General features: G+C 45.6%; 4 protein-coding genes, 1 long non-coding RNA gene and 1 pseudogene across 5 annotated transcripts; 2 read left to right on the forward strand and 4 right to left on the reverse strand.

Annotated features, from left to right (window-relative positions):
• The first annotated feature begins 2,057 nt into the window (after positions 1 to 2,057).
• Positions 2,058 to 4,060, forward strand: LOC125515288 (cell wall integrity/stress response component-like protein). The gene has a single exon (XM_048680733.2). It carries the CDS (start codon positions 2,393 to 2,395, stop codon positions 3,809 to 3,811), a length of 1,419 nt encoding a protein of 472 aa, XP_048536690.1. The 5' UTR covers positions 2,058 to 2,392; the 3' UTR covers positions 3,812 to 4,060.
• Positions 4,061 to 21,986: 17,926 nt separating this feature from the next.
• LOC147966558 (protein FAR1-RELATED SEQUENCE 5-like) lies at positions 21,987 to 23,227 on the reverse strand (annotated as a pseudogene).
• Positions 23,228 to 23,274: 47 nt separating this feature from the next.
• LOC147966559 (protein FAR1-RELATED SEQUENCE 5-like) lies at positions 23,275 to 24,174 on the reverse strand (the record flags this gene model as incomplete). The annotated part of the gene is made up of 1 exon (XM_087530872.1): positions 23,275 to 24,174. A coding segment is annotated over exon 1 (900 nt), but the record flags the coding sequence as incomplete, so codon positions are not given.
• A 15,809-nt stretch (positions 24,175 to 39,983) lies between these two features.
• LOC147966560 (uncharacterized) lies at positions 39,984 to 41,776 on the forward strand. Its single transcript, XR_015607796.1, has 2 exons — positions 39,984 to 40,241; positions 41,447 to 41,776. It is a non-coding gene; the product is annotated as an uncharacterized LOC147966560 (long non-coding RNA).
• A 9,320-nt stretch (positions 41,777 to 51,096) lies between these two features.
• On the reverse strand, positions 51,097 to 52,615 carry LOC125515304 (phosphoenolpyruvate carboxylase kinase 2-like). Its single transcript, XM_048680750.2, has 2 exons — positions 51,679 to 52,615; positions 51,097 to 51,581 (listed from the first exon to the last, which is right to left on the reverse strand). The coding sequence occupies exons 1-2, from the start codon at positions 52,484 to 52,486 to the stop codon at positions 51,535 to 51,537; spliced, it is 855 nt and encodes a 284-aa protein (XP_048536707.2). The 5' UTR covers positions 52,487 to 52,615; the 3' UTR covers positions 51,097 to 51,534.
• Positions 52,616 to 57,305: 4,690 nt separating this feature from the next.
• LOC147966561 (uncharacterized) lies at positions 57,306 to 58,073 on the reverse strand. The gene has a single exon (XM_087530873.1). It carries the CDS (start codon positions 58,071 to 58,073, stop codon positions 57,306 to 57,308), a length of 768 nt encoding a protein of 255 aa, XP_087386999.1.
• Between the last annotated feature and the right edge of the window lie 14,016 nt (positions 58,074 to 72,089).

Consider the following 72,089-nt stretch of genomic DNA (forward strand, 5'->3'; position numbering starts at 1 on the left):
TCCTAGTAGGACTAGGAAAAGGGGAGTCCTACTCCTACTAGGAGGAGGACTCCTCCTCTCCTGGCGTGCCCCAAGGGCCGGCCGGCCTCCCCCCTTGCTCCTTTATATACGGGGGCAGGGGGCCACCCCATAGACACACAAGTTGATCATTTACCCCTTAGCCGTGTGCGGTGCCCCCCTCCACCATAATCCACCTCGGTCATATCGTCGTAGTCTTAGGTGAAGCCGTGCGCCGGTAGCTTCATCATCACCGTCATCACGCCATTGTGCTGACGAAGCTCCCCCGACACTCAGCTGGATCAAGAGTTCGTGGGACGTCACCGAGCTGAACGTGTGCAGATCGCGGAGATGTCGTACTTTCGGTACTAGGATCGGTTGGATCGTGAAGACGTACGACTACATTAACCGCATTGTCATAACACTTCCACTTACGGTCTACGTGGGTACGTGGACAACACTCTTCCCTCTCGTAGCTATGCATCACCATGATAGATTTTGCGTGTGCGTAGGAAATATTTTGAAATTACTGTGTTCCCCAGCAGTATACCCAGTAGTAGAAACTTGCAAATTGTGGATCTTGTCGTCGTATGCTGGGTAATCTGGAAATTAAGAAATTGTGCTTGTTTCAAGAAAAAATTGAGTTGATCTCCTATTGAGTTTATATGATATGCATGCTCTTTTATGCAGTACTGGGCAGGTTTATAGAATGAAGAGGAGCGATCTGGTCTGGAGCATGGAGCCGCAACCCTAAATCTGCATGATGAAGGCAATGCTAAAGGCATGATGGATGTGTGTATGCAAGAAGCTAGAAAGGACGGGGAGAACAAAGATGAAGGAAATGACGACGACGATGATGATGATGATGATGCTATGGAAGAAGGAGGTTGAAGACATTTTTTTAAAAAAAGTGATCGTCTAGCTGGATAACCGTACGTTGCACACTGAACATGTAAGTGAGTTGGGCCCCTCCAAATGTCGTTATTGAGGCTCTCCCGAACCAATTACCCCCACCTCTCTTCCTCCTCATTCCATCTGAGACCAGCCTCCTCCCATGGCTCTCTCCCACTCAATACACTAAAAATTCCCTTCATATCAATACCATTGGTTCATGGACTCGATACCTTTTGCATTCCTTGAGGCAACCTCATTCATCTCGCACCATTGGGATGGTTGGAGTTGGGGTTTTGATGCCATTGTACACGTGAGCCATAAGCTCAATTTGTCGTCCGTTTGGGATGTAACTAAACCTGCGTTTATTTTCATCCTTTGGTTGCTAGCGGGGCACGCGGCAGCCGACTGGAGTTGGTTGCGCTTAAAAATCAAATCTTTACTTTTATGTTGTGTTCCGTTATCACTTGACGGTGGATCTCAATCCGTTTCTTTGATCAAATGAAAAAGAAACAAAAACAAAAACAAAAACAAAAACAAAAACAAAAACAAAAACGACGACTTTGAATTTGCACTTCGCATGTAACCTCCAAAAGCATGCTTCATATGCAATATAGCGATTGTGGATATGGCGTCTCTACTAGAGGCTCTCTTGGCACAATTCACCTAACATTTTACGATCCACCGCCCAACATCTTAATTTGAGATGCGTGAACTAATATGTGGCGCCGACTTATGTCAACAACCGTTCTCGTTTTGTTAGGCACATTTGTTCTTTGCTACGGTCTAGCTGAGGGATCGTGGGGTGGTGAGAATCAAAAGAATTGATTGCCACCGGTCGCAAACAACAAACAAACAAAGTTCAAGTCATGTCGCAGTCACGGACATGAACTGCATTTTAGTCGGTGTTTACATGAAAAAATGGAAATGCAAACATAGTGGACAGAAAATCCTCTTTCAACACGGTGAGTATGATCAAAACGATGAGAATGGACATCCAATCCATAAAGAGCCAGTCTAGATGATCAAAGAGAAGAGACCAGCTCTTGAAATAGGAAGATGCCTCTTGTGTGCATGGACCAGGACGGGGACCTAACAACAAACTCATCCGCTCGTCGGTTTGTCGTGCTGTCTGGACCGGGACGGGCATTCGCGCGCAACGAGCTGGTGAAAGTCCACCGACGGTTCGGAGGAGCCGCACCAACGTGGACGTGGTCGTGTCTCGTGTGTGTGCCCCGGTACCGGCCGTGCCACACGCCGTCGTAGTTCGCTCACTCCCCACTCCACTCACACACCCAGCACTCCAGCAGTGGTGGTGTGGTTCGCTCCCCACTCACTCACACTCTTCACCACGGCTCACACTCACAGCTTCCTCCTCTCTTCGTCCCTTTTCGCCTCCAATTTCCCCACGTATAAATCGAGCCAAAAATACCTTCACCCTCCCTCACTCTTCCCGGATCTGCCGTATCTCGCTCCGCAAAAGCCCCGGCCAGATCCGCCAGAGATGGCAGCTCGGTCGCCGCCGAGGCCGGTGCTGCTGCTCCTGCTCCTCGCCCTCCTCTGCTGCCACATTGCGCTCTGCTCCTCCGCTCCGCCGGCCGCCAAGCCCAAGCCCAAGCTCTCCGGCGGCCGCAAGGAGCTCGTCTCCACCGATGACGACGAGCCGGTCAAGCCGCCCAAGACCACCGCTGCTGCCGGCGTCAAGAAGAAGGTCTCCTCTGGCGCCAAGAATCAGACCAAGGTTCTGAAAGGCAAGAAACCGGAGGAGTCCACCTCGACGACGACCAAGGTCACCACCAAGAAGGCGACCGCTAAAGCGGAGTCGACCACGACCAAGAAGCCGACCGCTAAAGCGGGCGGCGATGCGGCCACGACCAAGAAGCCGGCCACTAAAGCGGCCGGCGATGCGGCCAAGCCCAAGGTCCCGAAGCTGGACAAGGCGGCGGCCACCGCCAAGCCCAAGAGCGCCGATTCCGCCAAGTCCTCCAAGGCGGGCGCTGCCAAGCCGGTGAAATCTGAGGGGGGCGCTCCCAAGGCCAAGAAGCCGTCCAATTCGACGGCGGATTCGGCCAAGTCGAGCAAGAAAGCGAAGGCCGTCGTCGCCGACGGGAAGGTGAAGGCGAATTCGACCGTGAGCAGCGAGGAGGCGGCGGGGGTGGAGGAGGACGTGGTCTTCGCGGAGGAGGCGGAGGGGACGGAGGACCTCATGTCCGAGTTCCGGGGCCTCCCGGCGCGGCTGCATCAGACGCTCATGCCGGACCTGGCGCGGCTGTCGTACACGTCCAAGGCGTACCTGTCGGCCGCCAATGCGGGGATCGCCGGCGGCGTGCGGCCGGTCCTGGGGGGGCGGTGGGGGGTGGCGGCGGCCTCCGCGGCGTCGGTGGCCCTGCTGCTGCTGCCCCTCTGCATGCTCACCGCGCTGGTGCGGCGCATGGGCCCGTACCTGCCGCTCCTCCACCGCGCGCTGCTGCTCTCGCAGGCCTACCTCGCCATCTACTTCGGCACGCTCGCGCTCGCCGCCGCCGCCACGGGGCTGGAGCCGCTCCGCTTCTTCCACGCCGCCTCGCCCGCGGCCTACGCCTGGACGCAGGCCGCGCAGTCGCTCGGCTTCATGGGCTACCTCGTGCTCCAGATGGTGGACCTCGTCGCCGTCTTCTCCGGGGCCGCCTCGCCGGAGGAGGAGGAGGGCGGCGCGGACGCCACCAAGGCGCTCGGCCTGGCGCAGATGGTGGTGGGGCTCGCCGTCGGCCTCCACTACTACGCCGCGGTGTTCCACCGCGCGGCCGCCGGCGAGGCCCCGCGCGCGAACTGGCGCGTGTACGCCGTCTACGCCGCCTGCTTCGTCATCATCTGCGCGTGCGCGCGAGCGGAGAAGAGGAAGAAGGCCTACCTCGCCGGCGCCGAGGAGTGGAAGAAGAGCTGAGGATAGAAGCTTTTTTAGGGGCTTATGTGCAAACATTCAAATATAGTGAAAGCCAAAGGGCTTGGGTATAAGATGGGAGGAGGGGGGAAATTGGAAGATCAACGAGAACAAGAGGAGAAAGAAAAACTATTCTTTTTCTATTTTTCCCTTTCTCATTTTGAATTGGTTTGAGTACAGAGTGGGTGTAATATCACTATGGTGCAAAATAAGCACTAAATTAGTCAAACTATTTAGAGTAATGATTTTTGACACTTGGCTCCAGGAAACCAATTTTTTGAAAAAACTAACTTTACAAGTTTGAGAAAAATCTAAAAAAATGCACACATATATGTAAGTATTGATACATATTCGTCAAATTTCATGATGAAATACATTTTGGTGTAATCTACATAAAAAACAAAATCATGTACAACTCACATGGAACATATTTCACTGGAAACTTTACAAATATGCATTATACGTAAAAGTGTCCTTCTAATGAGAGAATTCCTTATTTAACATCGTCTTAAAATTTGTTGCCTTATTTGACATTGAGAAAAAATGTCTTTCTTATTTAATAAGGAGTTTAAATTTTATGCTCTTTATGACACTATCATCCATTTTAAGCTTTAATAGTGTTAAAAGACACATGAAAAGACTTATTTACCCTTCGTGTGATTTGTGATCAAAATTTTACGTGTATGTGTGTATCCGTCTGACTCGTTTTGAGCCTTGGTCCCAACCTTGATGGCGTTGTAGCCAAGTGGTTTCCGGCGTACACACGTACGAGGCTAGCTCAGAGTATTTTCCAAGCTATACGTACTAGACGAAGCTAGCTAAGCAGCCGATCTCCCGCTGGCTGGCTGATGGCCACAACACAAACATACGAGGCGGGTGATGGGCATATGATCTTGTCGGTCCTGTTTATTTTCTTTCGTTCAATCTCAACTCTATTAACTTACTGACTTGTTGTATACTACTATCGATCGTGTACAGGAACTGGTTTTTTCACACAAAAAAGTACAAGCACTGACTACAATATTAATCGTACTAACTTGTGTATACTATCGATCGAGTATGTACTGTGCCATGTACTAGTATTGATGTACACCGGCCACCCTGCTAACCCGTGCGCCCTGCCGTTGCCAAACGCGCTGCCCTCAGCCGCCGTATGCCTCCGCACAGCTGAACCACGCACCTTGCCTGCTACAATTTTGCTGGCCCCATGCCGCTCGCTGCGCGCCACGCCGCGAGCTGCATGAGATCTGTGCCCTCTAACATGTCCGCATCATGTCCTCGCGTGCAATTTATTATGCTGCGTCGACGTCTTTATATGGAAGTACTGAAGCTAAACTACATCCAGACAGAGTCGTATAATGAAGCTAAACTACCACATAACAATTTTAATCACATATCACATAAGGGGTAAATAGGTCTTTTCATGTGTCATTTAACATCGTTAAGGCTCCAAATGGATAATAGTGTTGTAAAAGGCATAAATTTTAGACATAGTGTCGGATAGGGAAGAAAAAGTTTTTCGGTGTCAAATAGGGAAACAACATTTAAAACAGTGTCATTTAAGGAATTTTCTCCCTTCTAATCCCTAACTCAAATGCACCCTTATGAACATTAAAAGAAAAATAAGTACGCAAATTAAAAAAATGTGATTCTTTTTATAACAAACAATGGCCAGTTTTCTGCTTGCGCAAATTTTTATGATGAAATCACATCCGTGTAGGTCTAGACAAAAATAACAAAATCAAGTATCTAAAATGCTTTAAAAAATTGTCATTTTGGAGCATCGTTTTGCCCAAGAGCATTAGGCATGTTCTTTCTTTATGGGAATTTGCAAGTATGTATTGTAGAACACTTAACAATGTTTATTGCTATTTTTAAAATTTATTTACTATTTTGATGGTTTTACTACTCATGAAAGTGCATTTGAGCTTGTGAGCATAAATTTCATGTCCCAATATACATCCTTTTTTGCGACTAATATAAATCCATATTTAGATGTTCTTTTCTTTTAGTTTTTCTAAACTTCAAAGTCTAATTTCTGAAATTCAAATTCCATAGACCTGGGAGCTTGAAGCAATTCCGGAATTTACAAAAAATATGGAGCACGGAGGTCAAAGTAATTCGGCAATGTTAAAAAACTAGAAAATGTTTGGGGAGGGGGGGGGGTGCTTTGCTGTACCACTGATGTTGTTTGGTTCCTTAAAAAAATTTACTCACTCTGTTTCAAATATAAGGTGTATTACTTTTTTGAAAGGTCAAACCTTTTAAGTTTGATCAAATTGATAAAAAAATATGAAAATGCATAATATCAAATCAATGTGATTAGATTCGTCATCAATTTTTTTTACATTTTTTGTTTAATACTGTGGATGTCGATATTTTTTGCTCTGAGCTTGGTCAAAGTTAAAAAAAATTGAGTTTCCAAAAAACTAGTAGCCTTATATTTTTGAAACTGATGGAATATTTAGTTTGATGGGTGGGGGAGAGATGGAGTGTGTTTTTTATTTATAAAACGTGGTGATTTGATTGGCTTTTCATGGTGTGGTTCTGTGTTATCCACTAACCAAAGTATATTTATGTGGGAAAAATTTCTGCGTCGATGGCCGCATTCGATGGCCGCATGTAATATATTGGTGTTATAATATGACATGATGGCGCTTCCCTTTTTCTCGGTGGTGGAAGGGTGCGCGGGATTGATGTGCTTTTATAGGCCGGTTGCTGCTAATTCATTTGAAAAACCGTTGACCCGATCAAAAATCTTAAACCAAATCCAAAATTGAATATCTCAATTGAATAAAAAAGCTTCAAAATTAGGAAACCTAATGAATTACAAGAATTGAACGGGAGAGCTCGTTGAGAAATTATTGATCCGATAAAAATCAGGTGACCCAATTTTAAATTAAAGACCTTAATTAATTATGAGGCCTTCAAAATTAAGAAGCATAGTGTATAGTACAAAAGAATTGAATGAGAGAGTTTTGAGAAATTATTGACCCAGTTAAAATCAAGTGCCCAATTTCAATTGAAGACCTCAATTGAATGTGGACTCTTTAAAATTAGGAAGAACAGTGTTACAGAGGACTGCCCTCCTCTTGACAACGTAATTTTTCATAAAACATTTGATTTCACATGCTAAAAACTATGACGTTTGATTTGTAGTGAAGTCCATGTAATTTGCTTTGGGAGTGAGAGTTCTGCGTCAGGTTTTCAAAATTTCGAGCAAGAACAACGAAGAGGAAAAGAACACGAGTAATCACATCAAAACTGATAGGCACCACGATAATCCAATGTTTGGATTGGCTTTTCATGGTGTGGTTCTGTGTTATCCGCTAACCAAAGTATATTTATGTGTAAAAATTTCTACGTAGGTGGCCGCATGTACTATATTGGTGTTATAATATGACATGATGGTGCTTTTTTTTCTAGGTGGTGGAAGGGTGCGTGAGATTGATCTGTTTTTACAGGCCTGTTGCTGTTAATTGATTTGAAAAACTGTTGACCCGATCAAAATCTTAAACCATATCCAAAATTGAATATCTCAATTGAATGAAAAAACTTCAAAATTAGGAAACCTAATGAACTGCAAGAATTGAAGGGGGGAGCTCCTTGAAAAATTGTTGATCCGGTCAAAATCGGGTGACCCAATTTTAAATTCAAGACCTTAATTAATTACGAGGCTTTAAAAATTAAGAAGCATAGTGTCTAGTACAAAAGAATTGAATGAGAGAGTTTTGAGAAATTATCGACCTAGTTAAAATCAGGTGCCCAATTCCAATTGAAGACCTCAATTGAATATGGACTCTATTAAATTAGGAAGCATAGTGTTACATACTGTCATCCTCATGACAACGTAAATTGTCATAAAACATTTGATTTCACATGCTAAAAGCTATGACATCTGATTTGTAGTGAAGTCCATGTAATTTGCTTTGGGAAGGAGAGTTCTGCATCGGGTTTTCAAAATTTTCAGCAAGAACAAGGAAGAGGAAGAGAACACGAGTAATCACATCAAAACTGATAGGCACCGCGACAATCCACTTTTGAGCCTAGGCTCATCTTCACCCTGCGCTGAAGCAAAAAATCAAAGCAAATACTAAAAAAAATATAAAAAATCCTTTTTTGCACGGTAGATAATTTTAATGCATGAGGTCCGCTCCATTTTTTAAATTATTTGGACATCGGAGCAACTCTCGGCAAAAAAAGCAAATTCGAGGTCTGTAAAAAAGTTTATTTTTCATCCACTATTTTGACTCGTTTGTCTTTTTTTGCTAAGAGCTACGCAGATGTTTAAATGGTATAAAAATTAAAGTAGACCTCACGCAATAAAGTTTCTACCATGAAAAAGATATTTTTAAATTTTTAATGACTTTTTGTGACCGGTACGGATCAGCCGGGGCATCGAAACGCTGCGCTCGAGGCACCCGCAGCATTTCTACTGCTACTACTAGTACCGCAAAATAATTGGTGACTGGTCGACTGGATTGCAGTGAAGTCGCCGCGTGGAGTGTGAACTAAAGGCGAGCATTGCCAGACAAATTTTGGAAGGGCATGGACCCGTGATGGACGCAGATCCTAAGTCGTACTAGTACTGTATGGCCGACATGTGGGCCTAGTTGCTGTCGCGCCCACTTGAGAATCCCAGTCCCAGTCCACCCGTGACAGATGATTGGCCCGGATTACCTCACAAAAAAAAAGATGATTGCCTGGATTGCCTAAAAAAATGATAATTGGCCCGGAGATATGTCACTTCCCATGCCTGGCTGTCCATGGATACATGTTTCACTCACTCTGGCTGTACCTCGCCAGAATTTAGTTAGGTGAGCCGCATTTGATGCATTTGCTCCCCTGACCCTCACCTCTGTCACTGTTTCTACCAGCACAGCACTGGTGCTCATCCGACAGTAAACCATCCTAGCTCTAAATGCTTGACATGTGTGGGGCTGGAGAGCCATGAATGCGATGGCCCAAGGGAACTGGCTCCTCTAACATTAACATTAGAGAAGTAAAGTTAGATAAGGTACAGTATCCTAACTTTTTTTCTTTCAATTCATATAATTAAGACTAAAATGGCTTAAATAATTTGCAAATTACTGATCTATGTGTACATTATTAGTAATTACACACATACAAATTCATGGTGAAATACCAACAGATTATTTATATCTACATTAAATACCAACAGTAAAGAACCTGCTAATAGTTTCTAATTTTTTTTTCATTTTACACTAGTTTAGCACCGTAGCACCGTGACTTTTCAGGGCTGTTTGGTTCTAGGCCTAACCATGCCACACTTTGCCATATAATGTTGCCACATTTGTCTAAGGTTAGTTTTTCAAAATAAAAGCCACAAGTTGGCAAACCTAAGTAAATGTTGCCACATTTTGTAAGTGTATGTGATGTGAGACCCTAGTGTGGCTTGCCTAAGGTGTGTCTTGAACCAAACATCCACACAAGTTGATCAAACCTTACTAATCTTAGGTTGGCAACTTTAGACAAACTTAATCTCAAACCAAACAGTCCCAAATGTGCATGCATGGCCGCATGCGGTCCATCGGTTTTGGAGCTTGCTCGATCGAGTAGTACTACTCTGTTTACCTGTCCATCCTAAACCCACTTTTGCTTCGGTACACCCCCTTAAACACATCAAGGGCTGAGATTCTCCCATACACCTTCGCTGCCAGGGGCACGATCGTCTTATTTAAAATTACCCCCCGCGCGTCCACGCCGATACTCCGCGCACCTGTGTGTACGCGGCTGCAGGACGAGCCGAGCCGCTTGGCAGCCGTGAGCACGCGAGCCGAGCCGAGCAGTTAGCATCCACGGGCCCAGTATGTCAGATGCAGGGCGTGTTTTATTAAAAAAAGTCGGCGTTGACCGGTGGGGCGTACGTGTGGATGTGGCGCGGACGGCCGTATCGCCGTGCAATTAACTGCTTTGCAGTAATGGCGGCGTGCATGCAGGCGCCGACTGCTCGCTGCTGATCTTCTGCCGCCCGCCTGCTACCCTCGTAGTCCGCGCCCTCCACTGCCGCGCGTGCGGCGACTGGGCGCCTGCCGCCAGCCTTCCGCCTCGGGCCGGTAGTTGACGCGACCGGTCGGCTGCCGCCGCTGCGGCGATCGCCCGCCCGCCTTCACACGCCACCGACACATCGCCTGCCGCGCTTGCCGTCCTCGCGCCTTCCCACGCCACCGCTGCCGCGCCCAGACGCCACGGATGCCGCAACGCGCCTTCACACGCCGCCGCTGCCTCGCTTTCACACGCCACCGCCCGTGCCGCCAGCCGCCCGCCTCTCCCTCGGGGTGCGCGCCACCGATGGCTTGCCCGCCCACCCCCCTTCCCCGTCGTCTATAAAAGGCCGCGCCAGCCCCTCACCACGCCGTGCCATCTCCCTCGCCCCGCCCATCTCTCTTCCTCTCCTCGCCCACCCATCTCCCCCTCCTCGCCGGCAATGTCTTCCAGCGACTCCAACGAGGGCGCGTGGCCGAGCGGCGTCTGGCCGCTGAGCCTGACCCTCGGCGACACAGAGGATCTGGCCCGGTACGGCCTGATGGTGCCGCCGGCAGCCAAGTTGCCGAGGCCATGGCGGATCGGGGCGGACGGCATCCCAACCATGGGACCGCCGCCGACAAGGGAGCAGCTCCGCGCGTTCCCTGGTGGCCGGTACAACCGGAGGGCCCGACGCAGGTCTGGCGCGGGAAGAACTTCGACATCGTCCTCGACACGTTCAGGGACGCGGCGGCCAGCCGCACCGTCGGGGACATTACTGAAGGAAATATGCCCTAGAGGCAATAATAAAGTTATTATTTATTTCCTTATAATCATGATAAATGTTTATTATTCATGCTAGAATTGTATTAACCGGAAACATAATACATGTGTGAATACATAGACAAACAAAGTGTCACTAGTATGCCTCTACTTGACTAGCTCGTTAATCAAAGATGGTTATGTTTCCTAACCATGAACAATGAGTTGTTATTTGATTAACGAGGTCACATCATTAGTTGAATGATCTGATTGACATGACCCATTCCATTAGCTTAGCACCCGATCGTTTAGTATGTTGCTATTGCTTTCTTCATGACTTATACATGTTCCTATGACTATGAGATTATGCAACTCCCGTTTGCCGGAGGAACACTTTGGGTACTACCAAACGTCACAACGTAACTGGGTGATTATAAAGGAGTACTACAGGTGTCTCCAAAGGTACATGTTGGGTTGGCGTATTTCGAGATTAGGATTTGTCACTCCGATTGTCGGAGAGGTATCTCTGGGCCCTCTCGGTAATGCACATCACTTAAGCCTTGCAAGCATTGCAGCTAAATGAGTTAGTTGCGGGATGATGTATTACAGAACGAGTAAAGAGACTTGCCGGAAACGAGATTGAACTAGGTATTGGAATACCGACGATCGAATCTCGGGCAAGTAACATACCGATGACAAAGGGAACAACGTATGTTGTTATGCGGTCTGACCGATAAATATCTTCGTAGAATATGTAGGAGCCAATATGGGCATCCAGGTCCCGCTATTGGTTATTGACCGGAGACGTGTCTCGGCCATGTCTACATTGTTCTCGAACCCGTAGGGTCCGCACGCTTAAGGTTACGATGACAGTTATATTATGAGTTTATGCATTTTGATGTACCGAAGGTTGTTCGGAGTTCCGGATGTGATCACGGACATGACGAGGAGTCTCGAAATGGTCAAGACATAAAGATTGATATATTGGAAGCCTATATTTGGACATCGGAAGTGTTCCGGGTGAAATCGGGATTTTACCGGAGTACCGGGAGGTTACCGGAACCCCCCGGGAGCCATATGGGCCTTAATGGGCTTTAGTGGAAAGGAGAAAGGGGCAGCCCAAGGTGGCCGCGCGCCTCCCCCCTTCCCCTAGTCCTATTAGCACTAGGAGAGGTGGCCGGCCCCCCTCTCCCTCTTTCCCCCTCATGGAATCCTAGTCCAACTAGGATTGGGGGGGGGGAGTCCTACTCCCGGTAGGAGTAGGACTCCTCCTGCGCCCTCCTCCTGGCCGGCGGCCCCCTCCCCCTTGGCTCCTTTATATACTGAGGCAGAGGCACCCCAGAAACACACAAGTTGATCCACGTGATCTATTCCTTAGCCGTGTGCGGTGCCCCCTGCCACCATATTCCTCAACAATACTGTAGCGGAGTTTAGGCGAAGCCCTGCTGCTGTAGTGCATCAAGATCGTCACCACGCCGTCGTGCTGACGGAATTCTTCCCCGACACTTTGCTGGATCGGAGTCCGGGGATCGTCATCGAGCTGAACGTGTGCTCGAACTCGGAGGTGCCGTAGTTTCGGTGCTTGATCGGTTGGATCGTGAAGACGTACGACTACTTCCTCTACGTTGTGTCAGCGCTTCCGCAGTCGATCTGCGTTGGGTACGTAGACAACACTCTCCCCTCTCGTTGCTATGCATCACATGATCTTGCGTGTGCGTAGGAAATTTTTTGAAATTACTATGAAACCCAACAATTACCGGCGAGGACGGCACTTCCCATGGTCGCCGCAGCCACGGCCCACCTCCAGCCGCCCCCACTGCCCCGGCACAGCAGGCGCCCCCTACCCCTGCGCTGGTCGAGATCCCGCCGGCGCAGGCCGCCCTCGCGCAAGACGGAGACCCCGACGACACGCCGGGGCTACTTGCGGTGCTGGCCCGGTCGGCAGAGGAGGAGGAGGCGGCGGCCACTCGTGAGGAACGAGAGCGGCTGGCGGCCATAGCGGCGGTGCAGGAGCAGCAGGCGCATGAGACAACTGGTGGGATTTCAGCGACGACGACGACAACGACGATGGCGACGATGGCGGCGAAGGAGAGGCCGGCGGTATGGCCCCGGTCGTCGACCTCACTGGCGCTAGCGACGACGAGTAGTTTAGTGTTAGGGTTTTTATTTAAATTTCGGTCTAAGTTATGTAAGAGCAGTGCTCGGTTATGTTTACGGTTATGTAAAATATTTTGAATTATGAATGAACTCGGAATCGCTTATCTGAAAAAATCCGTATGTTTAATTTGATATTAGTCGTGCAACTTCAAAAAATAAACGGAAAGATACATTTCAACGTTACGAGACGATAATCGACACAGAAATTGTAGAAAAATCAGTCGCAAAATGCATGCATGGGGCCTTCCCTCATACCCGAACGGTCTCCGGAGAACTTGTCATGCATGCACACCAAAAACATATTACGTCATGTCCGGGGTGTGGTATGTGGTGTTTTCATGAAAAAATTATGAAAAAATCTTAAAGCGATAAAAAATCCAGAAAACTTTTCATGCATCCTAATGATGATGGTGGAACACTATAAAAAATGTGGGTACATTTCAAGGCTGTCGGAAAAAAACTCCTTTCGTGCGGGGCCTTCGGTCCTGGCCGAACGGTCTCCGGAGAAGGAGGCCAATTTGTCGACATATTCAGAATGACCTCAATTTTTGCAAGTCAGTTGGTATGCCCACCCCCACAGTTAATACAAGAATTGAACGTATTTTGACATCAAAAACATGTTGCGTCACGTCCGGGGGTGTGGTATGTGGTGTTTTCACCGAAAAATTATAGAAAATTCCTAAATTAAAAAAAAGCCACAAAACTTGGCATGCATCCTAGTGATGATGGTGGAACACTACGGAAAAAATTTGAGTTCATCTCATGGATGTCGAAAAAAAACTCCTTTCGGACGGGTCCTTCAGTCCTGCCCGAACGGTCTCCGGAGAAGGAGGTCAATTTTTCGACATATTCGGAATGACCTCAACTTTTGCAAGTGAGTTTGTATGGTCACCCTGACATTCAATCCAAGAATTGAACGTATTTGAACACCAAAAACATGTTGTGTCACGTCCGGGGTGTGCTATGTGCTGTTTTCACAGAAAAAATTATAGAAAATTCATAAAGCGATAAAAAGATACAAAACTTGGCATGCATCCTAGTGATGATGGAGGAACACTATAAAAAAATTTGAGTTCATTTCAAGGATGTCGAAAAAAACTCCTTGCGGACGGGTCCTTCAGTCCTGCCCGAACGGTCTCCGGAGGAGGTCAATTTTTCGACATATTCGGAATGACCTGAAATTTTGCAAGTGAGTTGGTATGGTCACCCTGACATATTCGGAATGACCTCAAATTCAAAGATGTCGAAAATAAATTAATAAGTTTATTGCTATAACTAATAATTTGAAAACGACCGTTAATAAAAAACAGTACTTCACATAGAATTAAAAACACTACTTAATACAGAATTTATTAAGTAATTATATTACAAAGAGTACTTAATACAGAATTTATTTGTATTGACATTATACATATGGTGGTAGATATTACTAATGTAATTTGGGTTCATTTGAAGGATGTCAAAAAAATATTGTAGATACTACTCATGAAATTTGCAAAGTGTGGCAAATAATAAAAAATAAGACAGATAGTAATGATATGATTTGAGTTTACACTGCTAACAGTACACGACCGCACTGCCCGGACAGTGTAATGAGCTTATACTGACCGGGCAGTGCGGCAATGCCGCCGCTAGCAGTGCAAAGTCAAACCAAATTATTACTAACTGTCGCATATAGCAATGTGCACGAACGCGGGTATATAAGCCGGTCGTGGCGTCCCTCGGCACGCGAGGTGGGACTAAAAAAGCGCCCCTTCCACCTCCCTCCGCGCCGTGACTCATAGAAGGCAATAAAATTGTGATGCAAAAAAAAAGCCCACCTGTGCTTGCATGCCGCAACTGCGCTTAATCGGTCCGGCCCGATCAAGCTGGGTGGCGAAAGGTCCGGCCTTTCGGCCCAGCTACGGCCTGCAGCACAGGCCGACGGGGCAGTGGCGGGACGGGGCGGGAATGAGAGGAGTTCGAAACGGTGGTGGGAGGTTGGTATATAAGTCGGTCGCGGCGTCGTTCGGCGGGCGAGGTGGGACTAAACTTTAGTCGTCATCCCCGCCGACCCTGCCCCCGCACCGCGCGCACACTCAATGGGCCGGCCCACGCGCGCCGTCGCGCACAGTCACTGGGCCGTCCAACACGCGGTGTCATTGTTTTTTTGTTATGTGTTTATTGTTTCAAAAATAATAGTAATTTTTTTAAATAAATGTTGTATTGTATAAATAATAATGAAAAGTCCTACATATTGTATAAATGTTCAATAATTTATGTAATGTTCATTTTTTTATGTGTTTTGCATTAATGGCTAAAGTAGTTTTCATAACAGTAAAGAGGTTTTTGTTATAATTTAGAAGTAATAATAATTTGGAAAATACCCTTTTTAAAAAACAGTACTTGATATGGAATTTATTTAGTAGTTATGTTAAAAATAATACTTAATATATAATATATTATGTAATTATATTAAAAACACTACTTAATATAGAATTAAATTCACGGAAAAAATCATAAAAAATTCATATCCGATCAATGCCGGTTGCATGGGTAGTACGAGGTGGCATGCACGAAACGTCACCCAATTTTGGGAGGCAGTGGACATGCCCATCTTAGGGCCCCACGCAAGATTTGAACGACGTCGGACACCAAACGCATGTTGCGTCACGCCCGGTTAGTGTTTTCGGTGCGTTTGACAGAGAAAACCATAGGCAATTCATACGGTGCCAGAAAATTATGAAAACTTGCACGCATGATGGACGTGTCGATGAGTGCGTGTGCAAAAAGTTTGGGGTCCACCGGCTCAGTCCAAAAAAAGAACGTAGTACGGGGCTTACATCGTTCATATGCGATCAGTGCCGGTTGCATTGGTGGTACGAGGTGGCATGCACGAAACATCACCCAATTTTGGGAGGCAGTGGGCATGCCCATCTTAGGGCCCCACGCAAGATTTGAACGACGTCGGACACCAAACGCACGTTACGTCATGCCCGGTTAGTGTTTTTGGTGCGTTTGACGGAGAAAACCATAGGCAATTCATACGGTGTCGGAAAATTATAAAAACTTGCACACATGATGGACCTGTCGATGAGTGTGTGTGCAAAAAGTTTAGGGTCCATCGGCTGAGTCCCAAAATGGAACGCAGTACGGGGCTGACATCGTTCATATCCGATCAGTGCTGGTTGCATTGGTGGTACGAGGTGGCATGCACGAAACGTCACCCAATTTTGGGAGGCCGTGGGCATGGCCATCTTAGGGCCCCACGCAAGATTTGGACGACGTCGGACACCAAACGCATGTTGCGTCACACCCGGTCAGTGTTTTCGGTGCGTTTAACGGAGAAAACCATAGGAAATTCATACGGTGCCGAAAAATTATGAAAACTTGCACGCATGATGGACCTGTCGATGAGTGCGTGTGCAAAAAGTTTGGGGTCCACAGGCTGAGTCCGAAAAGAAAACACAGTACGAGGCTGACATCGTTTATATCCGATCAGTGTCGGTTGCATTGGTGGTACGAGGTGGCATGCACGAAACGTCACCCAATTTTTGGAGGCAGTGGGCATGCCCATCTTAGGGCCCCACGCAAGATTTGAACGACGTCGGACACCAAACGCACGTTGCGTCACGCCCGGTCAGTGTTTTCGGTGCGTTTCACGGAGAAGACCATAGGCAATTCATACGGTGCCGGAAAATTATGAAAACTTGCACGCATGATGAACCTGTCGATGAGTGCGTGTGCAAAAAGTTTGGGGTCCACCGGCTGAGTCCGAAAAGAGAACGCAGTACAGGGCTGACATCGTTCATATCCGATCAGTGCCGGTTGCATTGATGGTACGAGGTGGCATGCACGAAACGTCAACCAATTTTGGGAGGCAGTGGGCATGCCCATCTTAGGGCCCCACGCAAGATTTGAACGACGCCGGACACCAAACGCACGTTGCGTCATGCCCGATCAGTGTTTTCGGTGCGTTTCACGGAGAAAACCATAGAAAATTCATACGGTGTAGGAAAATTATGAAAACTTGCACGCATGATGGACCTGTCGATGAGTGCCTGTGCAAAAAGTTTGGGGTCCACCGGCTGAGTCCGAAAAGAAAACGCAGTACGGGGCTGACATCGTTCATATCCGATCATTGCCGGTTGCATTGGTGGTACGAGGTGGCATGCACGAAACGTCATCCAATTTTGGGAGGCAGTGGGCATGCCCATCTTAGGGCCCCACGCAAGATTTGAACGACGTCGGACACCAAACGCACATTGCGTCACGCCCGGTCAGTGTTTTCGGTGCGTTTGACGGAGAAAACCATAGGAAATTCATACGGTGCCGGAAAATTATAAAAACTTGCACGCATGATGGACCTGTCGATGAGTGCGTGTGCAAAAAGTTTAGGGTCCACCGGCTGAGTCCGAAAAGAGAACGCATGATGGCCCTGGTGATGAGTGCGTGTGCAAAAAATTTGAATGATTGCATTAATATTTTCTGACGTTAAAAAACATTGGAGATAATGGCTCTCTTTTTGAAGAATATGCATGATCCATGTGAACCTTCACAAGCTCAGAGCAGGTGAAGACTCACATGGATCCTACATATCCTCCAAATATAGTCCCAAAAACTGAGATGTTTGTGCATTGACCAAAAGAAAATTATATAAAGGAGTCAACGGTGCGCTGGCTTAGCGATGTGGTATTAAACTGAAATGTTAAAGTACAATGCATGTTTTTAATAAATGCATCGTGGGCCAGCCGGCGGTAGTTTTACGGGACGGGCCAAGTGGCCCACTATGGCGTGACCATGTCTATGACGCCGTACGTGCGTGCATGGCATGGAAACCACGCCGCCATTACCTCGCCCCAGGACCGCCTAACCCCGCCGCCTCCACGCACGTCCTCACCCCTCCCCGATCCGACGGTCGTACCGCCGTGGCCGTCCCAACTCCCTTCCCTGCCGGCCTGATGGCGGCCATACAATCCGGCATCTGCGCGCGACTTGGATCTCAGGCCCGGCCGTGCCGTCTCGGCAAAGTCGCCGGCACCCTAAACCCTAGGACGGGCCGTCGGCCAGCGCGCTGGTGTGGGCAGAGGGCACGCGGCTGCCACGACTAACCCACACCGGGTGGGGTTAGGTAACGGGGGCTGCCGGTGCACGTCGAGACGCCGGAAGGTATGGTATTAAACCATATGTAATGTTTTTTGAATCTCGTAACTAGTTAGATAACTGTCATCTTATTTAAAATGCAAGAATTGGGAGATGTGTACTGCTCGGTTGAGAAGTGGTGCGAATTGATGGGAAAATTCACACCCAGACAGCGCATGATGCTACGTGGCACAAATTTGGACAGTATGTTGAGAATTCCTTCAGTGAAAATGAGGAAACATTTATTGGAATTTATGATTACAACGTATGATAGTAGTAGAAAGCGATTTATTATTCGGCCAAATACGGACGGCATCAATGTGCTTAATGAAGATGTTTATGACATATTCGGGCTACATAACAAGGGTGATGATGTCAGTAGCATGATAGCAACAGTACAACTAGATGCCAAAAAATTGTTCCGAATCGGTTTCTAGACAAAAGAACAGGCCGAATCCTCATCGATGAGTTGATAAAAAATATTGTTGATGCTCAGTCATATGATGATGATTTTGTGAGAAGGGTCATACTGGTTCTTATGCGTACAGTTTTAGCACCACAATCCACCAAGTTTGTTCCTTATCGTTATTAAAAAATGATGGAGGACGTGAACGCTATCAAGTCATACAATTGGAACGATTTCACGTTGGGGGTGTGCATGGATGCTATTAAAAAATCGGTCGAAGATCTTGAAAAATTCAAGTGGCCTATCGGGAACTTGGCTCTTCTTCAGGTACTAAGTCATTTGGTAATAGTTGTATGTACATATGATTTTTATGTGATCTATGTGTCATACTATCATGCAGTATATATACTGCGAAAAAGTTGAGCCAATTGGTGGATACATTTGATCCTTTGTCTCGTGAATACCCACTAATGCTTAACTGGCCAGAAACGGAAGGGAAAAAGCGAGACGACTATGACAACATGCACGGGCATGGCACCGGCAATTTAAGTCAATAAGTATAGTCCTTATTGGTTGCACATAGTAATCAATTATATTTGTTCTTTAATTTATTTTTTTGTTTGTTATACAGATTGAAAACTGCGTTAGCGAAGAGTACAGACGTGCTAAGGTAGCACGTGAAGGGACTGTCCCAGAGGAAGAAACGAAGAAACCTAAACGGAAAGGTGGTGGCAGGAGTAGAAAGCCAAGCACGTCCGCGGTTTCATCGAAGAATGTAGGTGAAGGAGTTGGGATGGAGAATGGCCAGTACAAGTCATCAAAATATTGGCCAGATATTGATTCACCTACAGACGTAAAGGTACGAACGTCTTTCACGGGTATCAATGATACTTCCGTGCCCGTCGATGACACGGGTGCTCCGGCGACGACACCGGGTAAAGGTGAAGCTACTGATCCTTTCATTATAGACGATAATGGAAACTCTCCATCTTCGGCATCAACTGTACGTACAAAAGACTTTCCGTCTATGTCCCGAACCCCGCAAAATGCTGATATTTCTGGTGAGTGTGAGTCTATGGATGCTTTGTCACCAATAAAGTCCGAAGACACATTTGAGAGTTTCCCGGCAGAGAGCAACATAGGTAATGGTGAAGGCAGTCAGGAAAATGATGGTAAGCGCAAAAGAAAAAAAGTCGAAATATTGCCAATCCCCCTACGACATTCTCATTACCCGCAAGAAACGTGTTAAAAAAAGTAAGTCAAGTACTACTTTATAATTCATTCACGCGTTATGTATTTTTTTATTTTTAATGACTGTAGCTGCATTGTTTTAGATCTGTTTGCATCGTCACCCCATTCAATTCTAGCAAGTTCTCTTAATATGACTCCGGATCACATAGAGGCAGTCAGAGTTTTTGTTGAGACTCTAGCATCGACAAAGAAGCATGCACACCGAACCGTGGTCGATATGCCGCCACCAGATGGGGACATATGCACGCCAGCTATGCTTCACGATGTCCTGACGTTTAAATGGTTGCATGGCGCTGTAAGTATGAGTTTGGTTTTGACAAATCTCTAATTTGTACTTCACAAGTTGATAGAAATTTTTTGTTTATGTATGCAGATCATCAATGCATATTGTAAACACCTACAACACCGTTATTTTTCTGATCGTTACATATCAACAGCGTGGTTCCCCAAATTTATGTTGAGTAGGGCAAGGGGAAAGACCAAGTCAGTAAATGATTTAGATTCAGAACATGTTACAAAGAAAACAAAAGTCATCGCAAGAGTAATGGATGAGTATTTCAGACGGGACAAGGTATTGCTTTCATATTTATTTGTTTTTATTAGACATTACTATTTAATTACACTAGCATCATTTGGTTACTATGTAGGCGTATTTTCCTATGCACGTTAATGATAATCATTGGATAACCATAGTGATGCACACCGTCAAGGAGGAGTTTCAAGTTCTTGACTCAAATTCTAATGGTGCAATTAGCCAAAGAATTCGCAATATGATTGCCACCCTGGTACGCTATAATTTTCGCACTCGCATTCAGAAAAATATTGAGTTATACATTAAATTCTGGTTTGTTAATTTGTTTCAGAGAGCTGAAATTTCTAAGGATATTATGGAGGCCAACTCAACTCTTGAATCAAAAAAAAATTTCAGATGTCTCATCGTGGCCAATTAATGAGTATAAAGTGCCGAGACAAAACGATGGGTAAGTTAAATGAGTACAAGGAAGTGCATGCTATATCCTAAGCTGATCACACATATTTATTTCAGAGTGTCTTGTGGACTTTTTGTGATGTGGTGCATAAAATACTGGGACGGAGATCGCTGGACACATGAATTTGACCAGGAAGAGATTAATGAGTCAAGGCTACGTATTGTCGCAGAAATTATTTTTTCAGAGGTGAACAAATTAGAGAAGGTCAAGATGAAAATTGTTAAAATCATGGAGAAGGAATAGGTATTAGCATCGGTAGGGTTTTAGTCCCGTAGAAGGTTTCCCTATTGTTGTTGGATACTTTGAACGATTGTACTGCGACATGGCATTGGGATAGATTTCGACAATTTTTCATGTTTTATTTATCGCTTTCGTGTGAGACTAAACATTTAAATGCGTGTGGGAAGTAATATTTTTGCTGTTCTAAAATGTATCAGTTTGCGGCTGCGATGTTATATGTACTTTTGTTGTTTCTATTCGCGGCGGTCATTTACTTATTAGAAAATATCCCCGCCGTCCTGAGTTGGCGCGATGTGGACAAAACCTGCACAATTTCCCACGTTGATTGTGCTGGCAGCAGCGGCACTGGATCCGATGAATATTCCAGCCCAGCCCGTGCGGTGGCCGACAGCCGAGGCAGTGGCGGGCCCGCGCAGTCCAGCTAGTGCGGGCTAGCGCGATTCATCGTGCGCCACGCGCGGATCTGCTGGCCCAGCAGCCGACCGACCGACAGCCGCGCGCCCGGTGGCAGAGGTCTTGTCCCGCCCCACCCAGCGGGCACATGCAACGATCCCGAGGGGTAATATGGCGATCTGTCGGCCCATAAACGACGCCCATCGGGCGCGTGGGGCGATCCTCTTCTTGTGCGGATGGGGACGCTGGCGCGTTGTGCCGACTAAGTTTAGTCCCACCTCGCTCGCGGAGAGACGCCCGACCGGTTTATATACCCGCGTCTTCGCCTTCTCACAAGCTCGCTAAAGAATAGTAATGAATGCCTTGTTGTACGCCGTGGCCTCCCCGCTCGCCGGCCGAAAGGCCTCCCAGAAGGCGTTGTAGTATACTGTCCGTGCGCGTGCCCGGCCACGGCTGGGCTTTTTTTCAAATATTTTTTCACATACATTAAATTTAAAAAATGTTAATCAGTTGACAAAGTCATGACAGCAGTAACACACTCATACAAATATATCATGTTTCACACATAACAATAGAAATCGCGTGTCTCATAACATCGAACAAGGTGGCATAAAGATTAACTCAAAGTGCCATGTCTCGAATCCTTAAACAAATAAACTGAAAGTGACATTGCCTTCCATCGAATAAGGTGGCTTAAAGAATAAACTCAAAGTGCCATGTCTCTTATCCTTAAACAAATAAACTAAAATTGCGAGTGCCTTCAATTGATTATGAATAATTCATCTTTATGCCCAGTTCCTACATAACAAATTGTAAACAACTCATCAGACAATTGTAAAGAGAGAACCAAAAAATAATTAAAATAATGTAAAACTTACTTTTCATTCTCAGCGCACGTTTGCCGTCTATGACCCTCTTTCTTACAAATGCCACAAAGAGGACCGGGTTTTTTCTCAGAAAATGATTTTGGTCTTCCATTTTTTATAACATTTGGATCTTTCTTTGCCCGCCCTGTCGTGCTCTGTTTAGGGGCGCCCTTCGTGGAAACTTTTACGGGATCACCTATGACATCAACATGTTGTTCCGGCTGACGTGGCTCCTCATGCACATTTCTTCTACTACCAACAACATCATTATCAGGGACCTTTTTCTTTGCTATTATATTCTGCAGACACTGCATCAACTCATCAAAGACGAATGGATCATTTGAAGCAACATGAAAAGCTTCAGCTCCTGTTATACTGAGTTGACTATAGCGAGCACGCTGCTCTGCCCCTGTCCAACCCCAGCCAAACATGTCACTCTTTCGCTGTGCAGGCAGCCCACCTCTCGCAACTTTCGACATCATCTTAAGGATGCAACACTTAGGTATTTTAGATATTTTCAGATGAACCAACACATACAGAATGTGTTTGCAAGGCAATCCTTTCCGAAGCATTCGTCCACAACTGCAGTCTATCATATTCTCAGAGTTTTCAGCTCGATAATTCACGCCGAACTGAAATTTGCGGTTATTTCTCCATGTCACGATGAAGGTGGCAGTCAACTCGCACTAGCGTCTCAAAAATCTCAAGCTCTCCCATCTTCTTCAGATCTTGTTGAAGAATATAAAAATTGGAATGAGTGAATACTTCGGCAGCATGCTTCTCAATATCCTTATATTCTGTGACTGATGGTGGCAATGACTGATTTGAAACACATTCATCATGCGCCTCGTTCTCACGTAGTCGAACTATGCAATTCTCATAATGCACAACTAGGTCAACAATAGTCATACCGCCGTCCAGGTGAAGGTGAAGACAAGAGTTAAGGCTTTCACTCCTCTGATTACTGCGCATACCCAGAAAAAAACCATCTGACAGATATGATGCTGCCCACAGACTCCTCTTCCTGTACATCCTACTCAGTCACTCTTCTGGTTTTATCAGTCTTCCATTTACGGACGAAAGCTTGCCATCTCGCCTCAAAGTTGGCTGGAGAGGTGGAGTACTACAAGAGTGCCCTGAACTCATTTAGCGATTTGTAATTAAGGTGCTTCTGCATGTTTTTTTCCACGTGCCATGAGCAGAGACGGTGCAACACATCAACCAAAACCAACCGAATAGCTCGTATCATTGCAGCGTCTCCATTTGTGATGATTGACCTTGGCTTTTCTGACAATTGGCCTTCAGGAATGTCTGGAGTAGCCACACGTATGTCGCTTCGGTCTCGTCGGACACAATGGCACAACCAAAAACTATGGTGCAACGGTGATTATTTACACCAACAAAGGGGATGAACGGCATACCATATCTGTTCATCTTATACGTGTTGTCGAACACAGTCGCATCTCCATACAACTGATAGTCCCGCCGCGAGTGTGCATCGCACCAGAACATGCTCTTCAAACGGCCCTCCTTATCGAGCACGTACTCAAATAAAAAGTCTGGATCCTTCTCCTTTCTGCTCCTCATAATCCCGATTGTTGTGTTAGCATCACCCTTCGCAATCAACTTCATTTTTTCTCGGCAACATAGGTTGTACACGTCTCGTCTCAGAAACCCACACTTATCATACGAGCCATACCTGCTAATAAAGTTGTCGACGATGATATGCTTTCTGATCCCAGCTCCTTCCATCGCCAAGATCTTAGCTATCTGGTGATCTTCCATCACTCGATGTGACTGCAGAAATACCACCTCATCTGGTCTAGCTAACAAATGGTAGTGATCATCCATAAAAGCTGCCACGAACCAAATTCCACGTCCTTTGTTCAACTTCACGACTAAATGTGCGCCACACTCGCAACGAGTCTCAGGTCTTAGCCTGCGGGTACGGCCCTCTGGGTTTAAAAATTTACTGAGACGTTTTCCTGCCCTCGAGCAAACGTATCGCCTATACCGAACAGTGGTTGAAAGTCCTTTTCCTCGTTTCATCTTATCTTTTCTGATACTGAATCCACGGTCTTTGGCGTAGTTATTATAGAACATGTAGGCCTCCCATTGTGATGTAAATGTCATACACATAACCTTCAACTGTGTCTCCAGCGCACGTTGCTGGATTTCAGCTTCCTCAATGTCCATATTAGCTCCATCCTCATGCTCATATTCATCATCACCACTCCAACCATCAAAGTTAGCCTACAATATTCCACATAAGTAAGTGTAAGTTGTCATTAACAAGTTTTTATTATTCAGTGATATCTTAAATTTTGGACCGAACCTGGCTTATGTTATCCGTGAAAGATTCAACACCATGATTTTCCTCGTTCTGGACGTCAATATCCTCCTGCACATAAAAAAATCATATGCACATCTAAGTACCATATGGTTCTTCATCCGACGAAAAGATTGTACACGACACTTATGTTTTCACTACAAGCACCCTCCTCCTTCTTTTGAAAATCCACCTCAGGTAAATTATCGTACGACGACCAGGATTCATTGTCGCTGCCATCATCATCATCTTTACTATCATTACCATTCGTTCGATCAACACTATCGCTACCATCCCATTCACTCGTGTCCAAAAACAGATCCGTAAATGCAGTTTCTTTATCCATTGAATGATCTCACAACCAACACTGCAATATTATAATAAAAATTGATCTATCAATTTTAAATCAAATTAAATGTACTACGATCATACAGATGACAACTTCTTATCTAACAAGTGATTGCACATAATTATTTACAGATACAATTTTTTTGACAAACTAGACGGCTTACATGGCGTGCACGTGTACTTCAGCCGGCCTGGCGTGGCTGCAGACGGCGAGGACGTTCCCGGAGAGGTTGATCACGGAGTTGCGGGCGGCGACGGCGTCCACGTAAGCCATGTCACCGCGACGACCTGCACGGAGGCGACATCACGTACGGCGGGCGACTCCAACAACGTCCGCGTCGGCCAGATCCCGGGTGAAGACGGGGAAAATGGTCGGCGATCGGCGGGGAAAGGCGGCGATCGGCCGGACGAGAAGACGTTGGAATTGACAGCGTGATCACGGCTAGATCGGCGGGGAAAGGCGGCGATCGGCCGGACGAGAAGACGTTGGAATTGACAGCGTAATCACGGCTAGATCGGCGGGGAAAGGCGGCGATCGGCGGGTAAGGGCGGCGATCGGCGGGGCAGGGCGACGTTGGAACGGGCCGCGTGATCAACGCAGGTCGTGGTTTTTTTTTACACGACGGGGAGAGGGTAGATGCGAGCCGGCCGTATGGTCTCGAGCCGTGCGCTCGGCTCTACCTGTATGGGTACGCCGCATACGGCGCAGGATACGTTAAGCATCGTATGCCCAAAATGCCCTTATACGTTAAGCGAGGGAGGCGTACCGAAGCAGACCTCTCCTAAACCAGCTAGGCTGATTCTGGATGCACTGGCTTTAATTTGAGAAGCTGTGCAGTGGAATGCCTCGCTCCACTTGCAATTGACATGTCGAAGTCGACACCTCCAGTCAATCAAGATATGGTTGAGCACCATTAGCAGGAAAATGGGATGCTAGCACGGCAATCCATCTGTTTGCTCCCCGCCTACTCCACTATGGTGCGCAGAGCGCTCCGCGGCATATCGATCGTGGTGAAGGTGAACCAAACACACGACAATGTGGCGATGATGATGATTAGAGGATCCGTACGCAGCCACGCTTGACGAGAGCAGGCCTCGCTTGGTTTGTTTGCTTCGTCTCGTCCCTGCCAACTGCCATGGCATGGCAGACGACGCAAAGCAATGGCGCCGGCCGGCGGCGTGCATGGAAAGCCGGAGCGGAAGCGAAGTTTTTCTCCTGGCGGCGGATCAGATCGGATGAGCCGTCGCTGTCACCGCCGAGCCGCTCCGCTCAGCCCAATGACCACAAGCCAAGCGATCAAATCAGGCAGTAATGATGCAGGGACAGACCCGGCGTCGCGTCGACCTCGTGACAGCTCCTGCATTTCCTCGCTTTCTCCTTTTCCCTTCCGAGCCGCCGGGCTGCCCTCAAGGACGTATGGTTATTTCATTCACTTTGTGCTCATGTGTCATTTTAGCATGTACATGTTGAACGCACTGCCTAATTTTTTACATACACGTTCAAGATTTTTGTTAACACATGTTGAACGTTTTTTAAATGTGCAAAACATTTGTTAAGTGTTAGGACTTTTTTTCTAAAAAAACAGTGAACAACTTTTTGAATGGTACGAAATGATATTAAAATCACACGAGCATTCTCTTATATTTTACTGTATAAACATTTTCTAAAAATGTCACGGACATATTTTTAAAACAGATGAACAGTTTTCTTCAACATCAAGAAGTTTTTTTAAATGGCACAACACATTTTTATTAAATTAGGTGAATAGTTTCTAAAAACATCATGAACAAATTTTTGACACGCATGAAAGTTTAAAATCAAATGCACATTTTTTAAAAGTTACCAACAAATTTTATACATCGTATGAACATTTTTGTAATATTATCGGTATATTTTTTACACTGCATGGATATCTTTTAAATGGATGCTGAACACTTTTTTAAAATTAAGTAAACTAATATTTGGTATATATTATTTTATTATTTATAATATTACAAAAATATGAACAAAGTTTGAAAAAAGGAAAAGGAAAAAAATAAACAAAACAACTAACGAATGAAGGCAATTAAAATATAAAAGATAACCTATCAGTACTCAGCCGATCCACTAACTGGTTTCAACGCAAGCTACCATCTCGACATAGGGTTTGCCACCAAACAAAATATCTCGACATGGTTTTTTTTAGAAAAATGTTATATCCCGCAATAGGTGAGACGTAGTCGCACATGATACGCACTTTCATTTTGTTTCCTGAGATGATAATAAGCATCGAGACAGGCGCGGCTATACCTCGCTTCTAGGGAGGCCGAGGGAAGCGACATGGTCCAGCCCAGATGCTCGGGAGGGCAGAGCCTCGTTTTGTTTTCAACGTTTTTTGCTTTTGTTCTTTGCTCTTTAACTTTTATTTACAGTTTCAAAATATTATAAATAAGTATATTACAAAAAACACATGATGTAAACAATTTAAAAATAATTAAACAAGCATTTGAAAAATACTAGTTGTGTATAGAGGAAATATTTTCCATGTATATCAAAATAGAATGTGTATGTAACAAAAATTGATTATTTATTTAAAAAATATTTAAAAAATGTTAATATAGCGTTTGAATAATGTTAAAATGTCTATAGAAGTTTTTTGGTCCATGTAGTCAATAAAATTAAACGTTGGGTTTGAAAAATGTTAATCAAGCATTTGAAACTGTTAAATGTGTATAGAAATATGAAAAATGTAAATCAAACTTTTGAAAATGTTAATTGTGTATATAAAAAATGTTGACATGTATTAAAAAATGTTAATCTTGTTTTTGAAAATGTTAATTACACACTTGAAAATACTAAAAATGTTTATGGAAAAAAGTTGACCATGTATCAAAAATGTTAATTTTGTATTAGAAAGATGTTAATCGTGTATTACAATAATATATTTGATATATAAAAAAATTCTATGTGTATGGAAAAACTAAGCATAAATAAGTTCTTATAAAATGTTAATCATGAATTTAAAAATGTTTAACGTGCATAAAAGAATGTTTCTCTTGTATACGATAAATGTTGAATGTGTAATGAAAAACATTTAACACGTGTTGAACAAAACGAGAAGCCAATGAATATCGATAAAAAACCGAGCTGGCAAAAGAAAAACAAAGAACAAATGCAAAATAATGAAATACGAGAAAAAACCAAACGAAACCGAAGAAAAAAGAAAGAAAGGAAAAAACTGAGAAGGAACCAAAGAAAAATAGAGAAAAATGAAAGTAAAAAAGAAAAATACTGAAAACTGAGAAAGAAAAGAAATTAAACAGGTGGGAAAAGAAACAAAAAAACTACCTTGAAGATAAGAGAAACTGTGAAAAATCCAATGACAAATCGGATCATTTTCCTCAGATAGGTTGCGCCTTCTGTATTAGCACGAACTCGGGCATGCCTTGCTGGCTAGCAGCACTACCTATCAGCCAGGAGACTCGGGATTGATTCTTTTTTTTGAGAGTAAATCGGGAGCTCTTTATTCAACATCGACAGCACCAGCAGAATCTGCTAGGAGGCTGGTTACAAGAAAACTAGGAGTAGACTCAAGCCAACATTCCGTAACATCTAAAGTGCTCGCTTGCTTTGCACAGAGATGAGCGGAGACGTTGCCTGCCCTACCAACATGTTGAACTACAAAAGACTTAAAAGAAGGAACATGCTCCCCAATTTCTAAGAAGATAGGCGCCACCACCGCACGGGATGTTTGGCGCGAATTCCAGAGATTCACAATCTCCAAATTGTCAGACTCAAAAACCACATCTGCATAGCCTCTCAGACGAGCGAAGATGACTCCGTCGCGAATGGTAAGAGCTTCAGTTATCAGCGGATCCGTAATCCCAGAGTAGGGTTTGCACCATGACGCAAGAAAGGAAGACCGAGATCGAGCAACTCCCCCTATCCCTCCCCTTCTTGCATCCATTGCAATACTTCCATCAGTATTTATTTTGATCCAGCCCAACTCTGGTGGGCGCCAGCCATGGCCCGGAAAACTACGGGCATGCTCACGAGGCAGCTCCAGAACTGCTAGGGTTTCCCGCACCTTTCTCATGGATTGGCTAGGATTGAACGCAGCTTTGTCATGGGTGATATTGTTCCGAGAGGTCCAAATCGTCCACATAACAGTCACTAGAGTTGCTCTTTCAGACTCTGAAAATATATCGTCACATAGGATATCCCTTGACCAGGTTAGCGCGTGCAGGGTCAGCCTTTTAACATTTAGCCACTCTGGTGTTGCATCCCAAAACTGCCTGGCCTGAGGGCACTCCAGTAGTGCGTGCATCATATCTTTGTCAGAATGAAGACACAATTTGCATGTGCTTACCGTCGCAATATGGTGGTATTTCAGAGTGGCTTCGACGGGGAGAATGCCTTGCAACACCCGCCACCAGAAGACTCTCACTCTGGGAATGACTTTGAGCTTCCACAAACGAGACCACATCTGTTTATCTGTCGTTGAAGATTCGGTAGTCGTCCCTTCCTCTAGAGCACGATATGCTCATTGCGAGTCATTAGAGCACGATACGCTGATTTCACAGTGTAGCAACCCGATCGTTCAAAAGCCCATGCCAACGAATCATCACCCCCTCCCTGCCTCAATGGAATGTTGAGAATAGCATCGGCATCTGGGGGTATGAAGTTCTCGCGCACCACATCCACCAGCCACGACCCATTGCTGGGGTCAATGAGGTCCGCCACAAAATTCACCTGACCAGTGCCAATTCTGCAGACCGGTGTCATAGATATAGTGCCCGGAATCCACTTGTCATTCCATATAGAAACTGTAGTGCCGTCCCTCCCAGCGATGATAGCGCGCCAAATTGAAGAGGAGAACCGAGAGGCTGTGGCTTGCATAAAATCACATGTAGGGTAATATCTTCCTTTGAGAACTCGAGCACACAGGGAATCAGGATTTGTCAGCAATCGCCATCCGTGTTTCCCGAGGAGAGCCGTGTTAAATAGCTCGAGGTCCCGGAATCCCATCCCTCCTTTCGCCTTTGGCTTGGTTAAAGTGTCCCATGCTTTCCAGTGTAGTGATCTGCGATCAAGGGAACTACTCCACCAATATTTAGCCGAGTAAGAGACAAGACTCTTACATACCTTCTTGGTTAGCTTAAAGCAACTCATACTGAACATGGGAATGGACTGGGCAATCGCCTTAATCCGGACTTCCCGTCCAGCACAGGAAATCAGACGTTCTGATCCGCCTTGGAGTTTGTTTCGAATCCTCTCCCCAATATGATCGAACGTCCCACTTGTGATCCTACCCACAGCGGTGGGTAGACCCAGATAGCGCTCGCTAAAAGCTTCCACTGAAATATTCAGTGTTTGCTTTAGCAGCAACTTAGTCGGAGCCGGAGTGTTTGGGCTAAATTAAATAGAGCTCTTTTCCTTGTTAACCGCTTGGCCCGAACCTTCCTCATATATTCTCAAAATCTCATTTAGTCTGTGAGCACTCTACTCCTTTACTTGCATAAAAATCAAACTGTCGTCCGCAAACAAGAGATGGTTGATCCATGGTGAGCGGTAGCTTACTCTTATACCTTTATCCACCTCCTGTCCACCGAAACGATTCAATAATGAAGTTAGTCCTTCCGCACACAGCAAGAAAAGGTAAGGAGACATGGGACACCCCTGTCGTAAACCCCTCGACGGGGTAAAAAACGGAAGGAGCTCGCCATTGACACGGATGGAGAATCTGATAGAGGAGACACACTTCATGACAAGGCGAACAAACTCCACTCCAAAACCAAGTTTGAGCATGACGGCCTGTAGATAGTGCCATTCGACACGGTCGTAGGCTTTCATCATGTCTAGCTTGATTGCACAAACTGGATTGCCCCCTTTTTTCCTTCTTCTCATTGCATGCACGCTCTCATGTGCAATGAGGATATTATCGGTTATCAGCCGGCCGGGGACGAAAGCACTCTGTTCTTCACCCACAATCTCATCCAAACACTCACGAACTCGGTTAGCGATTGCTTTGGCAGCGATCTTATACAAAACCGGGCAGAGTGATATAGGGCGATATTGGGTAATTCTCTGTGGAAAACGTACCTTCGGGATAAGAGTTATAGACGTGTCATTTAAGCCCGTTGGCAGTTCTCCCCTATTTAGGAAATCAAGCACTGCTGGAACAATATCATCCTTGAGCAGTTTCCAGTGGCGCTGATAAAAACCCGCTGTAAATCCGTCCACCCATGGGGCCTTTGATGGGGCCATCTGAAAGAGAGCTCTACGAACTTCCTCTTCTGTGTATGGTTTTTCAAGATCAGTATTCATCAAAGGTGTCACCCGGGGAGTTATAACATCCAAAAGCTCTTGCATCTGATTGAAGCCTTGCGAAGTGTAGAGCTGCTCGTAGAAGCTCTGAACCTCATCGCGATCTTCTTCTAGAGTATCACAAATTGTTCCATCAGCACGGACGAGCTTCTCTATCATGTTCGCCCTTTTACGCTGAGCTGCCTGAGCATGGAAATAACCCGTGTTCTGATCTCCTTCCCATAACCACGGGACTCTCGATCTCTGTCGGAGCCAAATTTCTTCTTGATGCAGTGCAAGTTTCAGCTTCTTCGCAACTGCTTTCTCCTCATCTGTTGGTGAAAGGATCGATATGGTTGACTAGAGGGGGGGGGTGAATAGGCAACTACCAATTTTTAGCTTTTCTTTACCAAATTAAACTTTGCATCAAAGTAGGTTGTCTAGATGTGCAACTAGGTGAGCAACCTATATGATGCAATAACAACAAGCATACAAGCAAGCAAGGGAAGAAACACTAAAGAGCTTGCACAAGTAAAGGTAAGAGATAACCAAGAGTGGATCCGGTGAAGACGAGGATGTGTTACCGAAGTTCCTTCCTTTTGAGGGGAAGTACGTCTCCGTTGGAGCGGTGTAGAGGCACAATGCTCCCCAAGAAGCCACTAGGGCCACCGTATTCTCCTCATGCCCTCACACAATGCGAGATGCCGTGATTCCACTATTGGTGCCCTTGAAGGCGGCGACCGAACCTTTACAAACAAGGTTGGGGCAATCTACACAACTTAATCGGAGGCTCCCAACAAGACCACGAAGTTTCACCACAATGGAATATGGCTCTGAGGTGACCTCAACCGTCTAGGGTGCTCAAACACCCAAGAGTAACAAGATCCGCTAGGGATGAGTGGGGGAATCGAAAATCCCTTGATGGAAGTGTAGATCGGGGCCTTCTCAACCACTCCCGAGCCAATCAACAAGTTTGATTGGCTAGAGAGATAGATCGGGCGAAAATGGAGCTTGAAGTATTTAATGGAGCTTGAGCAATAAATGGAGCTTGGGGGAGGAAGAGGTAGGTGAGAAGGAAGAAGGGGACTCCCTTTTATAGTGGGGGCAACAATCCCGTTGCCCCCCCACCAACCAGCCCCGCACAGGGCGGTACTACCGCTGAGAGGGGGCGGTACTACCATCAGGACAACGGTACTGTCGCGCCAGCCAGCGGTACTACCGCGCTGAGGAGACCAGTAGGGAACGGACCCAAATGCGGTACTACCGCGGTGGTAGGGCGGTACTACCGCTCCTGGAATGGTACTACCGCCACTACAACCGTGACTAGTGCCGCAAAACTCGACATGAGAAAAAGACCTCTCGAATCGAGGCGGTAGGAGCCAGACTGCCCAGCGGTACTACGGTAGTGGGGTCAAGGGCGGTAGTACCGCTGTGGAGCGGTACTGCCGCTTGTGACCCTTCGGCCATAGTACCGCAGGCAGTGCGGTACTACCGCTGGGGCGCGCGCGAGAGAGAGAGAAGAAATCTCTCAAAGATGCTGAGGACAAGGCGGAGGTGCCAGGCCCCCAGCGGTACTACTGCTGTGGAGCCACGGGCGATACTACCGCTGTGGAGCGGTACTGCCGCTTGTGACTCCTCAGCGGTACTACCCCTGGGTGCGCGGTACTACCGCTTTGACACAGACAGGACAAGGAAGAGAGAGGAGAGATCTCTTCAATGGAAAGGAAATGCTCGGAGGGTGAGAAGCTGATGTGTACGTGATGATTCCACCCATGCAAAACCCCAGCGGACCCCCTCTTGATAGTACGGTGCCCTCTACGCAACTAGTCCACCGAGAAAGAAACGAAAGAGCTACACCGTCTTGAAATACACTCCGAGGGGAAGAAGGCATCTCGTGCCAGGGGAGAATCTGTGAATTAAACAAAGCACAAGATTAGTCCGCAAACATGTTGTCATCAATCACCAAAACTACCTTGAGAGAGATATGCCGTAACAATCTCCCCCTTTTTGGTGGATTGATGACAACTAGGGATTTGCGCAAGGAAAAGAAATAAAACGAAGAAAGCTAAGAACTACAAAATATAGACGGGCTCCCCAAGAATGTGTGCACCAAGAGATGGCACGACACACACATTTGGATCAACACTCCCCCTATATTTTATAGTCCAACAATACTAAGCACAAGATATATGAGAGAAGTGAATAAACAGGACAAGCATGCATCTCACAATAAACTACAGTACTCTGAAATGACATAAGTAATAAGGTAGCGATAGGGAGCATATGTCTCACACCATATGTCTAGAACTTAGATCTCACACCAAACCAAACCAAAGAAGGACATCGAGAGAACACACAAGAAACCACAAGACGACTCAAAGCACGACACAAGAAGCAAATCCCTACACTCTCTCTCCCTTTGGCAGCGAGACACCAAAAAGGGCATAGAGTGACACTATGACTCCAGGTGATGGGAGGAGGAAGATCTTGAACATCACATCTCTGCATCTTCATTGTGGGTCGAAAACTGCTGTTCAGCATCGGAGTCGGTCCAGTGGCAATTCTGATGAATCCAGTCCTCCTCTTCAGTGATCTGACCCTCAGACCCACTGGCAACTGTTGCTCCCATCTGGCGCATGAGCTCCTTGTGGCGCGTCCTGGCATGCTTCTCCGCCACATGAGTCATGTACTGACCATGAGACTCCATGCAGAAAAGCTTCTTCATCTTGCGCTTAAGCTTCTGTGCCCATGACGGTTCTGCACTAGAGGGGCCAAAGTTCTCCTCATGAGCATCAGTAGCAGCCTCACCCTTGGTCCCCATGGCAGCAGCAGCAGCAGACGGACCCCCTGTGGCAGCAGTAGCAGATGGACCCCCTGTGTGAGGCACTGTCCAGTTGTTCTTCTTCCTCAGACGCTTGATCTCATGAGAAACCAAGTCTCCAGTCTCTAGCAGCACTCTGGGATAAGTCTGTGCCCAGGCCCTCTCAATGAGCCTCATGATGAATGGACCATAGATAGGACACTTGCGCTCAGACACGGCAGATAGAAGTTCAGACCACATGACATGAGAGATATCCAGGCTCTCTCCAGTGCTTGCTTCCTTCTCATGCTGACAGGAAAGGAGTATGTCCACGAGGTAAGAGTGGACCATATCCAGATGCCCGATCCGAGGGAAGAGAGTCTCACGGAATATGCGATGAAGAATGTCCAAATACGGAGACAGCTCATAGGTCTTCTTCTCAGTTACTGGGTGAACCTTCACAGTGCAGTATGGCCAAAGGGCTTGCTTGTGGGTGGACGTAGCATTGCGGTGAGGGCGGAACCCGACAGGAGTCGCAAGCCCGGTATCCACCACATCAAGTAACTCCATGAAAGCCTTCCACTTGACAGAAAGCAGCTTGCCATTGGTCATCCATGTCAGAGTCCTGTCGACATCCGTCCCAAGATGGACGGTGGCATAGAATTGAGCCACCAAATCCGCATCGAAATCCTTATTGAATTGCATGATCCTGAGAATGTTCAGCTGAGTGCACATCTGAAGAGCTTCGCCAAAGTACTCCGGGTCCTTCTCCATAGCATCAGTGTCAATGGAGCGAACATCAACAAAAAGATTCTTCTTGGCCTTGATCACATCAAAGTAGATGGCAAACTGAAAACGGTTCTAGAACGGGCGGTTGACCAAAGTGGGTTCTTGGTCCACCGCATAGGGGTTGCAGCGACGCTTCTCCCAAAACTCCTTGTTGGTCATCTCAGTCACAGTCTTCCCTTTTGGCTTATTGGCAGCTCGCTTCGATTGCTGAGGAGGTGGAGGAACACTTGCAGATGCACTTGCTGGAGGCGGTTGGGTGCTCGAGGAACCACCGGCTGGCTCTGAGGTGCGGTAGCGTTTTGATGTGGCACGCCCGGGGTTGATACGGCGACCTTGCTGCTCGGAAAGGTCATCACCTAGAGCCAAACACAAGAACACGCAAAACAACCAGAAAGAACGAGCATAAGCCAACAAAATCAACAAAAAGATCAAGGTAAGGCAGGAAAATGAAGGAAATTGGCATGCAGCGGTAGTACCGTGACCTGCCCGCGGTAGTACTGCCCCAAAGGGAGCGGTAGTACCGCTCTAGGTAAAGCGGTAGTACTGCTCCAAAGAGAGCGGTAGTACTGCTTGAGGTGGATAAACAACAGTTTCTTATAGCACGAGGCGGTGAAACAGCGGGTTCCTACTACCGTGGTCAGATCCGGCACTACCGGCCTACCAAATTCAAAAATAATCCTACCAAACTTTAATCGAGATAGTCTAGTTGCCTTCTCCAACCAACTCAAGCCTAGATTTAGCCAAAAATCTAGAGATGCAACCACCATTGCCCCTAAGAAACAAGAACTGAAAAAGAGACAAAACGAAAGAAGGAACGGGGGCAATACCGGCATCCATGGCAAGAGGACGAGGTGGGAATCGAGTCTACCAAAGGAAATGGAGAGGTACGCCCCGGAGACGGAGATCCGCCGGAGCCCTCCCGCGGCGAGAGGAGGCTGGAGAGAGGAAGAGAAAAGAGGGGCGAAGTGAATGGGTATGGGGGAGAAGAAACCTCCCCCTGCCCCGACTTAACCCCCTGTTCTCGTCCCCCAGCGGTAGTACCGTGCTGGGGGGCGGTAGTACCGCTTACGAGCGGTATTACCGCGCACCACCAGCGGTAGTACCGCCCAGCACGCCACGGCAACTAAACAGACACGGCTTTAGCTCGACGAACCGACAAAAACGGCAAGAGAAAAAGAGAAAAAAAACACACCAGCAAACGACCAAGACACACCTCTTCAAAAGAGGGCGGTGGCCGTGGCCACCTATGTTTGAGTCAAAAGGTATGGCACCGCGAAGATTTTAACCTTGGGCCCATGACCAAAACTCGTCTTTGAAGCACAAGTGCCATCAACAATGGCTAAAGTGAAAGACTTGATCAATTTATGCATAATGGGGGGGGGGAGAGTTCATTGAGAGAACAACACTCCCCCTATGTCCATGCCTACACCTAAACTAGACAACAAAATGAGCGTGGTAGGGTGTGCACGGGTTCAAGCCACATTGCTCGAATTAATGATATTTAGCTCATGCCTTAACTCGCGAAATCTTGCTTCATCCAAGGGCTTCGTGAAAATATCTGCAAGGTTGTCATGAGTGTTGACATAGTTGAGCTCGATCTCTCCTCGCCTAATGTGATCCCGGATGAAGTGATACCGAAACTCAATATGCTTCGTCTTGAAGTGTTGCACTGGGTTGAGAGAAATCTTGATGGCACTTTCATTGTCACACCAAAGAGGCACTTTGTCACAAGTGACACCGTAATCCTTTAAAGTTTGCCACATCCATAGAAGTTGTGCACAACAACTACCGGCGGCAACATACTCCGCCTCAGTGGACGAGAGAGACACACAACTTTGCTTTTTGGAAGACCAACTTGCCAAAGAGCAACCAAGGAATTGGCACCCTCCGGAAGTGGACTTCCTATACACTTTGTCTCCCGTCCAATCGGAATCCGAGTACCCTACAAGCTTGAAGTTTGATCCTCTTGGGTACCATAAGCCAAAGTTTGGGGTATGAGCCAAATATCGAAAGATTCGTTTGACCGCCACAAAGTGACTTTCCTTAGGTGTGGCTTGAAACCGTGCACAAATTCCCACACTCAACATGATGTCCGGTCTAGATGCACAAAGGTAAAGCAAGGATCCAATCATGGAACGATATACCTTTTGATCCACCACTTTACCATTGGGATCTAAGTCAAGTTGGCACTTGGTGGGCATTGGAGTGGAGGCCGGCTTGACGTCACTTAGCTTGAATCTCTTGAGCATGTCTTGAGTGTATTTGGATTGATTGGTGAAGGTTCCTTCTCTTCTTTGCTTCACTTCGAACCCTAGAAAGAACTTCAACTCTCCCATGGAGGACATCTCGAACTTTGAGGTCATGAGAGCGGCAAATTCCTCATTGAAAGCTTTGTTAGGATAACCAAAGATAATATCATCAACATATAATTGGCACACAAACAACTCCCCTTTGACCTTCTTAGTAAAAAGAGTGAGGTCGATTAGCCCAACTTCAAAACCACGGTCTTGTAACAACTCGGTAAGGTGGTCATACCACGCACGTGGGGCTTGTTTAAGGCCATAGAGTGCCTTATCGACTTGATACACATGATCGGGAAAGTAGGGATCCTCGAACCCGGGGGGTTGCTTGACGTAAACCAATTCATTAATGGGACCATTAAGAAAAGCACTCTTCACATCCATTTGTTGTAACTTAAAGTTATGATGAGAAGCATATGCAATCAACATGCGAATGGATTCAAGACGAGCAACGGGAGCAAAGGTTTCACCGTAGTCGATACCCTTGACTTGGGAGTAGCCTTGTGCTACCAAACGATGTTGCGAATGATAATCCCATGGGCATCTTGCTTATTCTTGAATATCCACTTGGTTCCAATGACATTGTGGTTCCCCGTTGGCCTTGGCACCAATCTCCACACTTTGTTGCGCTCGAAGTTGTTGATTTCTTCGTGCATGGCATTGAGCCAATCCGGATCTTCTAGCGCCTCATAGACCTTGTGGGGTTCCACACAAGAGACAAACGCGTGATGCTCACAATAATTTTCTAATTGTCTACGAGTGCTTACCCCCTTTCTTAAGCTTCCAAGCGCATTCGTCATGAGATGATCCTTGGTGGAGAGCTTGGAAGCAACCTTGGCGGCACGACGCTCTAATTCCTCCTCGGTGGTGAGTTGAGGAGCGGTTACTTGATCATCTTGAGCGTCATGAACTTGTTCTTGATCTTGAACTTGCTCGGGAGAGAGAACTTGACCTTGGGCATCACTTGGTGTGTCAACACCGTCTTGAGTATGATCTTACCCTTGGTCTTGTTCATGAGGTTGAGGGCCTTCACTTTGTTCTTCAGAAGCGTGTGGGCCTTGGGTTGGTGATGGCTCCACTTGAGTGGAGCATTGTCCTTCTCCTTCGGCCACAAGGGGTTCCTCAATGGGTAGGATGAAACCAACACCCATTCTTCTTATGGCTTGAGGAGGAATTTCATCACCTACATCACAAGTGCCACTTTGCTCCACTTGGGAGCCGTTATTCTCATCAAACTCCACGTTACACGTCTCCTCAATAAGTCCCGTGGATTTATTGAGGACACGGTAAGCATGAGAGTTTGTAGCATAACCAACAAATATGCCCTCATAAGCTCTAGCTTCAAATTTAGACAACCGAACACCTTTCTTGAGAATGAAACACTTACATCCGAATACCCGGAAGTACTTGAGGTTGGGCTTGTTATCGGTGAGTATCTCATATGGAGTCTTGTTCAAGCCCTTGCGGAGGTAGAGCCGATTGGATGCATGACACGCGGTGTTGATGGCTTCGGCCCAAAAGTTGTATGGAGACTTGAACTCCGCCATCATGGTCCTTGCCGCATCCATCAACGTCCGGTTCTTTCTCTCCGCAACACCGTTTTGTTGAGGGGTGTATGGTGCGGAATATTGATGCTTGATTCCCTCATCACTAAGAAATTCATCCAAGGTGTAGTTCTTGAACTTGGTGCCGTTGTCACTTCTTATTGTCAAGATCTTTGCATTGTGTTGACGTTGTGCTTCATTTGCAAAGTCAATGACGGTTTGTTGGGTCTCGCTCTTCCTCTTGAAGAAATACACCCACGTGTACCTTGAGTAGTCATCTACAATCACCAAGCAATACTTCCTACCTCCAAGACTATCGAAGGATGGGGGCCCAAAAAGATCCATGTGAAGGAGCTCCAAGGGCCTCTTTGAATAAATGATAGTCGTGGGAGGGTGAGCCTTCTCATGTAGCTTTCCTTCGATACAGGCACTGCAAGCACGATCTTTAACAAAACTAACATTCATTAGTCCACGGACATGGTCCCCCTTGAGGAGACTTTGCAAAGATCTCATATTGACATGGGCTAAACGGCGATGCCAAAGCCATCCCACATCAACTTTAGCCATTAGGCATGTCGCGGTCTTAGTGGGTCGCTTCGAAAAGTTAATCACATATAGACCGTTCTCGACATGCCCAACAAAAGCTACTTTAAGAGTCTTGCTCCACAAGAGGGCCACGGTATCGATATCAAAGAAAGTGGCAAAGCCCATGATTGCAAGTTGACGAACGGAAAGTAAATTGTATGCAAGGGACTCAACAAGCATGACCTTCTCGATCGTGAGATCATGAGAGATAACCACCTTGCCAAGTCCCAATACCTTAGAGGATGAGGCGTCACCCCACTCGACATTGGTGGGCATAGATGGAACTTTGTGCACGTCCACCACCAAGTCCTTGCTTCCGGTCATATGATTTGTAGCTCCGCTATCGAGCAACCATGATCCATCACCGGAAGCAAACACCTACAAGAGATCAATGCTTGGTTTTAGGTACCCATTTTGTAATGGGTCCTTTGATGTTAGTAACAAGGGTCTTAGGAACCCAAATAGACCATTCAATGTACTCATGAAGAGAACCAACAAATTTGGCATAAACATGCCCATCACTAGAACGGCATAACACATAAGAAGGATTGAAATCGCCGACTTTGTTGGGAGGGGTGACATTGCCCTTCTTGACATTGTTCTTCTTCTTCTCCTCGGGGGCACTCCCTCCCTCCCTCACAAAGGTTTGCATGAGGGGAGGAGGTCGTTTGGTCTTGTCATTCTTCTTCTTGTTCTTGGAGTCGGGCACGTACCCAACCCCTTCCTTGGCCACACCTCCCTTTTGGTTGATCAAGAGATCATTGAGGTTCTTCTTGCCTTATACGCAAGTCGCAAGACCTCTCTCAAGAACGTCGGGATTTTCTGATGGTGATGGTGGTTGCTCATTGTAGTGTACGATTTGTTGAACATCTCGCTGGGTAGGGTTTGATTAGGCTGGTCTGATGTTAATTACCAAATTACTCTTTCTGAACCTGTAAGCTACCATGTAAACAAGTACATCAATTTGATCCTTCATAGGGGGGAGCTGATTGGAGACAGATCGAGGAGCAACGACGCTGTTGTTTGAAGCTTCTTCATAGGTCCATCAACTCGGTGTCTCTGCTTGATTGTTATCTTTGCCACTTCCTAACCCTCTTCGGCTTCCCCTCGCCATCAGCCTTTGGACCCTGAAGTAAACATGTTCTCATTTGGTATGAGTGTATTGTCCACATGCCAATAGAAGTGAAATCAGGAGCTACGGCAGTATCAAATATATATGCAATGGGCCTCATCATGTACGAGCCATCCACATCCCAATACAAAACAAAACAGGAGCTACAACGTAAGGAATTTGCTATGGTCTTCACTGTCTAACAGCCTATCTAAGATTTACAAAACAAAACGAGAGCTATAACATAAACAATAAATGTAAATATAACCTTTGCTCTGTTCCTTTTAAACTTGCTTTTCTCTGCAACTACTCCGAGTATGTTTCCATCAACACACATATGTATATGCTCTGCTAGTGGATACTTGTACTGTACAGGGTTTGCTGCAAGTGGATACTTGTACTTGATAACCAGTTGCTAGTGCTATGAATGCTCGACATATGCTTTCTCATTTGCTAACTTTTGCAATTTAGTCATATGCTTAGAACATAAAATCCCCCCTTGTGATTTTGTGTTTACATAAATAGTATTCATGCTTGATATATATACCATACCAAATTTTGGTGTTTATTGGTTTTTGAAATTGGATTCTAAATCATGTCCGTTACTTGATTTGTCCTACTAGACTGATGCTTTTTTCTTGCAACACGCAACTCTGAACCATGCATCTTATGTTGTAATTTTTAAATGTGTGTGGCATCAAATTAGAAATGTGTGTCGCATCGGATTTTGATAAATGTGAAGTTTGGCTTTCTTGTCAGGAATAGGAACAATCAGGTTTTGATAAGGTTGCTTTATTTAGTTGGGGTTGTGTTTAGAATATACTCCCAAAGCAAGTGCATTTGTTGTTTTCCTTGCACTGTCTGTTTATGGTGCCATAAAAGATAAGGGCCCTATACATCGGTTTGTGTATCCTTCTTGCACTGTCTAGATTTCCTATTTTGGTGCTAGATCTATGAGGTGGTGCTTCGAGCTTTGAACTTCCAACTTAACCTGAAGATTACTTACTTTTGAAGATGCCTAAATCTGAAATCTGAAACTAAATTTGTTACCCCTGTGTTGCCCCTTGAACAAAGTTTGTACATTGAGATCAGTTATCTTGAACGTTCCTTCTTTTCGTCTCAGTGATCATGGCTATAGTGTGACATAAAGTTTTATCTTTGCTCCTCGGCATACTAGTGCTTTGTTGATATCCTCTTGCACTGTTCATTGTTTCATTAGCCTGCCAATTCTACATAAATGTCCTTTGTCCTGACAAATGGTTGTTCCTGAAAAAAGATTTACAATTTCTGCCATAGTATCCCTTTTGTTCAGCTATTTTTTGTAATGGTTTTTTTTCTAAAGGCACTCTAATGTTCATCTCCTTTTGTTTTATCAGGTTCTCATGCACCAAAAGAAGCAACAATAAACAAGCTGGATGAATAAATTTTTCTCAGGTTCTCAATGCTAGATGACCATGACACCAAAAGATGGATACATGTTTTTGCATTATCTTCGTTGCAAAATGATGTTGTGGCTGTGATGAACTGTCTGCTGCGAAAGATTATGTTGTTATGATAAATAATGAATGCTTGGATTTGGGATTCAAAGTCATGTTGTTATGATAAATTGTGTTATTGCTGTGATGAGATATTGATTTCAAGTCATGCAAAATTATGTTGTTGTTGGGAAAACTGCTGCTAAATTATGAGATATTGATTTCAAGTCATTTTTATCAGGTGACCTTTACAATTCTGTAGCAAGGATATAAGGGGAGTTAGTTACATTGTAAAGATTGGATTTTTAAATGTTCTACATCATGTTATGTCAACATGACAGACCCTTTCTACCAAATAGAAATTTTAAACGAAGAGGATTGTAAAAGGAAGGATTTTGAGGATTCAAGGGGTTTTGAGGGGATTGGGTGAAAGAGGGGGATTCACCAAATCCCCTGAAATCCCCCCTCCCAAAACCTCTACAATCCCTTCCTATCAAACAAGGCCTTAAGGGGCTAATTGCTCCGGTATTGCAGAGTTGAGGGGGTGATTTAACCAATTTTAGACTTTGGGGGGAATTTGATCCAACTAGAGAGATTTGAGGGGGAAAACTATACTTTCTTCTAAATGTTCCCACGGGGCTACTGGCCATATTAGCTGGTGGGAAGGAATGGGACCCTATCGCTCGAGATCTCCTGTTCGATGCGTTAAGCGCCGAAATCACTAGTTGAGAAGTACTCGTTGCAAAGATCACTTCAATTCCCCTAATTGTGATAGGTGGCGAGTTTTTTATTATAGATCCATTTATTCGAAACATTTTATCTCTCAAATCGTGCATCCAAATCTCGAATCGCTTTCACCGTTGGATTCCTCGCATCGGGATCTTCAAAACTAGATACCATGTTGATAGGTTTTGACAAACTTTTTTTAAGAAAAAAACCAGACAAAAAAACGAACCGGGAGCACGGGTTTTTCTCTTTTCGAAAGAGGCACGCCCGTGCCTCTCACGAAATCACAACTGTGCCTTTCGTGGAAGCAAAACCGTGACTCTCACAGAAGGAAAAAAACATGTTTTTTTTCGTTTTCACGGAGGCACGACCGTGACTCTCGCGAAAGTACAACTGTTCCTCTCACGGAAACAAAACCGTGACTTTCACGAAAGGAAAAAAATATTTTTTTGTTTCCAAGAGGCACGTCTGTGACCCTCGTCAAAGCACAATCGTGCCTCTCGCGGAAGCAAAACCGTGACTCTCGCGAAAGAAAAAAAATAGAAAACACATTTTTTTGTTTCCGAGAGGCACGGCCGTGACTCTCGCTAAAGCACAACCGTGCATCTCGCGGAAGCAAAACCGTGACTCTCACGAAATAAAAAAGTAGAAAATGCGTTTTTTTCCGTTTCCGAGAGGCACGGCCGTGACTGTCGCTAAAGCACAACCGTGCCTCTCGCAGAAGCAAAACCGTGACTCTCATGAAAGTAAAAAAACAGAAAGCGTGTTTTTTTCGTTTCCAAGAGGCACGACCGTGACTCTCGCGAAGCACACCCGTGCCTCTCGCTGGAGAAAAATCGTGACTCTCGCGAAAGGAAACAAACAGAAAACATGTTTTTTTTTGTTTCCGATAGGCACGGCCGTGACTCTCGGGAAAGCAAAACCGTGCCTCTCGCGGAAGCAAAAGCGTGACTCTCGCGAAAGGGGAAAAAAGAAAACGCGTTTTTTCGCGCAATTTTTTTTAATATTTTTTTAACGAAAAGCTAAGGAAGGCCGGTGGAAAACCAAAATATCGAAAAAACCCGTTTAAAAAGCTGAAAATGTGTGCGGAAAAATAAAGAAAACAAAATTCAGAGGGAGCGCACAAAGCACGACACGTGGCGAATGGCTGAGAGCGCGCCAAGTGACGCTGATCGTTATGAGACTTCCGAAGAAGCGCTCGTTAACTAGTTGCTCTCGTTAAGCGCTCGACAGCTCCGTGACGCTAACATGCTGCGCACCCTAAGCCTGGCCCAACAAGGGCAGATATTCCCTTGCGTTGCTCCCTCGCCTTTTTTTCTGATCGCTCGTTTCTTTGATTTCTGATATCCATGGTTGGCCAGTTAACTATTGACCAAATACATGGTAATTAAAAGTTCATTAGTATGGTAAACATTTTTTTGTAAAGTTCATGGAATTCGAAAAAAGTTCATGGATTTTTGGAAAAAATATTCAGAAATTTGAAAACATTTCATCAATTTTGAAAAAAAAAATGAACCAAATTTTGAAAAACTTAATGAATTTGGAAAAAAATCATCCTTTTTTTAAAAAAAATCACAAATTTGGGAAAAAGTTCAAGAAATTTAGGGGGAAAAAGTTCACCAATTATTTTTGAAACATTCACGAATTTGGAGAAAGTTCGTCGATTTGAGAAAAGGGTTCATCAATTTTGAAAAAAAAACCACGAATTTGATTTTTCTAAGGATTTTGGAAAATATCATAAAAAATGAAAGGTGTTCATGGATTTAAAGAAGAGTTCCCGGATTTGTAAAAAGTTTGCTTTTTAGCTGAATTTGAAAAAAGTTTGTAAAACATGCACAACAGATGGTCGCCCCAGCCATCATCAGCGCCACTCCTGAAGGCAAGACGTGCAAGTCCCATCTTCGCATAGTCTTTGTTTGCCTGTTAAAGCTGCATTAGGCACCTGCAAGTGTTGTCTTATGTTGAACTTGCTATATACTCCCTCTGTCAAGCTTCTTGAAAAAGGTTTTTATAATATAGGACGGACGGAGTAGCGTTTAATATTTGAACCATTTTAACTGCCATGCAACTCGTGGTTTCATTCTGATTACTGGAGCCGGGATTACCTTTTTTTTTAACATCATGCTTTCAAGTTACCGAACCTGACATCTTTCTGTGGCCGGTGGTGGCAAGCTGTAAAGTTAACAGATTACTTAGTGCATACCAGCCCATGTCCTCATTTACATCACGATGCCGCCCTGCCTCCTCACCGATCACCTCCCAAACGGCCAAACCCAAAGGAGCAACAGAAGCAGCGACCTTTCCAGGTCGTGCCTGTAATGAGGATGGCTCGGTTAGGTCATAGGTAGGTAAGGTGGCCACAGCATAAAGCCATTCGTTTCCGAACGTGAAGTTTCTACATCCAGGAGCAAATGCTTTTGGTGTAAACAGTAAAATAAAAAAAATCTGATTTTTTTGTGACATACTTTCGTAAATGTTAGTTGTGCATGCAAAATTTCATCACAAAATCACATTGTTGGAGGACATGGTAAAAAGAAACAAAATCGATACTCTAAAAATGTTACATACGAAAGCATTTTGGAGCTCTGATTTTGTTTTTTTGGCACGACTTTCACCAATGTGATTTCGCGATGAAATTTTACATGCACGACAAACATTTGCGAAAGTATGTCACAAAAAAATTCAGGATATTTTGATTTCTTTTTCTATTTTTTTGATTTTACTGTTCACAGCAGGAGCATTTGCTGCTCGGTGTAGAATGGCACTTTCGTTCCCGGCCAACCTTCATAGCAACAATCCTATTCACAACAGATGCAACTTGCCATGCATGACATGACATCAGCATGGTTGGCTAGCTTGTTTCCCTCCCACCATGGACAACTAGACGCTGCACACAGAAATCCTGAGCAGTCGGTCACAGGAGAGCAAAAACCCTTTCGCTGCTGCTGGAGGAGAACGGAGGAGGGCGGTTGCTTGGTGAGCAGTGCGAAGAACGTGACCACCTCTCTCGGCGTTGTCCGTTGTTTTGTTAGCAGATCGCGGGATCGGACGGCCAAGGACGCGCATCATGTGCATGCCTGTGAAGATCACCGAGCAAGTGGTGTGGTGAAACGAATGGCAGAGGAAGAGTTTTCAGCCTTTCAGTTTCGAAGTTATTAAAGCAACTAAATAAAGCCTCTCGGTGTGCATCGGTATCCTCCTGAGTCATTACCATGCTCACTATACCGTTGCTCACGTTACCGGTTGTGTTCTTCTTTCTCGTTGACGTGTTCTGACATTTGCGTGACGTAGTCACATGTGTCTGGCCAGACGATGATGGATGCCGTCTCACCGAGAGGGCCCTAAGAATATCTCTCCCTCGACAGAGGAGCAAATCCCATTCTCGAGCTATCCGGATGTGCCTGAAAGTTGTCGTTATGATCATCTTTGTTACAGATGATGGTTGAGCAACCCCAAAGCCCACCATATGGTAGGAAGTGACATGAGACACTCTCATGGTCTGAGGAGGTACAACAAATGCTAACACTTCGTGTTATAACAGATGATTTCAGACAATATAATCACATAGTATAACAGACAAGTATTGGGTCGATTCAATATGATCATTCTTCTAACGGCATACCGTCAATGTTGTTTTATGACTATAGTTACACTAAGCACATCCTAAGATCGGAAAAACGTGAACACCAACAACATCGGGAACCTATTGTTACCGTTTATCATTCCACACGCGCATATGAGTTTTCCACTTAGTCGCATATTCCAGGATTATAGTAGTTATACCATGGAATATAAGCTCTTAACTATGACTATGAAAATATAATAATATAATCTTATTGCCTCTAGGGCATATTCCAACAAAAAAGGCAATATCAAAATCATGAACTAGATCGAAGGTAATCACTCCAATACTATGGATGAGAGCTATCCTTGGAGGACTCTCTCAATTCTGATTAGTGCCCAATTTTTGATAATATTTATGTGTTCCAATACAAGATTAAGATATTCATGTTAACCCTAAAGTACTATTCTAACATAAACTAGTCTTATGTCTATTTGCTTCTATTTAATTAGTTACTAGAAACTACTATAGGATATTTCCATCAATTTGATGGTTTACAAATATGAGTTGAGATATATAACAATATTCAAACACACAAACATATATGCGAATGTCATAACTTAAACCATGGAGGCATGATATTCTGCCTATTTCCCACATTTACGGCAATCATTCTTAATCTTTTAAGTGGAGTTGTCTCAAAATGGGAAGTAACTTTAGCTATGGAACACAATTTTCATTTTGGCATGTTTTTCGTGTAGTGTTCAATGATAGACATTAGAATTGTATAACAAACATGTTTTAGTTAATATTTAGAAATATTTTAATATAATATAAAATATATTGGATAAGTTTGAATTTGATGTGTAAAAATATAAAAGTTCAATATAAATATTCCGGGCATCATTATTTCTGAGGAAAATATATGTTGTTTTACGAACAAAATTTCAAATTCTCACCTTTTTCAAAAGTAAGGATTACTAATTTTAGCAAAGTTAAGAAACTATTTTGTACAAACACGATCTTGATGATAATCTCCGAATAAATTTTGGTAACCCAAATATATTAAAATTACTAGACATGATGTACTGCATAGAGTTTTGAGTTTATAATCATGCCTTAGCTTCGATTGGTGAGCCATTTCACATCAATATACGACGGATATTTTTTAAGCACACATTGAACACCTTACAAAACACAATAAATATATTTAAATACACTATAACTTTTAAAAATAAATTTATTTTTTCTTTATATTTGTTCGCTGTTCAATTTATTTAACATTTGTTTTTAGTTCAAAAACACTTTCTACAATTTCTAAAATGTAGGAGTAACTTGTTCATGAAGCCATTTTTGTGACGTAAGACTAACTTGTTAATTAAGCTATTTTTTAATCATAGTGTCAAAAATGATATTACGTTTTGGGACGTAAGACTAACTTGCTATTTAAGCCATTTTTCTAAAAAAACACACAAAAAGGTAAATTGGCCACTCCACTTCCGACCATATATAGGTTGGTGGGGATGTTTCCGCACCTATTTGACACTACTAAAATAGGGGACCTCCTATTGGGCGCATGTTGGCGTCAACCTGGACTAAAACGGGGAACAAATGGCGGACCCACTATGGCGAGCACTGCTGAGCCTTTGGTGTGTTTTTATCTTTGATTTTCTAGGTGAGTTTTCTCCACACAGAAACTTGTTGGCTATTTTAAGAATCTAAATAATTTAAAACTTACTAGAAAAAAATCTTTAGAAAATGACCATCGTAAATTTGAAAAACTTCATGATTTATTTTAGAAAAATATTTACGCATATAAAAAGATATTCATCGTATATTTTAAAATTGTGCATCATTTATTACAAAACAATGTTTAGATTATATTTAACGAATGTTCACTTCATCTTATAAATTTAAAAATATTCACTATATATAAAGAACATTCACCTAGTTTTTTTATAAAATGTTCATCGTTTTATTACAAAAGATGTTTGACATATATTAAAAATTGTTCTGTATGTTTGCAAAATTTTAATGTATAAAATACAGTTTAAAATTTACAAACAAAACAAAAAAGAAAAAACATAAGAAAGCAAAAACAACATAAAAGGCCAAAAAAATGAAGTAAAACTAGGAGCAAAAACAAACCCGAAAAGAGAAAAAAAAATAAAAAAAACCCAACTAATGTTGGACTTACTAAAATCATAAAAGGAAAAGAGGAAAGAGAAAAAACCGCTGAAACCCAAACGAAAAGGGAAAAAAATGTTACAAAATCGAAGAAAAAAAGTAATGAAACCAATTTTGATCCCGGCCCGCGAAACGCTAATGGGTCGGCTCGTATTGCCTCGCTTCAGGAGGCTACTATTTGTTACTTGCATGATTCGGAAAACATGAAAAAGTAAATTGGTCACTCCAGTTCAAGCATGTATAGTTCTGACAAATGATCTGGCAAATGGTACTTGGGGACGCCATGGAGTGATCATTGGTGAGATCAAGTCTAATGCAGCTAGTTTTAATTGTAATTTTGCTTCTGAAGGTCGTTTAGTTAATGAGGATGTTCATAATTTAGGTCGATTCTCCCTCTCTTTAGGCCAGGGTCGCCAATTGTGGCCTATGCAACCCCATGACCCGAATGTAACCCCACAAATTGTGGTATTTGATGAATAAAGTGTTGCTTTAACACCCCCCCCCCCCCCCCCAAAAAAAACTTTGTAGCCCGTATAGGCTAGCATGGATATTCCACAACTATTTGGCACAAAAGGCATCAAACAGGATGTCACCATCCTCTTTTTTTAGGCTGGATGTCTCCCTCCTAGGGTCGTGCTATCCATCTAGTTAAGTGACGAGACCTTCAGCATGAAGGGGAAAAAACCACATGCCCCATCCTGCAAATTTTTACTATGTCGGCAGAGGATACAAATGTCAGGGATTTACAATTGATCAACTATCACGTGCGGCGGCGTACAAGAGAGATATATAACAGGGGTGACATAGGCCCCCGCCCCCTGCATCTCTGTTGGGGCCTTCCGATGACAGGCCTCCGCTCTGCTCGTCAGGAGTTAGCCGTTATACTTATATATCAATTTGGATCACAATATAACAAATTTCATGATCTTTGACAATACCATACGATTATCTCTGAAACAGATGATAGGGAGAATGTTGCGAACCATAAAAATTTGGTCGATCTTGTCCCCTGAATCAGAGAGACTGAAACTGGAGGGTTTAACTCAATTCCTGATAGATCAACTAAAGAAACCCATGCTGATTCCATGTGGCTAGATGGAAACATGGGTCTGCAGCTTCCAAGGAAGCTCCTCGCGCCAAGCTTCTGGAACAAATGATGGATCTCTGAGCTAAACCAGCACTTGACATGAAGATCAAGCAAGTGCTATTTACAATCCCATCCTCTGTCGTGGACAACGGATGGTCGCCCCAGCCATTATCAGCGCCACCCCTAAAGCATGAGACTTTTTTTTCGTGAATACGCAAAGGTTGTGTATCATTGCATTGATAGAAGGAAAGCAGAATGAATACATAAGAGGGTACAACACATATCACAGACGCATATAGGAGAAGCCGCGAACATGGGACCAGAGCAGAGAGACACGAGATGCTAAGCCCAAACAAAGGAAAAACACAGCTAAACCGCCAAGCCAAGTCCGGGTAGAGGGGCAAGCCGAACCGGCAAGGCATCGATCATCTCTAACTCCAACACCCGAGACGCCGCGAGCAAGCAAGATGGCGCCTTCAAGAAGGGGAGCGCACGACGCCGCCGTCATCCGATTCGAAGAACTGGACCATTGTCACGGATCAGGGGCCGGAGATGAGGAAGTCGCTTCACTGGTCAAGATCACCACCTCAGGAGGGGCTTGGGTGGGGTTGCGCCCGCCGTCGGTGGGTAGCATCGGGCGACGCCGAAAAACCACGAGCTTTAGGATTGGCACGTCATGGAGATGGACGGGGTCGAAGGGCGGTATGGTGGAAGGAGCCGGCGCGGATGAAAGGATGGTAACCTGCTAGTGTTGCCCTATGTTGAACTTGCTATATAGCGTTTTATTTTTTGAACCATTTTTTACTGCTATGCAACTCGTGGTTTCATTCTGATTAATGGAGCCAGGATCACCTCCCTGTTTTTCTAAATAAAAAAAAACGTCATGTTTTCAAGTTACCGAGCCTGATATCTTTGTGTGGCCGATGGTGGCAAGCTGTAAAGTTAAAACAGATTACTCGGTGCACACCAGCCCATCACCTGATTTACATCATGCTGCTGCGCTGCCTCCTCACCGATCACCACCCAAACCCAAAGGAGCAACAGAAGCAGCGAGCTTTCCAGGTCGCGCCTGTCATGAGGATGGCTCGGTTAGGTCTTAGGTGGGTAAGGTGGCTACAGCACAAAGCCGTTCCCGGCAACAGTCCTCCTCATTATCTGCATGGTTTCAGAGTGCTCAGCAGTCAGCAGATGCAACTTGCCACAAAGGACATGGGCAGGGCTGGCATGTTTCCCTCCAACCATGGCACAGGAATCCGGAGCAGTCACTCACCTCACGGGAGCGCACAGGACGGAGGAGGGCGGTTGCTTGGCGAGCAGGGAGCAGAACGTGACCACCTCTCTCGGCGTTGGCCGTTGCTTCGTTAGCAGATCGCCGGATCGGACGGCCAGGGACGCGCATCATGTGCATGCCTGTGAAGATCAGCGAGCAAGTGGTGTGGTGAAACGAACGGCAGAGCAAGCGTTTTCAGGCTTTCGGTTTCAGAAGTTATTAAAGCAACGGAAGTAGTAAAAGTGTTTTCAGTTAGGTGGCAGAGTGTTTTCGGCTCTTCATTTTCGGCAGTAAAAGTGGTTTCAGTTAGGTATATATTCGGTTGAGCCATCCATCATGTGACTGACTGCGTAATGCGATTGGTTAATGGTGATTAACAACCCACAAGTTGCTGAAAAAGTTCAGAGACAACATCCACGGGATACATACATACACAGTACAAGATTTTGCAAGTTGCGACTGAAAAGGCCAAAAAGCCATGTAATTGCAACTGCTCTGCTGCTAGTATCTGAATCAAAAGCGTATCCTCTTCGTTCATTATCAGCACGCATCATCGGACAGCAAAGACAGTCACCAAATCTCCAGCCCCGCGATCACACATGACATCGCACCATGGAGACTTGCAGAGCACTCTCTGTTGGTTAGCTGGTGTCCACTTGTAAGAGTGTTGTGCCAGCACAGAAGATGATGGCCAGTTAAACTGAAGCAACACGCAGTGATTTTGTACAAAACATGCACATATTTTTGCTTCATTTTCATTCTTCTGAACAAAGCCTGCGTACTAAGTTCCACTAAGTACTACTAAACCCTCTCTTCCTCTTCAGCTAGAACTGATCAAGACTGTATGTACAAGGACTGCTGCAGCGATTCAGAGAACAAACACGACGAACAAACACACATTCAGGCTAACTCAGGTGAAAGCTTCTGCAATTCCAGCTTCACCAGAGACCTCTAGACCTAAATGATCACGAAGGAACTAGCACTACTTCTACTTACTGAACTCAACTCAACTCCGGCACCACCGCTGCTTCTGTCCATCGCCGATTTGCCGGAGAAACAGAGCAGAGCCGCAGAAACCGAGCCGTCGTCCTCCGTGGAGAAGGTCTTCTATCTACAGATGGATGGAGCGCGCCCCGCATGTTGGTCCATCGATTTCTTCAGCCCGCAACCGCATCCCCTCCGCAGCTCGCGATCCACGGATGCCCTGCGGAAATCACCACCCGATCCACAAACGTCAGCGAGGAACTCCAAGGACGGCGAGCGTTTTTGTTTCAGTGGATCTGCCGGGGGTCGCTGCTTACTCAGGACTTGTTCGGCCGAGAACCTGCGGGAGACGTCCTTGCAGAGCATGCGGCGCATCAGGTCCTTGGCCTCGGGGGAGACGCCGGCGAAGGCGCGCGGCGGGAAGCGCACGTTGCCGCGGAGCACGGCCTCGAAGATCTCCGGGGCGGCGGCGCCGTAGAAGGGCACGGACCCCGACAGCATCATGTAGAGCACCACCCCGGCGCTCCACACGTCCACCTTCTCGCCGTACTCCCGCCCGGCGACCACCTCGGGGGCGACGTAGTAGGGCGTGCCGACGATCCCGGACATGCGGCGCCCGTCCCCGAACCACTCCGCGGAGCCGAAGTCGGCGAGCTTGAGCGCGCCGGTGGCGGCGTCGAAGAGGAGGTTGTCGGGCTTGACGTCCCGGTGGGCGACCCCGCGGCGGTGGCACGCGGCGAGCGCGGAGGCGATCTGCGCGGCGAGCCCCGCCGCCTCGCGCTCGGGGAGGTGGCCGCCGCGGGCGGAGAGGAGGGAGAGGAGGTCCCCGCCGGCGCAGAGGTCGACGACGAGGTGGACGGCGTCGGCGTCGTCGAAGGCGGCGTGGAGGGCGACCAGGTGCGGGCTGCAGGGCGGGGAGGAGGCGAGGAGGTGCAGCTTGGGCTCCTGCTCCGCGAGGGCCAGGTCGAGAGGGTCACGCAGCGGCGCCTTGGGCGTGGTCTTCAACGCCAGCGCCTCCCCCGTGGCGTTGGAGTGGCAGCGGCGGACGGTCCCGAACCGGCCGTGCCCGATCTCGTCGCCGATGGAGTACTGCCGCCTCAGCGCCTCCTCTCCGCCGTAGACCATGGCCGGGTCCGTCTCTGTTGTTGGGGCGGGCGGGTGTGGTGTGCGGTGTGGTGCGGGTCGAGGCCTCCCCGGCGGCGAGGGCGGTTATAAATGCGAGAGGGGAGGGGGAGGGGGGAGCCAGCGAGGCGGAGGCGAATGCGAATATTCTGCTCGCTCCTCTCTTTTGGCCGCTAGTCATTTGGAATCCGCTGGAGACATATTTTTTTGCCCCCATTTGCATACTTAAATAAAACCCGAAAAAACCTAGTACTGCTAATGTGGGGAGAGCGTTATTTGTTACGGACGAGACTTGCCTATGCCCCTCGCGTGCGCCCATCCGTGCTCGTGCGTACGTGGCTTAATTTGATTGGAGCAAAATAAGGCCCGGGCCTACCCTGTTAAAATCAGAAGAAAAAAAGGAAAAAAAAAACAGCCGTAGAATAAAGTGGTAGCACAAATGAAAGCATGAGAAAAGAGCAGGCAAGCTGGATCCATTTGTTACTGCTATTAGTCAATCAATTGGTTGACTTAGGAAAAAAATGAAATCCGAGGCAGAGAGAAACCCAAGGTATGCATTTTATCTTGTTTTTCAATGCATTTTGTGCTACGCATGAATGATTGCCTTCTCTAACCGCCATTTTAAAATATTTGACAACAAATTGCACATACAAAATTGTGCCGATCAACCTTTTTCAAAAGGAAAAAGGTCTCTCCGACCAGACCACGGTTTGTCATTTGCTTGGGTCGGCTGCAGGATGCATACAACATGGATGAAGTTATTATACTACAAGGGAAGTGGATGAGTTGGTTTTGGCCCATCTTAATTGACAATTGATGGGTTTAGGATAAACTAATGCTTACGATAAGATAATGCAACTAGTAATAATACACTCATGAGCAAGTCATTATGGCCATTTGGGATCTGCGGGACACATATTTCCTCTGTTTGCATGCTTAAAGCATATAGTAAAATCCTACTATGTGGGTTTCTTTGATCCGCGAAATCGTTAAAACGTGGGAATAACAAACGTTTGAATTGAAACTACATTTCCTATAGAATGTGCTACGAATAGGGGTGCAGGGCAGCGTCCCGCATTGGTCCACATAGGTGGATGGCAATACAAACTAAGCTAATACCGCACAACTTAGTTAGAACTAAATTGTCCAAGTTTGAATACGAAGCGGGCCGGATCGGGCACCGCGTCACATCTTTAGCTACGAATCCGTAGAAAGGCAGAAGTATATGATTCGATTATATGAATTAAACAACCAACATAGTTAATATCCTTAAGGATTCTGATACTTCGAAAATTATGTGAAAATCCTTTGAATCGAAGAAGTCTTCAGTGAATTTACTAGGAAACCAATTAAACTCAAGCCAAGAGAAGACGCGGGATACGCATTTTAGGATTTTCTATAAAATGGGACGCATGAATGAGAGGGTGCTTTGATACGTTTTAGTCTCACGACTAAACGTAGTGGGACTAAAACTTGCTAGCCTTACCCATGCTTGGATCCAAATACTAAAGAGACTAAAATCAAGTTAATGAGCATTTATTATTCTCTAAACCCTCCAATTCAGAACTCGCATGTGTTAAAGGAGAGGAGTTAAATGAGGAGAGAGAGGACTAATCCACATTTTAGTAGGGATACCCCTGACTAAAAAATTTTAGTCTCAAGACTAGTTTTAGCCTCTCTTTAATCAGGGGTGCTTGGAACTTTAGCCTCTTAAAGAGACCATTTTTAGTCAGACTAAAATAAGTCCATTGAATCCAAGCACCCTCTGAGTGCCTTCTCCAATTGGCTCCCCCTCATAAAATGTTTGACAACAAATTGTACTTATTAAGAATGTCAGCAGCCACGAACCAACCTGTGGTTGAATGTTAGAGAAACAGTGATATCCCCAGTCCACCAGGGTTCAAATCTTCGTGCTTACATTATTCCTGGATATATTTCAGGATTTCCGGCGATGCGCTTTTAGTGGGAGAGACGTTCCCGTCGACGATGAGACACCTACGACGACTTCGTAAATCTCAAGATAATAGGCCGGCTTAGTCTCTCGAAGCTGCTCATAGGGTAGAGGGTGTATGTGCGTTCATATGGGTGAATGTATGAGCGCCTGCGTCTGTCCTGTGTTAAAAAAAATGCCAGCAGCCTTTTTCTAATGGTGTCTCCGACCACAGTTTTGCATTAATCCGGACGGTTTTGCATCACAGGGATGAATTAATTAGGCAGTTTTGCTTTGGCCAATTGATCGTGTACTAGGTTTTAGATTAAGATACTCATGCAGATGCAGATGCAAACATGGGATGTGACAAAGTCTGTAGGTGGGTTCGCCGCGGGCACGCCTGGCCGTATGCATGTCCGCATCTGAATTCCAGCACGGTGGGGGCCGGGCACGCATGCATGGTGCATGACACGCAACTGGCCAAGTCTTTTCCAGTGTTTCTACAACGTTTTTGTGTTTCTTTTAACCTCCAGACACCTAAACTAAATGGTGTACTCCGGCAAGCCAGCAACACATGTGCACGCATGGCCTGTGGCCCAGCCTAATCAAATTAGCAGATGTTGGAGATAGAAGCAGCGTGCATGCTTCTTCAAGTTAACCAACAATTGAACTTCAAAAAAAAAAAAGTTAACCAACAATCGAAAGCCGGAGATCGAAGCGTGCATGCTTCTTCAAGTTCCTTTTCCAAAAATGCTTCTTCAAGTTTGCTTCATGTATGTATGTTCGTTTCTTTTGCTTGTCCACTTTTGTTTACGGTGCCGCGTTATCGTTATTCATTCCTGTCAAACACCTTATAAAATGCCCTCGCGAAAAAAAAGCACCTTATAAAACGGAGCCAATAGGCAGTGAAGGTTCACCAGAGATAGTGACATTTACGAATGTTTTTACTGGCAGTTTCTTCAAAGACGCATAGCAATTTCTTCACAACAGCATGCAGCTTCTCCAGGGAAGGGATATCGTCCTTCTAAGGTTGTCACTGTTTGATCTCGCGTCTCAACTAAAAATGTCAGTAAAATAAAATACATTTGTTTATCACCGCTGATAGAGAAGAACGTTACCAGCTAGCATTACCGTATAAAACGAGAATCGAACCCTAAGGTGATATCACTTGTTCCACTTCCAGTCTCTAGATAGTACAAGCACATCAAAAGGGAACAATAGTACGTGCTCACATGGACCGAGCTGTCACGAAGGGCAGGTACCCTGCTCCCCACAAGCCACCGCCACAAGCAGGGCACCGGATGATCGTTGCGTCATCTGAAAAACCATATGGGGGTGCCCTGCTCCCCCGAAGGTACGCGTGATCGTTTGGAGGATTGTGACAAACTCACTATCTACTTGGGCTAACAAATTTACTCGTCACCTTAAGATATCTGACATATGTCCCGTTTGTGGTGTGGAACGAGAGGATGTGCTCCATGCATTTTGCAGGTGCCTCCTAGCGAAGGAACTATGGCATGCTATGGCGCTTGACTGGCACATCCCGAGGGTCGAAACAATCTATAACTCGGACCCAGAGTGGCTCTTTACGCTCCTCGAACCACTAGACGAGACGGCGCGTATGGTCGTTCCGATGACCACGTGGAGGATTTGATACGTGCGGAATGAGATAACGCATGAGAAAAGGCCTCCGCCTATTGAATCTTCTCGTCGGTCCTGTATGGATATATTAGCCGCTTTTATGCCTCCACCAGTACCCCAGCGGTGATGTTGTCAAAGGAAAAATGGTGCTCAATGCCCTTCCGCCACCCTATAAGGCCAACGCCGAGTCTAAGGAAGAGCTGCGCTGGATGCCCCCTGAGTCAGGTTGGACGAAGCTAAATACGGACGGAAGCTTCATTCCGTCCACAAGTATGGCAGAAGGTGGTATGATCCTACGGGATGCATATGGTGATATCATCTATAGCGCTTGTCGGGAAATCCATATATGTGATAACGCGTTGGACGCTGAGCTAGCGGCGTGTCGGGAGGGGCTGGAGCTGGCCCTCCATCGTACGGTGCTACCCATTTGGTCGAGCTTGATAGCGCGGAGGCGGTGTCACTGATCACAGCACACTCCGAGGAACGATTGATACATCGCATGTTGGTTAAGGAGACTCAGAATCTGGCCTCAACTGAGGATAGGGAGATTTCTTTTACTCACTGTTGTCGGTCGCAGAATAAAGTTAGTCACGAACTTGCCGCATATGACCGTAGCACTCCCCGTACTGCAGTATGATTGCATTCGGGATTAGAATTTATTGTAAACTTAGCATTGGCTGAGAAGCCTCCGTGAATAATTAGAATCTTCTTTTCTCCTGAAAAAAAGAAGAAGAGTAGGTAGCCACTCGGGGAAACGCACGGCCGGAGACCACAGGAAAGAAGTTTCCGGCTCGAGCTAGCAACGGGCACACGACCCGGCCAGTTGCAACGTACGTCCAGCCGCCCGTCAAGACTAGAACAGTTTCGGCATTGACCGGCTTGAGGATTCCGTTCCATCGCGACATACGTGAGTACTCCTTCCGTTCCAAATTACTTGTCACATAAATAGATGCCATACCTACGACAAATAATTCGGAACGGAGGGGGTATCTCTCACTCTCTACAGTGATCTAAAACGTATTATAAAAACTTACAGACGGAGAAGCTAGCAGTGAGAGTCCAGGTACGTGCCAGCTGAAGCGGCTGCATCACCGGAATCAACAATTCGGCACGGCAACAACGTGCGGGAACGGCGTCGCCGGCTTCGTATTCGTACGTGCTTTGACTGACCGGTGCAAATGGGTATATGCATGCATGCTAGCTGCACTGCACGCCCTTTTTTTTTTTTTTGAGAACCGCCCTTTCGGCATTTTATTCATTTAGGCGGGACATATCTGATCGAACAGCCTCGACCAGAAACTCAGGAATTACATGAAACAAGACAGACATAGTATCTAAATATAAAGCCTGCTTAGCAGTCAGGTGGGCAGCTGAATTAGCTTCCCTTGCCGTCCATCGCAGTTCAAACCCGTGAAAACTTGGGAGATAGGTGCGCATCTCCCTCAAGATCGTACCACCAGTGGATCGATCATCACCTTGCTTCCATGCTTCAAACACGGCCTGACAATCTGTCTCAATAATGACATATTGCAGGTCATTTGCACTAGCCAACAACATTGCATCTCTACATGCAATAAGCTCTGTAGAGAAAGGATCAAGTGGTGCCGTGTATTTGATGCACTGCCCCAGTCTGAATACACCCTGTTGATCCCTTGCTACTATGCCCACTGCTGAACACATATTAGTCTCATGTACTGCTCCATCAGTATTCATCTTCACCCACCCCTGAGCTGGCGCCTCCCACTTCTGCCTTTCTATGGATTTGACAGCAGCGGTATTAGGGACGTCAATCGCCATAATGAGTTCTCTAATTAATTCCATTGATTTGATCGGCTGGTACTGAATCTCATTATGCGTATACTTGTTACGGTTCGTCCAAATTGCCCACATGACTGACACCATAACTGTTGCATCTTTCCTTTTAAACACCTCATGGTCCAGTATATCCTTAGACCATGTCAATGGGTGCAGTCTCGGCACTGTAAGGCCAAAAAAATCCTTGGCCGCCTCCCAGAACATTATTGGATAAACCAGATAGCTTATGTGCTAGGGTAGTTCGAGGAAGATACTTTTCGGACGGGAATTTTTTACAAGCTGGCTGTCCAAAGGGTGCCTCAGCAACCTGGAAAGCTATTTGTCAGGGGAAGGAAGTGCTACAGGCAGGCCTTATTAGGCGAATTGGGGATGGGAGGAAGACTGAAGTCCGGCATGATCAATGGATCGCTGGGACAGCCACAATGAAACCTTTATGCAGGCTAGCGGAGGAGCCGATTCAGTTGGCGTCAGAACTGCTAGACGATGATACGGGAGGGTGGGACGAAGTTAAAGTTCTTACACTGTTTATAACACCGGATGCAGATGCAATTTTGAAAATGCCGAGGCCAAGAGTGCAGATTGAAGACTTTTGGGCCTGGGCCTGAGAGCACACGGGTGTTTTCTCGGTACGATCGGCGTACAGAATGCTGATGGAGCACAAAACAGCAAACCAAAGGAGCCCGTCTTCATCCACTCATGGTGAAGAATGGTAGAAAGCACTGTGGAAATTACAGGTGCAACCCAAAATTAGGGTGTTCTAGTGGAGGGTACTAAAGAATTTTGTACCTGTCCATGGGGAGATGAGGAGGAGGCACATCAGAGATGATGCTATATGCCCAATGTGTGGTAGCGAAGATGAGTCCCTATTTCATACACTGCTCCGATGCGATCACGCATTGATGTTCTGGGAGGCACTGCACGCCCATTTGGAAAAGACCGTGCGGCGTCGGAACCCGGCTCATGCATGCACGCTTCTGGGAACTCTAGGCACGTACTTACGTAGCGACGAGCCGACGACCGGCTTCGGTCGGTCGTTCGTTGAGCGCATCGCACCGGTATATTCTGTTGGGGATATCCCTGGAATCTCTGCGCCTAGTCGAGCAACCGCTGAGAGCGACGGCAAATCGTGCTGTGGTTTAACAACAGCGAAAGCTGTGATGGGCTGGGCATGCATGATTATCTATTAGCATTTTTTTAGGGGTATGATAATCTTTTAACAATATAAGGTGGACCTTCCGAAATGGATTTGTGAGTTGGACACTTGGACTGGTCTGCACTTTCTCCCGGCCCCGCTTGCTTGCTGGCTTGACACTTTGAAGTTGACAGGACCCGCCGGCAGAAGGAAACACTATTTTATGTTTCTATATACTTCTTCCGTTTCTTTTTAGTCTGCATATAAAGTTTGATCAAAGTCAAGCTTTGTAGAGTTTGATTTACTTTATATTAAAAAATATAACCATTCATAATACGAAATCAATATTATCAGATGCATCATGAAACGTATTTTCATATTATATAGTTTTAGTATTGTAGAGTTCATATATTTTTATATAAATTTGGTCAAACTTTGTGTAGTTTGACTTTGATCAAATCTTATATGCGAAGTAAAAAGAAATGGAGGGAGTACTTCTTCATTTTGTACCTCTCCTAATGTATTGGTGCTAAAATAAGGTGCTAAATGCATTAAAATGCTTAGCAACTAATATCCTCAATGCATGCGTCTTTTCTTAACTGGGTGATGGACATCTCGCACCGAACACGAACGAATGATTGCATTACTTTAGGCCACTGCCAACGATTATTAACATTTTCTGGCGCCGCGTAACGGAAGCAAACTCCAACGGGACATTTGCATCTGCAGCGTGCTGCCATGCTAGCTGCCCCCGCATGCTCGATGAAGTGAGCAGCTGATTGGAGTCTTTGGGGCGGACCTGGACCGGCAGGAAATAATCACACTGTGGGACTTGCGCCGCGTTCGGCACTCCACCGCTTCTTCAAATTCAAGAATCTACGGAGCAGCTGTTAGCTCGCTCCAGGGATTATAACTCCAGCTCCCGTCCGCTCCAGGAGCAGAGCAGAGCGGAGCGGAGCGGAGGGCCACCGAACGCGCCCTTGGTGCCCCTGCATCTGCGTGTCATAAATACTCTCTCAATCAAGCCCCTTAAACGTAATCCAAATATCTGAGTTGTTCGACATCCCTCATATTCAACCATCAAGATAAGTTAGATGCAACCGCTTGGCATATGCAAGAAATATAACATGGAGGAAATCATTAAAGGGAAAATGCCATTGTTGAAGGAAAGGCCGGTTGTGCATGAAAGGGTGGCTACTGATTCATTGCCATGGCATAAACCACCGGCGGACATGGTCGCCTTATCCATTGATGGGGCCTTCTCCATGTTGGATGAATCGGCGTCGGCGGGAATAATCTTGGGAAGACATGACGGGAGTGTGATCTTTGCAGCCTACTGTTGTCTATTTAATTTTAACGATGCGCTGGAAGCGGAGTTACATGTGTTAATGCAAGGTATGGCACCAGCAGCTCAACATACTAGCATGCCGGTCATCGTTCAGTCCGATTCTTCAGAGGCTTTGTTCGCTTTGACTGGAGACAAGCTATCCCGGTCGGCATATGGTCATTTAGTTGCTGAGATCAAGCATCTTATGGTACAGAGGGAGTTTTTTCGTTGAAGATTAAACGTGAGCAAAATAAGGTAGCAGATTGATTGGTTTTGTATAGTCGCACGAAGAGTACTACTGATGTGTGGCTAGGTAGAGGTATGTCTTGTATTGAGAAACTATTGCCTCTCGATTGTAACCCGATTCATTTGGAGTAAACTCCTTTACCCTCGCACAAAAATCAAGATGCTAGAACCGCTTCGTTCGCTCCTGAACCGCTCGAGAGAGGCGATCAGGCGGCAACATTCTTGCCTTCCTCAACGCCAGCGATGTTGGGTCCTCATCTGTGTCCGTCTGCCGCTTCAGCGGTGGGAGCGGGCGGGGACCCTGCAATTTCTCTTCGGTAGAGGTATAGTGTGCTTTCAAAGATGCTACATCAATGGCGTCAAAATAATTTGCTTCTCTTGTTCCTCCATCTCGGAGGCACTCTAATAGGCGGCGCCGAGGAGCAGATCTTTGCGTCTGATGGTCAGCGCATGACACTCTCCCAGATGGTGGTGTTGTCGGCTGTTGCACGTGTGTTAGGGAGGCGGATTTGCCAAGTCCGGCTATAGATGCTCTTATATTGTATCATGGAAAAATACAAAGAATTTTTTTTCTAAACCTTTGGGATGATGCTAGATCCCGTAGAATGTACTACAAATGATTCGTAGGAAAAGAATCATGTAAATTTCAGTTATATCAATTAAATAATCAACTTAAGGATTCTAATACTCGAAAAATCAGTGAAAACCGTTTGAATCAAAGAGGTCCTGGTGAATTTACTGGGAAGTCAACTTAATTCAAGCCAACGGAGAACCCAATATACGCATTTCATGCTTTTCTATACACAAGTGGACGCATGAATGAGTGCTATGTCCTTCCGATTGGTCCGAATTTTAAAATGTTTGACAGCAATTCGTTCTTAATGCTGTCTCCGAACACAGTTTTGAGCTAATCCGGGCGGTTTTGCATGATGGCGATGAATTAATTAGGTAGGTGTAGTGGTTGAGTTGCCTTGGCCAGTCGATCGCGTACGAGGTTTTAGATTAAGATACTCATGCAGAAGCAGCAGATGCAAAGATGGGACAAACGTCTGTGGTTGGGTCCGCCGTCGTTGAGAGCATCGTCGTGGCCAACCTGGGGCCTGGCCCACCGGCCGCATCTGAACCGCAAGCCCCGCATTGTGGGGGCCGGGCACGTTCCCATGGTGCATGCATGCCTGCCGTGGAGTGGCAATGTTTTCTTTTTCTTCCATTTTTTTTATGGAACTGCGGCACGGCCGGAGAGAAGTGAGAGGCCAGCAGAGGAAACGACCCCGGCGCTCGGTCAGCTGCAAGGTCGATTGGAACTGAGGTCGATCTGTGTGGAATTCATGCATGCACGGGGCGACGTACGGTCTCTCGTTGCTAGTACGTGGAATACGTACGTATGCAAGTGCGTCTCCCACCGTAGAACAGTAGTCGTAGTAGTACGCGTCCTGGTACGTACCAGCTGCTGAAGAGTGCCGTCAGCACAATCAACAGGCACAGCGGCAACGTGCGGAAATGACGTGACGTGGCCGGTTTGTTGCTTGCGCTGCACGCACGGTCGCACGCCCATTTGGAACGAAGAGACCGCGCGGTCGTTGAACCATCGATCGTTGGGCCGTTGAGCGCGCTGTTCGGGCGCGCATCTGGATATCCTGGGACCTCTGCCCCGCTCTCCATCTCTCTCTGGACCTTTTTTTTTTGATTGGTTTGAATTCAATCCAAAAAAAAAAAGGTCCAGAGACAACCGGTGACAGCGACGGCAAATCATCATAGTTTAACAACAGCGAAAGCTGTGATGCGCTGGGCATGCATGATTATCTTTTAGCAAGAAATAAGGTAGACCTATCTCAAAATAATTAAAAAATAAATAAGGTAGACCTTCGGAAATGGATTTGTGAGTTGGACACTTGGACTGGTCCGCCCTTTCTGCAGGGCCCCGCTTGATTGGTGACTTGACACTTGACACGACCGGCCGGCAGAAGGAAACACTTTTTTTTGTCCCTACTTGTCAGGCCGTGGAAAAAGGGTCGACCTGCACTACTTGCAGCTTACACTGGCCGTGACTGGAACAATACATTACTCACTCTGTCGATCCCCCAGCTAGGTCCAAGTCGAGGCCATCTTGACTTGTTTTTCTATTTTCTGGATCATATAATGGCGTCTTTTCTTAACTGGGTCATGGTGGACATCTCGCACCGAACATGAATGAATGATTGCTGTACTTTAGGCCACTGCCAAGGACTTGCATAACTTATGTGTCCTATCAAGAATTTTGTTAACATTTTCTGGCGCTCGTAATGGAGGCAAACTCCAAAGGGACATCTGCATCTGTAACGTGCTGCCAAGCTAGCTGCCCCCGCATGCTCGATGAGGTAAGCAACTGGATTTTAGTTACTCCGTCCGTCACATAGCTTTAAAAACGATCTTATATTATGTGACGAAAAGAGTATTTGATTGGAGTCTTGGGCGGACCTGGATTTTTCCTTGGAGCGGAGTGCGTAGCCAGTTTACACAGTAGCACTACACCAAAGGTGTTTTCTTGTGGGTTGTCACGGTCAACTGGTGTGTTACCCAAGTGATAGGCTAGCTACTGCCCGCGTGTCCGATGAGATGAGCACCCGGATTTAGATATACGATGGATGGTTAGGCTCGACGCTGGTTATAGTGTAATTTTATCTTGGAGCACACAATGGACTTCAGAGTTTTAATTTTCATCAGTGGACCGGACTACATCGCACTAAGTCAGTAAGACTAGCTAGTGCAATTTCAAAGCTTCAATTTTACGTTACTGGCCATCTTCATATTCTATGGCTAATTTTAACCGTAGATTTGACTATCAAAATATAAGTTATATGTCAAAAAACTTACATTGTTGAATCTGTATTAAAAAGTCAATGATATTATTTTTACGGTATATAACTTAATTTTTATAGTTAAACTAAATGTCAATCATTGACCCAAATTCAAGGGTACTACCTTTTTGAAAAGGTCTTTCCGACCAGGCCACAGTTTATCATTTGCTTGGCCCAACTGTAGGATGCATACAACAATGATGAATTGATTTATACAAGCGAAGTGGATGAGTTGGTTTTCGCCGATATTAAATGATACTTTATGGGGTTAGGGTAAGATAATGCATGTATTAGGTCAAGATAATGAAACTACGAGTACTAATGATGCTTCACTTATTTGCAAGTCATTATAGGTCTTTGTGAATAATTAATAAAGTGGTTGCATGCATCTCCCAAATGCAGAGGCCGGGGGGTCATCCTCCTTTTCTAAAAAAAATGCAAGTCATTATGTCCATTTGGAATCTGATGGAGACATATATCCTCCATTTGCATGCTTATTAGAACTTATTGTATTTATTGCAACTTTTGTTAACTTATTGTGAAAACATGGGAATAAAAAAGCACATGATTTGAATGACTTGTCTATTATTAATATTTTTGCAAAAGAATGACTTGTCTATTCAAGCCCTAGAAGTGTTTAGTTAGTTTGACTGCATCACCGAACATTTTAGTTGACGCTTGATGATCTCCTCCAAATGATTCCGTAGGAAAAAACATCTTATATTATTCGATTCTATGAACTAAAAAAATCAAATGCAGAAAATATTCCTAAGGGTAACTTTTTTTCAAAAATATTCCTAAGGGTTCTGATACTCGAGAAATTATGAAAAATCATTTGAATCAAAGAGCTAAATGGATTTAGTAGGGAATGAATTGAATCTTAGCCAAGGAAGAAACCAAGACACACATTTCATGATTTCCTATACTCTCCCAAAAAAGGGGGACGAATGAATGAGTGCCTTCTCCAACTGGCTCCGAATTTTCAATTGCTTGACAGCCGATTGCATTAAAAATGCCAGCAATTCCCTTTTCTTAATAGTGTTTCCGACCACAGTTTTTGCGTTAATCCGGGCGGTTTTGCATGATAGTGATTAATTAGGCATGGATGGTGGACGAGTTGGCTTTGGCAAATTGATCGTGTACGAGGGTTTGGATTAAGATACTCATCATACAGAACTACAGAAGCAGAGATAAACATGGGACAAACTTGTGCTGTGGTTTGTTCGCCGTATGCGAGCAACGTACACGATCAACGTGGAAAACGTACGCACGCAAGTGCCTCTCGCGCGCGCCGTAGAACGGTACTCGTAGTTCGCGTCGAGGTACGTGCGGCCAGCTGAAGCGTGCCGTCACCACAATCAACAGGCACAGGCACGGCGACAACGTGCGGAAATGACGTGACGTCGCCGGTTTGATGCTTGCTTTTGCTTGACCGACCACCCCACACGGGCACTGTTAGCTGCACTGCACGCACGGTGGCGCGCCCGCCCGCCCATTTGGAAGAGATCGTGCATGCGCCGTCGTTACGGCCGGTTTCCGACGATGACGACGACTCCCGACCGTCCCATGGGACCGATTATGAGACAGGCTTGGAGTTGTGAGCGGACGAACTACCTCCCTCCTGATTTATTGATACTAGTAGTATTTAACTAAAGTAATAACAATGCATGTCATCAAAATTATATTCTTGAATCGTATTTGAACTTAGTTTTAGTGATAAGTATTACTTTTGGCTACATGCATTAATATTTTGTAGTTAAATCTAAGATCAAAATTTTGCAGGACGGAGGTACTAGTACTTGAAGACGACGACCGACTTCGATTGATCGTTCGGTCGTTGATGTACACCGAACCGGCATATCCTGGAATCGTTCGGTCGTTGATGTAAACCGAACCAACAATAAAGCAGACCATTCGAAATGGACTTGTGAGTTGGACACTTGGACCGGTCCGCCTTTCCATGGGACCCGCTTGCTTTGTGGCTTGACACTTACAAGACCGGCCAGGAGAAGGAAACACTATTTTTCGTTCCTACTACTCACTTGCAATGCCGTGGAAAAAGGGCCCACCTGCACCGTCGCAGGTTTATTATACTGATTTATTTTCCCGTTTGCTGCATATAGTGGTTTTCTTAACTGAGTGATAGAAAGATATCTCGCACCACACAGAATGGTTGCATTAGTTTAGTTTAGGCCACTGCGACTGATGTACTACGAGGTGATTAAACATCTGGCCCGCGCGTAATGGGTTGCCAATCTTAGCTGCCCCCGCATGCTCGATGAGGTGAGCACCCATATTTTAAGGATTTTTTTAGTGTTTTTTAGTCTAAAAGGACATTTTTAATGAGCCCGGAGGGAGTCATGGGCTGAACCTGGGCCACGTACGCTAAAATACGACCTATCTTTTTTCTTGGAGCAGAGCGGGTGCGTACCGTCACGCCAGTGGTGTTTTCATTTGGAACTGGTGCTGTACCATCAACCATTTCTGACAGCTGAAATCAGCGGACGGCATTTGGATGCATGGTGCCAAAAGTCCGTGTCGATCGCTGTTGCCTGTGATGGAAGCAAACTCCGATGGGATGCACTAGTTATGATTTTTTTGCGAGATTATTATTATTCTACTTTTTGGCCAATGGGCAATGGGGGAATTCGGACCAGGCTGAGAGACGGTTGAAGGTGGAGGGTCCATCTCGAGAGATAACCATTCAGGCCACAGGAGGCGATTGGTTGGCGATCCCCGGCTGCCGCTAGGGTGAGGATTTCTCATCGGAGGTCATCCGGATACAGTGGTGATCTGGGCGGGCGACGGCGTCTCCCAAAGCACGGATCGTCTTGGTTTGGTTCTCTTGTGAGGGGGAGAGATGGCGAAGGACGATGGAGGCAAGCTGATGCATCATAGCTAAAGGGACGACTCCAAGAGCGGCGGTGAAGGGCGGATCTAGGTCAGATGTGACGCAGCGGCGATCACATGGTGGTAGGGATTCGCCGACGGTGAGTAGAACGCCAAACGCGATGGCAAGCCTCTCGGCTAGACTCGGCGGGTGGTGTTGACAGAGAAGGAAGTTCGGGGCTTCATGTCTAAAGAACTAGTGGAGGAGATACTCGCCGCAATGTGGTGTTCATTGAACGGCAAAAGTTTGCTCCTCAAGACCCATGAACATCAATGCCCTAGAACACACTATGCAGAGGGCATGGGGTTTACATAATTTATGAAGTATTCATGCCATGTTTACAATAATTTTATATGGTTTTGGTATGATTTGATTAGAACTAATCTAGACTGACGCTGTTTTCAGAAGAACTACCGTGGTATCATTTTTTGTGCAGAAATAAAAATTCTCGGAATGGGCTGAAAATTTATGGTGATTTTTTAGGGACCAAAAGAGAACTCTAAAGCACAAGAGTTGGACCAGAAGAGTCCCGATGCGACGACAAGGTAGGGGGATGCTCCTACCTTGCCGCTGCCTCGTGGACCCCCTTGACGTGAGACTAACGCCAAAAATTCCTATAAATATCAAAACCCCCAGAAATAAACCTAGATCGAAAGTTCCGCCACCGCAAGCCTTTGTAGCCATGAAAAATCAATCTAGGCCCTCTCCGGCACCCTGCCGGAGGGGGCCATCATCACCGGAGGCCATGGAGGAGGATCCCGAAGGGGGCCATCATCACCATGGAGGCCAAGGACCAGAAGGGAGAACCTCTCCCCATCTAGGGGGGGGGGGGGGGGGTTGCATGGAGGAGGAAGCACAAGGGGGAGACCCTCCCCCTCTCTCTCGGTGGCGCCGGAGTGCCACCGGGGGAATCATCGCCGTGGTGATCGTCTTCATTAACATCATCATCTTCATCACCTTCCTTATCTCTTTTATGCGGTGCACTCTCCCGCATCCCGCTGTAATCCCCTACTTCAACATGGTGCTTTATGCCACATATTATGATCCAATGATGTGTTGCCATCCTATAATGTTTTGAGTAGATTTCTTTTGTTTTTTGGGTTGATTGATGATATAGATTGGTTTGAGTTGTATGTTTTATTTTGGTGATGTCCTATGGTGCCTTCTGTGTCGCGCATACGTAAGGGATTCCCGTTGTATGGTGTTGCAATACGTTCATGATTCGCTTATAGTGGGTTGCTTAAGTGACAGAATCATAAACCCGAGTAAGGGGGTTGTTGCGTATGGGATAAATGGGACTTGAAACTTTAATGCTATGGTTGGGTTTTACCTTAATAATCTTTAGTAGTTGCGGATGCTTGCTAGAGTTCCAATCATAAGTGCATATGATCAAAGGAGATAAAGTATGTTAGCTTATGCCTCTCCCTCATATAAAATTGCAATCACGACCACCGATCTTGCTAACAATTGCCTAGGATAATTCTGCACACCAATTCATCATTATTCCACACTCGCTATTTATAATATATAGTAATATATTCTAACTTTATGTTAACAACACCTATTTTTATTTTTTAGTTCTCCGATATCATGCAAAGTTATCCTCTTCATACCCACAACGTAGTTTTATTTCTCGTTTTTAGATGGAAGCAAACGTTCAGAGTACGTAGAGTCGTATCACTGGCAGATAGGACTTGAGAGAATAGTGATCTTACCTTTAGCTCCTTGTGGGTTCGACACTCCATAGTTATCACTTCCATCTTTGGAAATTGCTACGATGATTCCTTACACTTGGGGATTATCACATCGCGAAGCCAAGTTTCGGGATCTTGGAAGAAATTTGTTCCTGGTTCACTTTGGTGGGGAAGGACACTGCAAAGCTGCTATTCAGGATGGAGTTGTTGGAATTTTCTGACGAGGAAGAATGAAGTAGTATAATAGCAGAAGGTATTTCTCTCAGTTAAAAAGCAAGGTTTATCAAAGCCGTAGGAGGTACCACACCATCAAGGTGAACATTACCTGCACACAGACACAACAATTGCTTGCACCTAACAAAAGCAAGGGGGTCGCCACTCCCCTTATCCTTGCTAGTTACAAGATTAAAACTAATAATGACAGGCAAAGCGATAAAAAGTTAAAAAAGGAGAGTAAAAGAATGCAAATAGAGCAATTGTAGAAGTCTTAATATTGATGGAGAATAGACCTGGGGATCATAGATTCACTAGTGACATCTCTCTCGAAAGCATAGCAATGGTGGGTATACAAATTACTGTTTGACAATTGATAGAATTAAGCATAGTTAAAATAAGGTGAAGTCTCGAGCCAACACATTCATCCAATTATATACTTTAAAAAGAAAATAAAAACAGGTATCCAGCATGGGCTGCATGCACTACATGTGCGCCTGGTCACTGCCTGACAAAAGCGAAGGTTTGACCAATAGCGAATCAGCATCTAAATTGTTACGTCCACCCATGTAGATGATAAACACGTTCAACAAAGTCCGTGGGAATCCCTCCGTCCACACGCATTTCTACACCACCAGCTCCCAAACATATACACGTGCCAGCTCTCCATAGGTCCTTCACTTCTACCGCTACAAGTGGTAAAACATGGTAAACGATACTTCGTTAGAACTAGGGTTTGGGTATTGTAAGCATTCATAGCATAATCTCACGTAGAATTACATCTGTGACAAGTAGGCCGTTAATCCAACTGCATCTACTATTATTACGCCATCTCAAGACCGCTATCGAGCATGCATATCAACGTACAGTATTAAGCTTATAACAAACAGAGTAACACAATAAGCTTGATGACATGTTGTAGACAGGAAAAGATCAATTAGTATGACCAATTCCCGTCATTTTGTTGTTAGTAGCAACAATACAGTACGTGTCTTTGCCCCTCATGTCTGAAGGCAAGATCACCGCAAGATTAAACCTATTACAAAACACCTCTCTCACGGAAAATAGATGAATCAAGCTTGGTTTTGCATGGCAGTGATGAATTAATTAGGTAGGGATTGTTGGTGGGTTGGCCTTGGCCAATTGATAGTGTACGAGGTTTACGAATAAGGTACTCATGCAGACACAGATGCAAACATGGGATAGGACCGCGCCGTATGTGTCGAGCAACGTGGCCTGCCCGGGGTCGTGAGCACGCCTTTTTTCTGCATGGTATACGTGTCTCATTCATATCATAAATAACAAAATACAAGTCACGTAAAAACCGATATAATAAAACTGAAAAGATAGCAGAACATTTCTTAGATTGACATCAACACACGTCACTTGCCTCCGGCACCACCATAGCAGCCACCGAAAAAAAAAATGACGAATCACCTCCTCATTCAAGCTCGACGCGGCTTCATCGTTGATATCTGAAGTTTCGTAACTAGGTATACTCTATCGAAATGCATGCATGCAAACACCTGAACCGAATGGCCTGTGGCAATAGCTCTATCAAATGAAATGTTGGAACTTGGAATGGAAGCGCGCATGCATCTTCCGGTTAACAAAATAAAAAAGAACGCGAAATCAAACACCGGAGATGCCATTTTAGTTCACGGCGCGGCATTTTCGTGAGTCATTCACCAGACGACAGCATATAAAATGACAAGATCGATAGTGCGTACAAACGTACTCACATCGATCGAGCTTTCACCAAGTGTACCTGGGCTATTCGGGGAAACGCACGGCAGGAGACCACGGGAAAGAAGTTTCCGGCTCTAGCTAGCCACGGTCACACGAGCTGCCGGCCAGTTCCAACGCACGTCCGGCCGCCCGCCGAGACCAGACAAACTAGGCAGCTAGCTTTGGAATTCATCGGCCGGAGAACGTACACAAGTAGTACACCGTAGAACGGCAGCGGTACGAGTCCGGGCACCACTCATCAGCATTCGGCGTGCGGCGACGGACGGACACTCAAGGCAGCGACAACAACGTGAGGGAAAGACGTCGCCGGTTTCGTGCTTGACCACGCGGGCATTGCTAGCTGCACCTGCACGCACATGGACATGGGTATGCCCGCTCGCCCGCCTACTTGGAAGAGACCGTGCGGCGTCGGAAGCCCCGATTCATGCACGTTTCTCCGAACTTGGATCGGTCGGTCGTCGACGCATCGGTCGTGAACACGCACAGAGTCGCATGTGGATATCCCGATCCCGGAATCTCCCCCCCCCCCCCCCCCCCCCCCCCATCTCCCTCCGTGGACACCCCTGATTGCGACGACGGACAAGACAGAGCCCTGATCCACTGACCGCCGACGTACGGCGACGCGAAACCATGGTTTAACAACAGCGAAAGGTGTAATGGGCCTTGCATGCATGGTTATCATTTGGCAGGGAAAGTAGACGCTGGAAATGGATTGTGACTTGGACACTTGGGCAGGCCTTCCTTTCTGCTGGTCCGCTTTGCTTGCTTGACAAGACAGGCTAGGAGAAGGAAACACTATGACCCTGTTTGGTTCATAAGTCTTAAGACTATTTTTAGTCCCAACTTATAAGTCTCAAGTCTTTAAAAAGTCCTTACCTGTTTGGTTCCTGGGATTTATAAGTCTCTATAAAATCATATTACAACTATAAGTCCCTATAAGTCCCTCTTTGAGAGTTTTATTTCATAAGTCCCAAATACCCACTTTAAGTCCTTGTAAGTCCCTCATGTTTGATTTAGATGGGACTTTTAGGGACTTATTTAAGTCCCATAGACAAATAAGTCCTTGAAAACAAACACCCTCTATATTTTGCTCCTACAATAACTTAAGTTAGCACACCAATGAGGTAAGTAGATATTAGTAGGCACACAAAAAAATCCGTTGCAAGGAAGGAAAGAGCAAGAGCTAGGACTAAGTTCTGGAGACTCGGAATTGCATGCCGTGGAAAAAGGGTCCACATGGACACGTCATAGGTCATACTGGCCGGAGCAAAGCATTACTCTACCTATCGTGTCTCTCTAGGTCCAAGTCTAGGCCATCTTGGTTTGTTATTCTGTTTGCTGGATATAACTGTGTATTAACCTGACTGGATGATAGACATGTCGCACCGAACAGGAATGCGTGATTGCATTACTTTAGGCCAGTGCCAGGGCCCAGGCATATTATAGCTTATGCGTACCATCAAAAATTATCATCATTTTCTGGCGCGCGTTATGAAAGCAAACTCCAACAGGACGTTTGCCTCTGTAACGTGTTGCCAAGCTAGATGCACCCGCATGCTCGATGAGGAGAGCATGCTCCCACACTTTGTCACATATTTTTGTCTAATTTGTCTAAGATTAATTTATCAAAATAAGAGTCACAAGTTGACAAGCCTAATGAATCTTGCCATATTTTTTATGTGTATGCCATATGGAACCCTAGTATGACTTGTCTAAGGTATGGCTTAAACCAACACTCACCTAAGTTGGTCAACCTTCGGCAAAGTTAGTCACAAACCAAACAGCCCCTTAATGTTTGTTTCAGCGGACCCTGAGTTTAAATTAATTGGAAACTGGATTCTTGGGCTAAACGCCGGCTAGGTTTAATATACGTACGTTCACGTCAGTGATATTTTCCTCTAGGTTGTCACACTCAACTGGTAAGTAGTGTTAGCCAAGTTAAGATAGCTGCCACACCCGCGCGTGTCCGATGAGGTGAGCACCAGGATTTATTTAGTGGATGTTTAGGCTCGACGCCGGTTATAGTGTAATTTTTTCTTGGAGCAGAACGGGAACTTCAGAGATTTAATTTGCGTTGATGCACTACATTGCACGAAGTCAGTAAAACCAGACCAATAGTGTAATTTCAGAGT

Source organism: Triticum urartu, chromosome 6A, assembly GCF_056163025.1.
Source record: "Triticum urartu cultivar PI428250 chromosome 6A, HENAU_Tu73, whole genome shotgun sequence".
In the NCBI taxonomy this organism is placed as follows: Eukaryota; Viridiplantae; Streptophyta; class Magnoliopsida; order Poales; family Poaceae; genus Triticum; species Triticum urartu.

What these genes read in the sequence shown, in the direction of transcription:
- LOC125515304 (XM_048680750.2), bottom strand. Translation starts at nt 52,486, where the DNA reads ATGGTCTACGGCGGAGAGGAGGCGCTGAGGCGGCAGTACTCCATCGGC. An exon ending in CTCGGCCGAACAAGTCCTGA is followed by an intron (nt 51,582 to 51,678) that starts GTAAGCAGCGAC and finishes TGATTTCCGCAG; the next exon opens with GGCATCCGTGGATCGCGAGC.
- LOC125515288 (XM_048680733.2), top strand. Translation starts at nt 2,393, where the DNA reads ATGGCAGCTCGGTCGCCGCCGAGGCCGGTGCTGCTGCTCCTGCTCCTC.
- LOC147966561 (XM_087530873.1), bottom strand. Translation starts at nt 58,073, where the DNA reads ATGTTCTGGGAGGCGGCCAAGGATTTTTTTGGCCTTACAGTGCCGAGA.